Raw genomic sequence first — 72,089 nt, 5'->3', positions numbered from 1 at the left:
ACACAAAAATAAATTCAAAATGGATTAAACACCTAAATGTGAGACCTGAAACCATAAAAATCCTAGAGGAGAACACAGGCAGTAACCTCTTTGACAGCGGCAATAGCAACTTCTTTCTACATACGTCTCCTGAGGCAAAGAAAACAAGAGTAAAAATAAACTATTGTGATGCCTCCAGCTTTGCTTTTCTTTTTCAAGGTTGCTTTGACTATTTGGCTCTTTTGTGGTTCCATACAAATTTTAGGATTGTTTGTTCTAGCTCTGTGAAAAATGCTGTTGATATTTTGGTAAGGGTTGCATTAAATGTGTAGATTGTTTTGAGCAGTATAGTTGTGATGAGTACCAGGTGTTGTATGGAAGTGTTGAATCACTATATTGTACACTTGAAACTGATATTATGTTGACTAACTGGAATTTAAATATAAACTTAAGAAAAAAAGAAAGTGTAACTTAGCTATTCTTATAAAGATATATGAAACATAACTCCTCAAGATTTTACAGTTGTTTCTCAAACAGTTGCATAGATTTCAAGTACTTCTTCTTAAACATCCCATAAATCATATTAAATACAACCACAAAATCCAAAAAATAAAAAATAAAAGTAAAGGCTGCTCCATAAGGCTAGGTCCTGAAGTAACAAAGCCACAGCTATCTTAATAGACATGTAGCATCAGGAGTGAATTATTGTTAGTCACTGAAATTTTGGGTCACTTGTTATCACAGCATAACTTGGCCTAGGCTGATACATTCAACTTCCCCTTCTGTAAGTCCATTAGCCTCTCTTCAACTCTGAGCTGCCTCCACTCCTCCTCCATCCAATATAGATCTTACTGTTAACAGGTAATTTTTGTGAGGTCATTTTCATTTGTGGGGCTCATAAAGTATCCCTAAGCGTCTTTTCCTAATCCAAAACATCCTGGGCATCCAGTCTTCTGGGGGTCAAGGCAAAGCCTTCACTGAGTCCACCAATGCTCACCAATCAACCACAGTCTTTATGTCTCTCATGGGCTTCTGAATATAGTAGGTAAATTGTCCCTGGGGGCAATAGAGGTAACAGAAAAAGAGAGATGATGGTGTACTGAGAAGTGAATGAGGAGGAGACTACAGTACAGAGTATACTCCTACCCCCCTCAAAAAGAAAAAATTGGCTATAAAGAGAAAGAAAGACAAGGAAGTTCTTGGGAACTCCTCCAGCCTGGAGTCTGATATGCTTGCTTATATACTCCAGATATTTGGCTTCTCTCATTCCCTGTTACAGAGGAGTAAATTCTAATTTGTGGAGGTAAGCCAAAGTTTTCATTTTACGTTTTCTTGTGTCTGTACTCACCACCTGTTTCCTTAGCAGAGTAAGTCCTTTCCTGCTACAGCGCTGGCCCTACAGAAGCCGACTCCCTCTGGAGGAGGAAGGGATACTAATTCTGTCCACTCTATTTTCAAGTGGGAAAAACTTGAGCAATAACAGTGCTAAAGCCCAATAGAGAGCAATACAACAAAATTAGAGAAAGGAACATTTTCTCAGTGAAGTAGGAGGCAAGAGCCTGAGCTGAAAGCTGGAGAAGCAAGGGTTGAGAAAGGAGTGTCTTCATAGAAGTAATGAACTTTTAAATTGTGTAGACCTGTGTGTGTGTGTGTGTGTGTGTGTGTGTGTGTGTGTGTACATATTCACATTCAAAATCCAAGAGCTGTTAGAGACAAGACAAATCCTTTACAGAACCTCCTGATCCCCCTGCTTCTTAGTTAGTAAAGCAATTTGTGGTCAGGAGCTTTCTGCACTTCTGTACTCTCAGACAGACCTCTTTTGGCAATAGCCATATTAGTAGCCACTTTGTCCTAGGACCAGTGGCCCCTTTGGCTCTGGTTAATGCTGCGTTTCCCATGGGCAGTGAACAATTCCTGACTCTCCAGAGGCTCTTCTCACCACCTGCTCAGGGCCCGCCTGGCACAAGATCCCAGAGATTTAATGAAAGAAGAAATACAAGTCACACAAACTGGCCAGGAGCTCTCATCAGTACTCAAGGAAAAAAGAGGAGAAAAATCCAAGTCTTAAGAGAGCTACCTCCAGAAAGACCCACACCAGAATACTTTGGCTTTTAACCACTGCCTGTCTATATTTATCTCTGTTCATATTATTGGCTGGAAAACAAAGTCCACTTTTCATGGGACCTGGTTTGAGGCCTCTCATCTCAAGCTGTTGGAACTACATCTCCTTCCAGTAACAGTGTCCTGTGGCAGGCAGCCTGGCTGGAAAACCAGATGTTACATCAGACCAAGAGCCATCCAGCTCAGTAAGGTTGGTGAAAGCCTTAGAGGCACATTGATATATGTAACTGGGGAAGGTCTAGTAGAGGGACCTCTGGCCCAAGCCCCTCTAGTTAACACAGGACCTAGATTAGGGTAATATCTTTCTCAAAGTCAGACATAGTTACTTCTCATCAGATAATAGCTGAGCTGGAAGATTAAGTCTTCTTTGTCCATGTAGGGTCATCCTGTTCTTTTTCTTTATGTATCAGGTTTTGGACACACACACACAAAGTTAGGCTGTTATTTTAAATGGGAATGCATTACTGGCTACAAAGCCAGATGAAGAGCACAAAGGAGATTTCTCTGGGTGACCTGTTTCACCAGCAGGCCTGTTACTCTCCATGACTAACTGTGTAAGTGCTTATAATGGAATAAATTGCTTTTCTACGTAAAAAAAAAAAAAAAATAATAATAAATAAATAAATACTAAATAAATGAAAGAAGAGATGAGGTGATTCAGATGGATTGAGATAGATGTGAGGGCCCAAAGATGCCTCTAATTCCTCACCCCCTCAACACTTAGAGTGGCCCCTAAGGCACTACAACAGAATATATAGGATTTCATTCAACACACTTAGAAAACACAGCCCTGGTAGTGTTCTGGGATCCTAGGTATGAGGGATTTCAGGGGGGCATCAGTTTCAGTCCCATGTACCCAAGCAGAACAAAACTACTGAGATTCCCAGCAGTCATGGGGAAGAGACCACAAAACCATTTCTCTTTAGGCGTTCAGCTTCCTTTGCCCTGGGGCTTTTCTCTCACTTCAATCCAGTTTTCTCTTTGCCATCCTCTCTGGAGAAAACAAAGCTAGGCTGAGAGTTTCCTGAAAGTCTCCAAGTCATTTCTTTACAAAAAAGAGAAGTATTCAATGGAAAAAAATTTTACAACGTTAGAGAAACTATTTAAAAGAAAAAAGGCCCATAAGCCTACTACAATAGAGACATCTTTGCTATTTTTCAGTATTCTATATCAATCTTTGTTCATACATACAAAAATTTGATTTTTGCACAGCATGTTATGAGTTATATGGTTTACAAAAGTATTTGTTTCATTTGCTCAATTTCATAGATGAATACAGTAAGGCTTAAAGAAACTGGGTAACGTTTAACCAGATGATACTATTAGAATGTCAGAGCTAAAATTCAAACTAAGGTTACTACTCTAAGACTAGTTCTTTTTCCACTTCAATAGCAGCTGACACACAACTGTAGAGGCCACTGTCTAAGTATCAGAGCCAAGGAATATTGAAATATATTTTAGGTGAACTCCTTACTAGCAAAGTTGTTTATGACCCCAAAACCACACAAAACTCAGCTTGTAACAATCAATTCAAAACCAAGTGTTGTGCACTGGGAGCATACCAGACTAGTTGGAACATCTGGTCTAGTACCAACCTCAACATCATTTTGCTATGAGACCTTAGGCAATGCATTCTCATCATGTGTAAGATAAAGGCTTTAAAGTTCACTATGACACCACCCTCACTGCAAGTATATGACCTTACTATTCTGAGAAGGAATCACTTGCCCATGGGCCTCCTAGCCTTTAACCATAAAAGGTTTTCCAGGCTTAACCACTGGGGTTCTTCTTCCTTCTTTTGACTCCAGGACATACCTGACTTGCATGTGCATGATATTTTTATTAAAAGAGTGATGAAGTAGGGTGAAGGTATAGAGATCATGACAAGATAGTGCTACTAGTTAGAAAAGAAGGGCAAGTGAAGAGATTGTATCTGAGAAGACACTTCCTTATCCTGAGTTTCCTGTTTTGGTCTATAGGTAAGGAGGTATATTGTCTGTGAGTAGGAAACTCCTGTTCACTGGGAAAGACTCAGATCAATGTCTTACCAAGTGGAAAAATCATTCATTTCTTTTGAGGGACTGAATCTCTAAGCAACCATGAAAAATATCAGTGTAATTACTGAGTTTGTCCTTCTGGGATTGTCTAGTGACCCCCAGATCCAGACCATGCTCTTTGTGCTGTTCCTGGGGATTTACCTTCTGACTTTGATGGGTAATCTGGTGATGATCCTGGTGATCAGGGTTGATTCTCATCTCCACACCCCCATGTACTTCTTCCTTGGACACCTATCCTTCCTGGATCTCAGTTTCTCCTCAGTCACTGTGCCCAAAATGCTACAGAACTTCCTATCTCAGAAGAAAAGCATCTCGGTGTGGGGATGCATCACTCAGAGTTTCTTTTTCACTCTCTCTGGGGGAACAGAAGCTTGTCTGCTCTCTGCCATGGCCTATGACCGCTATGCTGCCATCTGCCACCCTCTGGTCTACACCATGGTCATAAACAGACCTCTCTGTATTGTGACTGTGAGCATAGCTTGGACAATGGGATTTCTGATTTCCTTGATGAATAGTCTCTTCATCCACAAGTTACATTTCTGTGAGTCCAACATCATCCCCCATTTCAGCTGTGAGCTACCTCCACTCTTTCCTCTGTCCTGTACTGATCCTGTTGTCAACGAGATTCTTCTAGCAGTGTCATGTGCATTTCTAGGGCTGCTGACACTTCCTCTGATCCTCTTCTCTTACTCCAGAATCATTTCTGCCATTCTGAACATCCACTCCTCTAAAGGCCAAGCCAAAGCCTTCTCTACCTGCTCCTCCCACCTCACCGTGGTGCTCTTGTTCTATGGGACAGCTCTATTCAGGTACATCAGCCCCGCCTCAGGCTCAGTGTTGGAGCGAGTGATCTCCATTCAGTACAGTGTGATCACATCCTTGCTGAACCCCCTCATCTACAGCCTCAAGAACCAGGAGGTGAAGGCAGCTCTGCAGAGGATGCTGAAGCAACAAAAGTGTGCCTTAGGGTAGAAAAAAACCTGTGTGATTCTGCTCAAGAAATAGAACAAAATTATTTCTAAAGAAGAAAGATTTTTATAGGCCTAGAGCACTTGGGGAAATTGCATTTCAATTAAATTCAAGTATGTGTCTGGACTTCAAAGCAAATATAACAAAAATGGGTGCTGGGGGGAAAGAGTTTGAGGTACAGGCTTCTATCTAGCAGCGCTTTGTAAAATAATCTGAGGGAGGGATCTTGGCTTCATCTGAGAAGATAGCAGGTGAAGTGTATTTGGAGCAGAGCAGGGTGTCTGGCCAAATTGATTATTTCTGGATGTGTCTTTGAGGGTATTTCCAGAAAAATTTGAATCGATGTAAGTAAAGAAGATTGCCCTCACCAATGTGGGTGGGTATCATCCAATCTGTTGAGGCCCCAAATACAACAAAACTGCATTGGCAGGGTGAATTTGCATTCTCTGCTTGAAATGGAACATCTGTTCTCCTGCCCTCAGACATTGGTGCTCCTGTTCTTGGGCCTTCAGACTCAGGTTGGAACTTACACCACTGACTCCCCTGGTTCTTAGCCTTTTGGGTTTGGACTGGAATTATACCACTGGCTTTCCTTGGCCACCAGCTTGCAGGCAGCAGATCATGGGATTTCTCAGCCTCCATAACCATGCCAGACAATCCGTCATAATAGATCTCTTTCTATTCTATTCTATTCTATTCTATTCTATTCTATTCTATTCTATTCATTCTGTTTTCTGGAAAAGTGCAACCAATACAGCAGGGAAAAGTGAAAAAGAAAAATTAATAGATTGTCAGATTGAAAATCAGTATATTGTGCCTATTTTATTTGCCCTAAACTCTCCTGCCTGGGGGCTTACATCTAAAAATATAGTTTGTGCATGTGCTCCTGTGAATCACTATTTTTGTATCCTTTGGATAAATACCTAGTAGTGCAATTGCTTATAGCAGCCCTATCCACAATAGCCAAAACATGGAAAGAGCCCAAATGTCCATCAACTGATGAATGGATAAAGAATATGTGGTATGTATATGCACTCAAATATTACTCAGCCATCAAAAAGAATGAAATCTTGCCATTTGCAATGATGTGGCTGGAATTAGAGTGTATTATGCTAAGCAAAATAAGCCAGTCAGAGAAAGACAAATACCATATGATTTGACTCTTATGTGGAATTTAAGAAACAAACCAGATGAACATAGGGGAAGGGAAGGAAAAATAAGATAAAGACAGAAAGGGAGGCAAACCATAAGAGACTCTTAAATATAGGGAACAAACTGAAGGTTGCTACAGGGGAGGTGCGTGGGGGGATGGGGTGATTGGGTGATGGGCATTTAGGAGGGCACTTGATGTAATGAGCACTGGGTGTTCTATGCAAATGATGAATCACTAAATTCTACCATAAAACTAATACTACACTATATATGAACTAACTTGAACTTAAATAAAATTTTAAAAAATAAAAATATAAAAATATAGTATGTGAATTTGATCCAAATACATATTGTATACCAGTATATGGAGAGGGGGATAGATATAAATCATTCTAGAAGCAAAATTAAAAGATCAACAAGGTACCCGTTGGGTCTACTTAATAAACATAAATATATAACAGCAGCTTCCAGAGCAATGTTAAAGACAACCTAAATAAATGGAGACTAATATACTATGCTTATGAATTGGTAGACTGGGTATTTTAAAGATGTCAATTGTTCCAAGTTGATTTATATATTCAGAATAATGTCAGTCAAAAATCTGGAATAGTATTCCAGACAAGGTACCCTTTTTATAAATTTAAAAAGTTGATTCTAAAATTTATCAAGAAGTAAAATGGTCCAAAAAATGCCAAGCTACTCTTGAAGTTAAGAAGAACAAAGTAGATGATCTTGTTCTACTAGATATATCAAGATTTATTATAAAACTAATCAAGGGCGCCTGGGTGGCTCAGTCGTTAAGCGTCTGCCTTCGGCTCAGGTCATGATCCCAGGGTCCTGGGATCGAGCCCCGCATCGGGCTCCCTGCTCCGCGGGAAGCCTGCTTCTCCCTCTCTCACTCCTCCGCTTGTGTTCCCTCTCTTGCTGTGTCTCTTTCTGTCAAATAAATAAATAAAATCTTTAAAAAAAAAAAAAAAAAAACTAATCAAGATTTTCTATTACTAACACAGAGACAGACAAATACAGCAATGGAAAAGGAAAGAGAACTCAGAAATGGGCCCCAAATACTGAGATGGCAAGACATATCAATTTGTTCAGGGTGGACTTTTCAATCAATACAGATGGATGATTAGCTATCCAGGTAGAAAATTATTTAAATTTTATCCTTACCCACCATAGGCAAAAGTCAACTCCCATTAGACTAAAGTACTAAATATGAAATCTTTATATTATAAATCTTTCATAAAATCATATAGGACAGGGATGCCTGGGTGGCTCAGTCGTTAAGTATCTGCCTTTGGCTCAGGTCATGATCCCAGGGTCCTGGGATCGAGCCCCTCATTGGGCTCCCTGCTCCACGGGAAGCCTGCTTCTCCCTCTCCCACTCCCCCTGCTTGTGTTCCCTCTCTCACTGTCCCTCTCTCTGTCAAATAAATAAATAAAATCTTAAAAAAAATAAATAAATAAAATAAAATCATATAGGACAATGTGTTGATGGTAAAGAAGGATTTTTAAAAACAAGATATGAAAAGCACTCACTACAAAAAATTGATAAATACAATTATGTGTATATATGTAATTTATATATATGCAATTATATTAAAATTATGAACCTTATAAAAAATCTCATAAGAATGAAAAGACAAACCACAAAGTAGGAAAAATATTTGCCACACACATGAACAGCAAAATCCTAGTATCCTACATTATAAAAAGAAAAAAATTATTCTGACAGGAAAATGAGCAAAAGAATAGAACAAGAACTTGACAGAAGAGGAAATCCAAATCTCTAAGTTCCTCAGCCTTAATAGTAATCATACAAATTAAAATCACAATGAAAAGTACCATTAAACAGGTATCAGAATGGCAAAAATTAAGAAGCCCAATAAAATGAAGCATTGGCAATAATGTAGAACAATGAGGACTCTCATTTTGGGAAAAGTTTTAGCTACCCATTATGTGGTAAAGTTACTTCAGCCCAGAATTCCATACTAGGTATTTATCCTAGAAAAACTCATACTCACTCCACCAAAATAAATGTACAAAATGTTCATAGTAGCACTGTTTGGAATAACCAAAATCAGGAAATAACTCAAATGGCCATGTACAATAGAAATAGAAAGATAAAATTTTATATATACATACTGTGAAGTGAATATAATCACTGAAAATGAACAAACTATAGTCATATGGAATAGCATGAATGAATTTCAAATATAATATTGGACAAAATGATGTGTAATAAATTACTCCGTTCATTTAAAAGTCAACTAAAGGCAAACAGATGCATATATAAATGGTAAAACCGGGGGGAATTAAGATGGTGGAGTAATAGTGGGACCCTATACTTGCCTCATCCCTTAAACATAGCTAGATAAATATCAAATCATTCTGAACACCCAAGAAATTGATCTGAGGACTGAGAGAACAAACTGCGCATCTAGAGGGTGAAAAATAGCCACATTGTGGACGGTAGGAGCTGTGGAGAGTTGATTTGGGAGAGAAAAGAATTGTGGGTACTGCAGAGGGGAGGGACCCCTGATCACAGAGACAGGAGAGAAAGAGAATAAAGAAAGATAGCTGCATGCAGGGGATTGCACAAGAAAAACTCTTCCCCAAAACCATTGACTGGGAAAAGGAGGGGAGCTGTTTATCACAAGTTTTAACAAGCAGCGGAGCTCAAAGTCTGAAGTTTTAGAAATCCATGCCATCACCCGGGTTATGCTGGTGGGCTTAGGGGTGCTCCTGTGGGGAAGGAGGGCAGAGGCCTGGGAGCAGACTGCATGATCTGAGGATCTCCTGGGTTGCAGCGAGAGAAACAGTTCCTTTCTTGGAGTGCATTTGGGAGAGGTAGCACTGCCTCTCAGGGGAAAAAAGAGACAGTAGGCACTATTGAGCAGACCTGTTAATTAGCATAGTGGAAGAGACACCTGCTGAAGGCAGCTAACCTGGAAGCCAGCTTTTGGCTGTGCTTTACCATAAACTCCCAGACCCTGTGCAGTCCTGTGACTGCTTTTCTGGGACAAACAAGCAACAGCCACAGTGCAGCGAGACCCTCTCCCAGAGGATCAGCATGGGTCCAGCCAAGCTGGTCCCTAAAACTTGGAGTTTTGAAACCCAGCCATGCATCTGAGATAAAACACAGGAGTACTGTGCTGCCAGGAAGGCAGACAGCTCGGACACAGGGTGAAAGCAGGGTTCTGAAGGAAGCCTGGAACATAAGAGGAGAGATTGTTTGCTCTTCTGTGAGGGCTTCCTGAACAGTGGTGGCTTGAACTCCCCTCTCCAGGGTTGAGAGAGTGGGGTGATACCATTTCCCCACTCCCCCATCAGCAGAAACAGACTTCAGTGAGCAACACAGCACCCCCCAGTGGAGACTGGAGCCAATTACACCAAGCCCCACCCCACTGTAATCTGCAGTTGCATTTTTACTAGGGCAAGTCGGCCTGAGAACCAGCTCAGCAGGTTCCTTCCCTCAGAAGACCAGTACAAACCCTCTGCATGCACCAAGTCTACTGATCATAGAGTGCTGCAAAGCTTCAGCTCTAGTGGAAATAGGATCAGGCTTATTTTAAGAAGCAAGCCAAAGCACACCTAATTAAAATGCCACACTGGACAAGGGCCAAACACTCCCCACTGCAGGCAAGGAAAAGCTGCAAAGGACTGACCTGAGGGAAAGAGCAGCCAAAACACAACAGCAGAGTGCACACTCAAACACTTCCTGAACCTCCAGGCCCTGGACAGTATAGGACCTTTTCTTAATATAGCCATTAATCAGGAGCAGGAAATATAACAGGCTTTCCTAACACACACACACACACACACACACACACACACACACAACAGTGACCTAGACAAAATGCCAAGATGGAGGAATTCACCCCAAAAGAAAGAACATGAAGAGGTCATGGCCAGAGGTCTTATCCAAACAGATATAAGTAATATGCCTGAACCAGAATTTAAAACACAATCATAAGGAACTAGCTGGGCTTGAGAAAAGCATAGAAGACACTAAAGAATCCCTTACTGCAGAGATAACAGAACTAAAAACTAGTGAGGCCGAAATTAAAAAATGCTATAACCGAGATGCAAAACTGACTGGATGTAATAACAACAAGGGTGGATGAAGCAGAGGAACAAAACAGTGATAGAGAAGATAAAATTACAGAAAATAATGAAGCTGAAAAGAAGAGGGAAAGAAAAGTATTGGATCATGAATGTAGATTTAGGTAACTCAACTACTCCATAAAGCATAACAACGTTCATATCATAGGGGTCCCAGAAGAAGAAGAGAGGGAAAAGGGGACAGAAGTTCTATTTGAGCAAATTGTAGCTGAAAACTTCCCTAATCTGGGGAAAGAAACAGATATCAAAATCCAGGAGGCACAGAGAACTCTCATCAAATTCAACAAAAGCCAGCCAACACCAAGACATAGTAGTAACATTTGAAAATACAGAGATAAGGAAAGAATCCTGAAAGCAGCAACAGAAAAGAAATCCCTAACCTACAAGAGAAGACAGATCAGGTCCACAGTGGATCTCTCCACAGAAATCTGGCAGGCCAAAAGAAAGTGGCATGATATATTCAATGTGCTGAAGGGAAAAATATGTAGCCAAGAATACTTTATCCAACAAGGCTATCATTCAGAATAGAAGGAGAGATAAAGAGTTTCCCAGATAAACAAAAACTAAAGGAGTTTGTGGCCAATAAACCAGCCCTGCAAGAAATATTGAAGGGGACACTTTGAGTGGGAAAGAAAGACCAAAAGCAACAAAGACTAGAAAGGAACAGAGAAAATCTCCAAATCAGTGACTTTACAGGTAATAAAATGGCACTAAATTCTTATCAGTAATGACCATGATGAGATTCCACCTCACACCTGTCAGAATGGCTACAATTAACAACACAGGAAACAACAGATGTTAGGAAGGATGCAGACATAGGGGAACTCTCTTACACTGTTGGTGAGAATGCAAACTGGTGCAGCCACTCTGGAAAACAGTATGGAAGTTCCTCCAAAAGTTAAAAATAGAACTACCCTTATGACCTGGAAATTGCACTATTAGGTATTTACCCAAAGAACACAAAAATACAGATTTGAAGGGGTACATGCACCCTGATATTTATAGCAACATTATCAACAATAGCCAAATTATGGAAAGAGCCCAAATGTCTATTGACTGATGAATGGATAAAGAAGATGTGGTATACACACACACACATGCACGCACGCATGCACGCACACATGCACACACACAATGGAATATTACTCAGCCATCAAAAAGAATGAAATCTTGCCATTCACAACAATGTGGATAGAGCTAGGATGTAGTATGCTAACTAAGAAAAATAAGTCAGTCAGAGAAAGACAAATACCATATGATTTCACTCATATGCAGAATTTAAGAAACAAAGCAGATGAACATAGGGGAAGGGGAAAAAAAAAAAAAAGAAAGAGCAAGGCAAGCCATAAGTGACTCTTAACTATAGATAATAAACTGAAGTTTGATGGAGGGAGGTGGGTGTGGGATGGGCTAAATGGGTGATGGGTATTAAGGAGAGTGCTTATTGTGATGAGCAATGTGTATTATATGTAAGGGATGAATCACTAAATTCTATACCTGAAACCAATTTTACCATATATATTAACTAACTAGAATTTAAATTAAAAAATTGAAATAAAAAAATAAATGGTAAAACCATAAAGAAGCAAGGAAATCAGTAAGAATGTTAGGGCAGTCTGAGTTAGTGTAACAGGGGAAGGAACAAGATTCTTAGAACAGAGTGGTATACATTCCTAGTGCTGTTAATCTTTTTTAAAAATCTAAAAAATGTTTTCTTGGGGTGCCTGAGTGGCTCAGTCAGTTAAGTGTCTGCCCTCGACTCAGGTCATGATCCCAGGGTCCTGTGATAGAGCCCACGTTGGGCTTCCTGCTCAGTGAGGAGTCTGCTTCTCCCTCTCCTTCTGCCCCTCCCCCTCCTTGTGCTCTCTCTTGTGTGTGCACACACTCTCTCTCAAATAAATAAATAAAATCTTTTAAAAAAATGTTTTCTTATATAGTGTTCATGAAGATCTTTGCTTTATAATTATTTGTTAAACTATACGTATGTGTTACATGTACTTTTCAGGATGTATGGCATATTTCAAAATTTCTTAGAAACTGTAAACATCAAACTAAATAGTGAAATACTAAAGTAATTTCCATTAAAACCAGAAATTGGGGCACCTGGGTGGCTCAGTTGGTTAGGCGACTGCCTTCGGCTCAGGTCATGATCCTGGAGTCCCTGGATCGAGTCCCGCATCGGGCTCCCTGCTCGGCAGGGAGTCTGCTTCTCCCTCTGACCCTCCCCCCTCTCATGTGCTCTCTCTCTCTCTCATTCTCTCTCAAATAAAACCTTTAAAACAAAACAAAACAAAAAAAAAATTTAAAACCAGAAATTGGGCAGAGATGCCTGTTTTCTCCACTATTTCCTAACATTGTTTTGAAGATTATAACTAAGGTAATAAGACAGAAATATGAAATACTTAGAATGATTATAAAAGACCAATTACTTATTTTATATGTAGATAATATGATTATATTCACAGATAACTCAATAGGCTAGGGTGAAAAGTATAAGTAATAAGAGAGATTAAGTTGGCACCGTATTAAATAAATACACAACAATAGCCTTTTACTACCCTGTCAGTAATCAATTTGAACTGGAAATGGAAAAAAAATTCCACTCACACTGGCAACAAAATCATAAAATAACTAGTAATAAATTCAACAAAAAAAGATACCGAATTTTTAAAAATTTTTTAAAATTTATTTATTTGACAGAGAGACAGAGAGCACAAGCAGGGGGAGCAGCAGAAGGAGAGGGAGCAGCAGGCTCTCTGCTGAGCAGGGAGCCCAATGCAGGGCTCGATCCCAGGACCCTGGGATCATGACCTGAGCCAAAAGCAGACGCTTAACCAACTGAGTCACCCAGGTGCCCCAAAAAGATACAGAATTTATATGAATAAAACCATACTGAGTGACATAAAACAAGCTCTGAATAAATGGAAAGACACACCACATGGCTGACCTCAGCAAAACATTAATAATAATAATTATAATTATAATAGAATATACTTGAAGGACATTGAGAATCTCAAGAAATAAAAGAGAAAGCTGAAGATCCAGGCTTTGGGCAGGTCAGGAATTAGAGTACCTGTGGAGATCTAAGTAGTGGAAATTAATGAATAATCTCTTCAGATCATCCCCCCATTGGACAACCATAACCTCTGCTGATTAAAATTCCTGGGTGAAAGGGTCCAACTGGTCTAGATTAAGTCACCTCTTGCCTGGGAAAGGACATTTAAGGTTTGTCTGTAATGTCATTTTCCTATCTAACCCAACTTTTTAATCTGCCCTTTAAAAGGATCTACAACTCAGCGGTCACAAGAAACAGCACTGCTGCTTTAATGAGCAAGTGTTTGGCTCAATATACAACCTTGGTTTGGCACATGAGTCTCAAGGTCAGATGTTCATGTCCATAAATTATTAAAGCACAGCCCTGTGGCTTGTAAGTACTTTTCCCCAGTTCTAAGGCTTATTTCTACATCATTGCTTTGATTCTTGTTGGTGATCATATTGATCTATTTTTCTCAGTCTGCCTGGATAGCCACTGTTTCTTGAAGTGATCCTGCTGGAAGCCTCCTTGAGTGGCCAGAAATGGCCCTCATCACCTTTCACTTTATCCTGACTTTGAGCTGTGAACCATTCTGAAGGTGCTCTTGGCCTTCCTCCTACTCTCCAGGATTAGGCCTCCTTAGCAGGCCACTCTCCTCATTTCCTACTGGGGCATTCGTTATGTTAGTGAACATCCTACTACTTCTAAGGGCTCAACAATCTTTGAACTCTCCTTAACACAAAGACAGTCAATGAGCCAAACTTTAGCCTTCCTCTTGCCCAGAGTCAAGATCCCTTTTCTGGGGCGCCTGGGTGGCTCAGTTGGTTAAGCGACTGCCTTCGGCTCAGGTCATGGTCCTGGAGTCCCGGGATCGAGTCCCACATCAGGCTCCCTGCTCGGCGGGGAGTCTGCTTCTCCCTCTGACCCTCCTCCCTCTCATGCTCTCTGTCTCTCGTTCTCTCTCTCTCAAATAAATAAATAAAATCTTTAAAAAAAAAAAAAAAAAAAAGATCCCTTTTCTGTCTTGAGAATCATGTGCCTCTAAAGGGCATGGTCTGATGACACTGAATTAGCCTTCCCAGCCCAGATATGACCAAATGTGATGGAATCTATTACAGCCCAAACTGTGATTCTTTTTCTTCACCTCTGATCTTTTACTTTTCTCCAGTACCCTGCATCCCTAAGCCATGTGTTCAAATTTGGATTCCCATATCTCATTTTATCTGTTACAGGCTTAAAAGTACTTTTATATTTTTCTAGAAATGCAAATATAATTTTTAAGTGAGGCAAACATGAAACATCAAGTTTGGGTGATTGTGATTGTGATTATGATCTACTATTCCACAAACCATTGCCTTGTACCCAAAGTTTTTGCTAAACAGAGATGAGTTCTGGAAAATTGAGACCTTAACCCACAGCCCTTTGGAGCCCTATGAGGGTTAGAAGACATTAATAGATGAAGAACTTGAACTGGACTGGGAAGCTAGACAGGCTATACAGGTTGAGTCACCCCTGGCTATGACTTTTGGTACATAATCACCTGAAATCTAAAATATACCATTGAGAAGTGCAGTTAAAGGGTTTCATGTAGTATGGGTCAGTTCTAATAGAATTTGGGCCTTGGAATCAATGAGTTAACTAGATGGTGACTTTGTGCAAGTTATTGAATCTGTGTGATCGAATATTCTTATTTGTAAAATTAATAGAAGATAATTCTATTTTTGCTTTCATTGTCACAACAGCTCTATGTTAAACAGCTGCAACTTTACAGATGAGGAAACTGAGGCTCAGAGGGGTTATTTAATAGCTTATTTCTACAGAGCAGAACTAGGACTAGGTATTTGGATCTCAATACCTGTGTTTATCCTAACTTTAACACACTTTAATTTCCAAGACCCTGATCACCCCCAAAATACCTATTGCTTAGATAGAATTCTGGGTAATCTTTTTATTTTAAAAATACCTCATTGTTATTTTGGTGATATTGTAATAAATAAAATTTGGGGGTAGTTGAAAACAAGAAAGGGAAAGAAAAAGAAAGAAAGAACGAAAGGGAGAGAGAAAGAAAGAAAGAGAGGAAAGAAAGAAAAGAAAAAGAAAGAGGGAGAGAGGGAGGGAAGAAGGAAAGAAGGAAGGAAGGAAGGAAGGAAGATGAGTGGAGGGAAGTAGGGAGGGCAGAAGGGAAGGAAGGAAGGAAGGGAAGAAGGAATGAAGGAAGGAAGGAAGGAAGGGAGGGAGGGAAGGAGGGAGGGAGGAAAGAACTGCTCCCAGAAAAGTAGTTGTTATATTTCCCATATTTAAAGAAAATAAATATTGTAAAATAGTGCTAAATAACAATATGGTAAAATATGTTTGAAATTCATATTTTATCTTTGCTTTTCATTCCAATTATAGGTGTTTATTTTATTCAGCCAGCATTCAATGTCTAATGGATTAGACCTAGAATAGGGAATAAGAAACAAGATGACTGACATATGTCTTAGGAAGATTTCCACTTTCAAGGATCTTCATTCAACATTCAGTGGGCCTGATGTATTGAGTATTCAATACTCAGTGCTTAGTTTCTGGGATAAAAGGTTGATTAAGAGTTACTTCTGTAAATATTTTGCCATCTGCATTAGTTTTCTAGGACTACCATAACAAAGTACCACAAATTGGGTAACTTAAAAAAATAAAAAGCTATTGCCTCACAGTTCTGGAAGTTGTTAGTCTGGTGTCCACAAAGTTGTTTCCTTCTGAGTGCTCTAAGAGAGAACTGTTCCAGGTCTCCCTTCATCTTTGGTGGCCTCAGGCATTCCTTACACCCTATCCTCCAGTTGTATCACTCCAATTTTTTATCTTCACATGACATTCTCCCTGTGTCTTCATGTCATCTTCCTTCTATAGGTGTCTGGCTCTGTGTCCAAATTTCCTCTTTCTATAAGGATATTGGATTAGGGGCCACCCTAATGACCTCATTTTAACCTGATTACCACTGTAAAGATCTTATTTCCAAATAAGATCATATTCTGAGGTACAGGATGTTAAGACTTCAACATATCTTCTTTGAGAGACACAATTCCACCCATAACACCATCTTTCCTTTTTTTTCCTGTAAAGTTTGCCAAATTAGTTGAAAACCAAATGATGATGCTCCAGTCTATTCTAATCAATATGATTTTTCATATTGCCACCGCACTATGATGAAAACTCATTTTTCATTTATCATACTCTTAAGAAATTCCTAGAAAAGTAAATTAGAGGTTATACATGGGTGAAGAAAAATAGAGTGATCTTAGCAATAAAAGTAGCAGGTTTATAATATATGAAAAAAAAATGGACAAGATATTGCAAAGAGTTAAGTTGTATCTGTTCGGAGGAAAGTCCTCTAGATGGCGGGATTCCAAAACCATCATCCATGGGCTGTAGGATTGCCATATTGACCATCATTGTATGTTAAACTGTCTTGCTTCTAACCAGAGAGTTCATTTTATAGCAAAAATTTATGAGCAATGGTGGAATTTATTGGTTTTACCATATTCCCCATCACCCGGAAGCTGCCATTATAACATGGTGGAATGGCCTTTTGAAATCTCATTTATCATGGCAGCTGAGTGACAACACTTTGTCAGCGTCCTATTGCAACAGTTCTCAAATTATTTGCTATCAGGACCCCTTTTATATTCTTAAAAATTATTTAAGACTCCAAAGATCTTTTAATGTGGGTTATACCTGTTGTTATTTATTGTTTTATAAATTAAAATTGAGAATTTAGGAGCACCTGGGTGGCTCAGTCGGTTAAGCGTCTGCCTTTGTCTCAGATCATGATCTCAGTGTCCTGGGATCAAGTCCTTTGTGAGGCTCCCTGCTTAGTGGGGAGTCTTCCCCGCCACCCCTGCTTGTGCTCTCTCTCTCTCTCAAAAATAAATAAATAAATAAAATAAAATTGAGAATTTAACAAAGTTTATCAATTCATCTAAAAATAACAATCATTATGTGTTAGCATAAGTAGCATTTTTATTTAAATAATTATATTTTCTGAAACAAAAAATGAGAAGAGTAACATTGTTAAACATTTTTGCAAATCTTTTTTAATATCTGACTTAATGAAGATAGCTGAATCTGTTTTTACTGAAGTATATGAAGAATATCCTGATTGAGATTTGTGGTGATATTAATGGATGTGATTTTTTTAATATTTTGTAATTAACTGTGTTAATATTTGGAGCATCTGTATAGTATATAATAAATGTGTCAATATTTGGAGCATCAGGGAACCAATAGTTTTCAAATGACTAATGCATGGTATTTAAAAAATCATGCCTGGATGAAAGTTCCACTCAAAGTGCAATATAGACCAATGGATTTTAACAGAGTATAAAAAGTTCATTTATATTGTTTCATATCTGAAAATGTTCCTCCCTTTCCAATAATGTCTCTATTTGAGGCAGGATATTCTGGTAAGCGCTGTGAATTGTGCAAGACTGTTGAATCTCAGATCTGTACCTCTGAAACAAATAATGCAATATATGTTAAGAAAGAAAAAAAGAAGAAGAAGAATATAGCAGGAGGGGAAGAATGAAGGGGGGGAAATTGGAGGGGGAGAAGAACCATGAGAGACGATGGACTCTGAAAAACAAACTGAGGGTTCTAGAGGGGAGGGGGTTGGGAGGATGGGTTAGCCTGGTGATGGGTATTGAGGAGGGCACGTTCTGCATGGAGCACTGGGTGTTATGCACAAACAATGAATCATGGAACACTATATCTAAAACTAATGATGTGATGTATGGGGATTAACATAACAATAAAAAAAAAATTAAAAAAAAAATTTTATCACTGGCAACAAATAATGTCAGGTGTTTTTTTCTCTGTCACGCTCATTTAAGTTGGTTTCAAGAAAAAGTCTGCCAAATATGTTTCAATAGCTATAGTTTGCCAGGCATTCTTTCAAGTAAAAGTGCTGTTCTTTTTTTTTAGAAAAGAAATTCCTTCAGTTCACAACAAAAATAATTGTACAGGTGCTTTTCCTTGAGACAACCATCATGGTCTGGTTTGTAGCACAAGTGACTTATGCATACTTCCCATTTTGTTACACAGAATAGTAAAAAGATATATACTCGAGTGTCAAGATTTAATAAAATTAACATTTTGTACTGTTTCACCAAGATGTTCTCAGTGTTGTCAAGTTATCCTCCTATTTCCTTCTAAAGACACTAAGGAACAATTTGGAGATAACTGACATCTTAATAATAGTGAGTCTTCCAATCCATCAACATAGTATTTCTCTCCATGTATTTAAACTTCTTCAATATCTCTCTGCAATGTTGTCTAGTTTTCAGTGTACAAGTCCTACACATCTTTTGTTAAACTTATCCCTGAGTATATCATATTTTAAATATCATAAATGGAATTGTTTTTACTTTTTTAAATTTTATTATGTTATGTTAATCACCACACATCATTAGTTTTTGATGTAGTGTTCCATGATTCATTGTTTGCGTATAACATCCAGTGCTCCATTCAATACATGCCCTCTTTAATACCCATCACGAGGCTAACCCATCCCCTCACCCCCCTCCCCTCTAGAACCCTCAGTTTGTTTCTCAGAGTCCACAGTCTCCCATGGTTCGTCTCCCCCTCCGATTTCCCCCCCTTCATTTTTCCCTTCCTACTATCTTTTTTTTTTACGTGTAATGTATTATTTGTTTCAGAGGTACAGGTCTGTGATTCATCAGTCTTACACAATTCACAGTGCTCACCATAGCACATACTCTCCCCAATGTCTATCACCCAGCCACCCATCCCTGCCACCCCCCACCACTCTAGCAACCCTCAGTTTGTTTCCTGAGATTAAGAATTCCTCATATCAGTGAGATCATATGATACATGTCTTTCTCTGATTGACTTATTTCGCTCAGCATGGAACCCTCCAGTTCCATCCATGTCATTGTAAATGGCAAGATTTCATTCCTTTTGATGGCTGCATAATATTCCATTGTGTGTGTGTGTGTGTGTGTGTGTGTGTGTGTGTGTGTGTGTATTAGGATATATATATATATATCACCTCTTCTTTATCCATTCATCTGTCAATGGACATCTTGGCTCTTTCCATAGTTTGGCTATTGGACATTGCTGCTATAAACATCGGGGTGCACGTACCCCTTCGGATCACTACATTTGTATCTTTGGGGTAAATACCCAGTAGTGCAATTGCTGGGTCATATGGTAGCTCTATTTTCAACTTTTTGAGGAGCCTCCATACTGTTTTCCAGAGTGGCTGCACCAGCTTGCATTCCCACCAACAGTGTAGGAGGGTTCCCCTTTCTCCGCATCCCTGCCAACATCTGTCATTTCCTGACTTGTTAAGTTTAGCCATTCTGACTGGTGTGAGGTGGTATCTCATTGAGGTTTTGATTTGGATTTCCCTAATGCTGAGCGATGTTGAGCACTTTTTCATGTGTCTGTTGGCCATTTGGATGTCTTCTTTGGAAAAATGTCTGTTCATGTCTTCTGCCCATTTCTTGATTGGATTATTTATTCTTTGGGTTTGAGTCTGATAAGTTCTTTATAGATTTTGGATACTAGCCCTTTATCTGATATGTCATTTGCAAATTTCTTCTCCCATTCTGTCAGTTGTATTTTGGTTTGTTGACTGTTTCTTTCGCTGTGCAAAAGCTTTTTATCCTGATGAAGTCCCAATAGTTCCTTTTTGCCCTTGCTTCCCTTGCCTTTGGTGATGTTTCTAGGCAGAAGTTGCTGCGGCTGAGGTCGAAAAGGTTGCTGCCTGTGTTCTCCTTTAGGATTTTTTTTTTTAAAGATTTTATTTATTTATCCGACAGAGAGACAGCGAGAGAGAGAACACAAGAAGGGGGAGTGGGAGAGGGAGAAGCAGGCTTCCCATGGAGCTGGGAGCCTGATGTGGGGCTTGATACCAGGACCCTGGGATCATGACCCGAGCCAAAGGCAGACGCTTAACGACTGAGCCACCCAGGTGCCCCCTCTCCTTTAGGATTTTGATGGACTCCTGTCTCACATGTAGGTCTTTCAACCATTTTGAGTCTATTTTTGTGTGTGGTATAAGGAAATGGTCCAGTTTCATTCTTCTGCATGTGGCTGTCCAATTTTCCCAACACCATTTGTTAAGAGACTGTCTTTTTACCATTGGACATTCTTTTCTGCTTTGTCGAAGATTAGTTGACCATAGAGTTGAGGCTCTCTATTCTGTTCCATTGATCTATGTGTCTGTTTTTTGGGCTCTCTATTCTGGGCTCTCTATTCTGTTCCATTGATCTATGTGTCTGTTTTTGTGCCAGTACCGTACTGTCTTGATGATTATAGCTTTGTAATAGACCTTGAAGTCCGGAATTGTGATGCCACCAGCTTTGCTTTTCTTTTTCAACATTCCTCTGGCTATTCAGGGTCTTTTCAGGTTCCATACAAATTTTAGGATTATTTGTTCCATTTCTTTGAAAAAAGTGGATGGTATTTTGATAAGGATTGCATTAAATGTGTAGATTGCTCTAGGTAGCATTGACATCTTCACAATATTTGTTCTTCCAATCCATGAGCATGGAACGTTTTTCCATTTCTTTGTGTCTTCCTCAATTTCTTTCATGAGTATTTTATAGTTTTATAGATTCTTTGCCTCTTTGGTTAGATTTATTCCTAGGTATCTTATGGTTTTGGGTGCAATTGTATATGGGATCGACTCCTTAATTTCTCTTTCTTCTGTCTTGTTGTTGGTGTATAGGAATGCCACTGATTTCTGTGCATTGATTTTATATCCTGCCACTTTACTGAATTCCGGTATGAGTTCTAGCAGTTTTGGGGTGGAGTCTTTTGGGTTTTCCACATAAAGTATCATATCATCTGCAGAGAGTGAGAGTTTGACTTCTTCCTTGCTGATTCAGATGGCTTTTATTTCTTTTTGTTGTCTGGTTGCTGTGGCTAGGACTTCTAATACTATGTTGAATACCAGTGGTGATAGTGGACATCCCTGCTGTGTTCCTGACCTTAGGGGGAAAGCTCTCAGTTTTTCCTCATTGAGAATGATATTTGCTGTGGGTTTTTCATAGATAGCTTTTATGATACTGAAGTATGTACCCTCTATCCCTACACTCTGAAGAGTTTTGATCAAGAAAGGATGCTTTACTTTGCCAAATGCTTTTTCTGCATCTATTGAGAGGATCATATGGTTCTTGTTCTTTCTTTTATTAACGTATTGTATCACATTGATTGATTTGTGGATGTTGAACCAACCCTGCAGCCCAGGATAAATCCCACTTGGTCATGGTGAATAATCCTTTTAATGTACTGTTGCATCCTATTGGCTAGTATTTTGGTGAGAATTTTTGCATCCATGTTCATCAGGGATATTGGTCTGTAGTTCTCCTTTTTGGTGGGCTCTTTGTCTGGTTTTGGGATCAAAGTAATGGTGGCCTCATAACGAGTTTGGAAGTTTTCCTTCCATTTCTATTTTTTGGAACAGTTTCAGAAGAATAGGTATTAATTCTTCTTTAAATGTTTGGTAGAATTCCCCTGGGAAGCCATCTGGCCCTGGGCTCTTGTTTGTTGGGAGATTTTTGATGACTGCTTCAATTTCCTTAGTGGTTATGGGTCTGTTCAGGTTTGCTATTTCTTCCTGGTTCAGTTTTGGTAGTTTATACAACTCTAGGAATGCATCCATTTCTTCCAGATTATCTAATTTGCTGCCACATAGTTGCTCAAATATGTTTGTATTTCTTTGGTGTTGGTTGTGATCTCTCCTCTTTCATCATGATTTTATTTATTTGGGTATTTTCTCTTTTCTTTTTGATAAGTCTGGCCAGGGGTTTATCAATCTTATTAATTCTTTCAAAGAGCCAGCTTCTAGTTTCATTGATCTGTTCTACTGTTCTTTTGGTTTCTATTTCATTGATTTCTGCTCTGATCTTTATTATTTCTCTTCTCCTGCAGGGTTTAGGCTTTATTTGCTGTTCTTTCTCCAGCTCCTTTAGGCATAGGGTTAGGTTGTGTATTTGAGACCTTTCTTGTTTCTTGAGAAAGGCTTGTATTGCTATATACTTTCCTCTTAGGACTGCCTTTGCTGCATCCCAAAGATTTTGAACAGTTGTGTTTTCATTTTCATTTGTTTCCATGAATTTTTTAAATTCTTCTTTAATTTCCTGGTTGACCCAGTCATTCTTTAGTAGGATGCTCTTTAGCCTCCATGTATTTGAGTTCTTTCTGACTTTCCTCTTGTGATTGAATTCTAGTTTCAAAGCATTGTGGTCTGAAAATATGCCGGGAATGATCCCAATCTTGGTACCAGTTGAGACCTGATTTGTGACCTAGGATGTGATCTATTCTGGAGAATATTCCATGGGCACTAGAGAAGAATGTGTATTCTGTTGCTTTGGGATGGAATGTTCTGAATATATCTGTGAAGTCCATTTGGTCCAGTGTGTCATTTAAATTATTTATTTCCTTGTTGATTTTTGCTTAGATGATCTGTCCATTTCAGTGAGGGGGTTGTTAAAGTCCCCCACTATTATTGTATTGTTGTCGATGTGTTTCTTTGCTTTTGTTATTAATTGGCTTATATAATTGGCTGCTCCCATGTTAGGGGCATAGATATTTACAGTTGTTAGATCTTGTTGGATAGACCCTTTAAGTAGGCTAAAGTGTCCTTCCTCATCTCTTATTATCGTCTTTGGTTTAAAATCTAATTTGTCTGATATAAGGATTGTCACCTTTATAGAAGAAAGCCACAGCTTTCTTTTGGTGGCCATTAGCATGGTAAATGGTTTTCCACCCCCCTCACTTTCAATCTGGAGGTGTCTTTGGGTCTCCAATGAGTCTCTTGCAGACAGCATATCGATGGGTCTTGTTTTCTTATCCAATCTGATACCCTGTGTCTTTTGATTGGGGCATTTAGCCCATTTGCATTCAGGGTAACTATTGAAAGATATGAATTTAGTGCCATTGTATTACCTGTAAGGTGACTGTTACTGTATATTGTCTGTGTTCCTTTCTGGTCTATGTTACTTTTAGGCTCTCTCTTTGCTTAGAGCACCCCTTTCAATATCTCTTGTAGGGCTGTTTTCGTGTTTGCAAATTCTTTTAGTTTTTGTTTGTCCTGGAAGCTTTTTATCTCTCCTTCTATTTTCTTTCTTTTTTTTTTTTTTAAAGATTTTATTTATTTATTTGAGAGAGAGAATGAGATAGAGACAGCATGAGAGGGGGGAGGGTCAGAGGGAGAAGCAGCCTCCCTGCTGAGCAGGGAGCCCAACGCAGGACTTGATCCTGGGACTCCAGGATCGTGACCTGAGCTGAAGGCAGTCACTTAACCAACTGAGCCACCCAGGTGCCCATCTCTCCTTCTATTTTCAATGACAGCCTAGCTGGATATAGTGTTCTTGGCTGCCTATTTTTCTCATTTAGTGCTCTGAATATATCATGCCAGTCCTTTCTGGCCTGCAGGTCTCTGTGGATAGGTCTGTTGCCAATCTAATGTTTCTACCATTGTAGGCTACAGATCTCTTCTCACAAGCTGCTTTCAGGATATTCTCTTTGTCTCTGAGACTCGTAAGTTTTACTCTTAGATGTTGACCTATTTTTACTGATTTTGAGGGGGGTTCTCTGTGCCTCCTGGATTTTGATGCCTGTTTCCTTCCCCAAATTAGGGAAGTTCTCTGCTATAATTTGCTCCAATATACCTTCTGCCCCCCTCTCTCTTTCTTCTTCTTCTGGGATCCCAATTATTCTAATATTGTTTCATCTTATGGTATCACTTATCTCTCAAATTCTGCCCTCATGATCCAGTAGTTGTTTATCTCTCTTTTTCTCAGCTTCTTTATTTTCCATCATTTGGTCTTCTATATCACTAAATCTCTCTTCTGCCTCATTTATCCTAGCAGTTAAAGCCTCCATTTTTTATTGCACCTCATTAATAGCCTTTTTGATTTTGACTTGGTTAGATTTTAGTTCTTTTATTTCTCCAGAAAGCATTTCTCTAATATCTTCCATGCTTTTTTTAAGCCCAGCTAGTATCTTTATAATCATCATTCTGAACTCTAGTTCCGACATCTTACTAATGTCCATATTGATTAGGTCCCTGGCAGTTGGTACTGCCTCTTGTTCCTTTTTTTGAGGTGATTTTTTCTGTCTTGTCATTTTGTCCAGAGGAGAATAGATGAATGAGAGAACAAAATGTTAACAGGGTAACAACAACTTCAGAAAAATATACGCTAGACAAATCGGAAGAGACCTGAAACCAGGGGAAAAGAAAGGGAAAGAAAGAAAAAAGAAAAAAAAGGAAAAGGAAAGGATAAAAAAAAGAGAATATGATCAAATATGATCAGGCTGGTGAATAGATCAGTGCCACACACTAGATTTGGGGCATATTTTGGTCTGTTAGAAGAAACTGCCTCCCAAAATTTTAAAGAAAGAAAAGCTTATATGTGTATAAAAATAAGGGTAAATACGATGAAGGTATGGAATATGACTGTAAAGATGAAAATTATAAAAGATTTTATAAAAGGAATTGATAAGATAAGAAGTTGGTTGAAAAAAGAAAAGAGAAATTAAAAAAAGGGGGGGGAGAGAATGTGATCAGGCAGGAGACTAGAACAAAGCTATACACTAGAGATTTAGGGTATATTTTGGTCTGTTAGAAGAAACTGTATCCCAAAATTTTAAAGAGATAACAACTTATATATTTACCAAAAATAAGGTTAACTACTATGAAGGGATAGAATATGATTCTAAAAATGAAAAATAAAAAATATTTTTTAAAAAGGGATTGATAAGGGCCTCTGGGTGGCTCAGTCATTAAGCGTCTGCCTTTGGCTCAGGTCATGATCCCAGGGTCCTGGGATCAATCCCCGCATCAGGCTCCCCACTCAGCGGGAAGCCTGCTTCTCCTTCTCCCACTCCCCCTGCTTGTGTTCCCTCTCTCACGTGTCTCTCTCTGTCAAATAAATAAATAAAATCTTTAAAAAACAACAAAAAAAGAGGGGTGCCTGGGTGGCTCAGTCATTAAGCGTCTGCCTTCAGCTCAGGTCATGATCCCAGGGTCCTGGGATCGAGCCCCACATAGGGCTCCCTGCTCGGCAGGAAGCTTGCTTCTCCCTCTCCCACTCCCCCTGCTTGTGTTCCTTCTCTTGCTGTGTCTCTCTCTGTCAAATAAATAAATAAAATCTTAAAAAAAAAAGAAAATTAAAAAAATTAACTTTGAAAGACTAAAGAATCATGGGCAAAAAGCCATGAATTCTATGTGCAGTATTCCCCTAGTGCTGGAGTTCTGCCGTTCTCATTGATCAGTAAACTTGGTCTTGGCTGGCTGTTCTTGCTGATCTTCTGGGGGAGGGGCCTGTTGCTGTAGTTCTCAAATGTCTTTGCTGGAGGCGGAATTGCCCCTCCCTTGCTGGGGTCCGGGCTAAGTAATCTGCTCAGGTTTGCTCTTGGGAGCTTTTGTTCCCTGCAAGCTTTCCGTACAGCTTTGGAGGACGAGAGTGAAAATGGCGGCTTCCCAATCTCCCTCTGGAGGAGCCAAGAACTCGGGGGCCCACTCCTCAGTGCACCCCCAGAGAAAAGCAATCACTCACTCCTGTCTCCCCAGTCTCCAGCCATACCCCGTGCTCACCCAGCCTGTGACCTAGCGTTTCTGTCTCTGGCACCTGACCCCGTGTGGAGTCTCCAAACTCAGCAGATTCCTGCAGTGCACTCCCGCGCCGCTCCTCCCAGGGGAGGAAGTGGAGTCTCCCCGGCTGCCGCTTGTTGGGTCCCTTCCAGAAAGTGGTCGCTTTTCTGGTCAGGGAGTTGCTGCTATTCTTTTCTTCAACCTCCTGTTGAGTTCGTAGGTGTTCAGAATGGTTTGATCCTTATCTAGCTGAATTCCTGGGACAAGACGAAATTTAGGTCTCCTACTCCTCTGCCATCTTGCTCCTCCCCCCAGCAGTTACCTGTTTTTACTTTTATTTTCCAATTGTTTGTTGCTTTTATTTAAAAATATAATTGATTTCTGTATTGACCTTGTATCATGTGACCTTCTTGAATTCACTTACTATAGTCTAGTAATTTCTTTGTAAATTACTCAAAATTTTCTGTGTATGACTGTTACTTTTTCTAAACTATGTGCATTTTATTTTTTATTTTTGCCCCTTTTTTGCACTGATTAGTGCTTCCAGTACAGTGATGAAAAGAAGCAGTGGGAGCAGATATCCTTGTTTTGTTTCCAATCTTAGGATAAAAGCATTCAGGCTTTCACATTAACTATTATGTTTGCTATAGGCTTTTCAGAGATAAGCTTTTTATTCCTAGTTTTGTGAAGGAGTGTTACATACCGTAGGTTGCTTTTTTCCTATCAGTTGAAACCATAAGTGTTTCCTATGTTGTTCTGGCTATGTGGTATATTGATTTTCAAATACTAAAGCAACCTGCATTCCTGGAATAAATCCCACTTGGTCATTGGTTATGTATTGCTGTAATCAATTTGCTAAAAATTAGTTAAGGATTTTTGCATCTATGTCCATGAAGGTCTGTAACTTTATTTTCTTGTAATGTTCTTGTTAGTTTTGACATCAAGGTTATATTTGTCTCATAACAAGTTTAGAAGTATAATGTCTTAGTCTGGTTTTAGTATTAGGATAATTACAGCCTCTTTAAATGAGTGAAGTGTCCCCTTCTCTCTTTTCTAAAAGATTTTTTTTGTAGGATTAGCATCCTTTTGTTTAAGTTTGATCAGATTCACCAGTAAAACCATCTGGATCTTGAGATTACTTCTGATTTATAATTACAAATCTAATTTCTTTAGTTGATATAGTGCTATTTAGGTTTTCTATATTTTCCTATAATTCGATAATTTCTGTCTTTCAAAGAATTTGTCCAATTCATCTAATTGCCAAATTCATTGGCATAAAATTGTTCATAACAATCTCTTACTAGCTTTTGAGTGTATGAAGAATCTGTAGTGAGGCACTCTTTTATTCCTGATGTTGGTAACTTGTCTTTTCAGTTTTTCTTTTAGTCTAGTGGAGATTTATTAACTTTATTGTTTGTTTTTAATAGTTTTTGCAACAACTTTTGCCATTTGGCATTATCTTATAAAGGTGAACATTCACATACTCTATGGTTCATCAGTTCTAATCCTAGAGAAACTCTTAAACAAATGTACCAGAAGTAATTTACAAGGTACTCACAGTAGCATTGTTCAAAAAGACAAAAAAAAGTATGAACAACTAATTTCCATGTACAAGAAAAAAAATAAATGTAGTGCCTATACATGTACAATCATAAAAATGAAAAACGAGACACATAGTGTACTCATTTTCTATTGTTGCATTACAAATTACTGTAACTTAGTAGCTAAAAACAACACAAATTTATTATTTCATAGTTTCTGTGGGTCAGAAGTCCAGGCATGGGTCAGTTTGGTACGCTGCTCAGGGTCTCATCAGGCTAAAATCAAACGTAAGCTATGCTATGATCTCATCTGAGACTCGTGGTCTTCTTCCAAGATCACATGGTTGTCAGCAGAATCTGATCTCTTGTGGCTGTAGGATTGAGGTCCCCACTTCCTTGCTAGCTGACAGCTAGGGACAGTTCTCAGCTCCTATGGCTGCCTTCAGTTCCTTGCCACATGGCCCCCTCATAGCATGGCACTTTCTAATCTGACTTTAGGAAGTGCCCACTTCTATGGGCTCACCTTCTTAGGTCAGGGCTACTCAGGATTATCTCCCTTTTGATTAACTCAATCAGTAGCTAATCATGGAAATTAAATCCCACCATATTCACAAGTCCTACCCATATTCAAGAGGAGGGGACTATACAGGACATGTACATCAGGGGGCCAGAATGTTAGGGGGCATCTTAATATTCTTTCTACCATAGCCATATAATAGGAAAATAACTTTAACCTGATGGAAAACAACTTTAACCTGATGGAAAACAACTTTGAGCCTGAATTATACCAGCCATTATATGCTATAGGCATTTATAATCTCAAAAGAACTTTTAACCCAGTCTAATTCTTTCTGACACTGGGTATTAGATGATGCCAGGTATTTCTCTAAAATGATTCAACAATCTGGCCTACTTAAAATATAAATTAAGTGCCAGAGATAACAGAATTAATGATTAGATTTTCAGTAACTTATAAATAAAATGTGTTGTAAATAAACAGCTAAATTAAGAAACTATACTATGTCAATGAGAAGTCTGCTGTAAGTTTTTGTACAATTAAAAAAAATGACAGTTTGAGATTACACAACTCCAAAGCTGTCCCAGTGTAATATGATATTTCACAAGTGCTGTTTTGACCCAGTCTTGATGTCATGGCTAAAACTCTCAATTCCCCTTCACGGGCAACTTATCAAATCCCCACCCCAGCTACTTCCCTTATCAGGCTCTAACACTCCTGGGTTACAATACACACATACCCAACTGCCAGAGGCCCCCAGATACCTACACTCGGGAACAGCTCCTTCTTTCTTAGGCCCATTGAATTATTCAAAATACCCAATCCCCAGGAAGCCTGGGAAACCTACTTAACTCTATCCTGTTTGCCATACATAAGCACCTCCTACAGTTCCAGCCTACTGTTACCCTGTCCTCAGTATAACCAGCTATATGGCTCTGCACAACAGACTTCTCTCTTAGGAGCTATAAGTAACAAAGAGTTCTGCCTTTTATCTATTTGTCTGAGTTGCATCTCACCAACAAAAATCTCTTTAAATCTTATAAAACGTCTAGTCTTACCCTGATTGCAACACCAGCTGTCACTAACTGACAGCTGCTTGCACTTAGTCCACTATTTGCACTGACTACAAATTGTTTCTGCCAAGTAATGCCCATTGCCAATATCTTGCCTTTGAATAGTGCTTTATAAATTTTACACCATATGCCTATATTTTTACTTAATTTATTCCTCAGAAGACCTTTTAAGGAAAAGAAGAACAACATTATACTAATTTGGTAGATGAGGTTAAGGCTCTGATCTATCACCCAGAGGCACAGCCAGAATTAAAAAACAAATCTTTGGTTCTTAGTTTAGTGCTATTTCTAGCATATCTTTGTGCCCACTATTTAATTTAGCACTGTCTTTTTAATTAAAATTTTCCTACTTAAAGAGTACATATGAAACTACTACCTTCTTGTAAGGCCACTCTTTTCCTCCCCCTCAACATCAAGGACAGCAGGATTTAACTGTAAGCTGCAGAACTCCTTAAGCCTTGAAACCACTACCACTCATTGCCAAGCCTGATTTAAGGGACCCTCAGAGCCCTGGCACTTCCAGAAAGATAGTCCCTCTAACCTTAACTCTATCCACAATAGAACTGTAAAAGGGTCCACAGAGCTCAACACACTTCTGTGAGATCCTCATTCTACCTCACACACCTCATCTACTCAACCCCAACCAACCCTTACACCTCACCCCACCACTGACAAACTGACTAAGAGACCCGTCCCAAGAAGGGGGCTATAATTAGAACTGATTATCCACCTCCCCATGAGAGAATTAATCCCATCATGTCCTATATCTCTGCTTACAACATTCACCATAAGAATCCTTAGCCTCCAGATCATCCCTCGAAATAGAGATTCTTACCCTATTACAGTCCTCTACATTGTGTAATTTGAATCAGACTCTAACTCCCAAAACAACCTCTAAATCCTTCCATTGTGACCTTTGGAATTCAGGGTCTGTCTTCAACAAAACCGCCTTTCTATAGACTGAATGTTTGTGTCTCCCTAAAAGTTCATATGTTAAAACCTAATTTCCAGTGTGATGATATTTGGAGGTGGGGCCTTCAGGAGGTGATTAGGTCATGAGGACAGAGAGCTCACGAATGGGATTAGTGCGCTCATAAAAGAGGCCTCAGAGAGCTCCCTCACCCCTTCCACCATGTGAAAACACAGTGAGAAGATACCTGAAAGCAGGTTCTCACCAGACACTGTCAGCACCCTGATCTTAGACTTCTCAGCCTCCAGGACTGTGAGAAATAAATGCTCATTGTTTATAAGCCACCTAGTCTACGGTATTTTGTTACAGCAGCCTGAACAGACTCAGACACCTTTATCCTTCAACCTCTTTGATAGATGTTTCTTTCTCCTCCTTTATCTAGTCAAAACCTGGTTGTCCCTTAACAAAGCATGCTTCCCATGCAGTCATTTCAAGAGGTGGTTATTTTTGCTCCTACAGCTTACATACCAATACTTTTCAAATGATAAGCTACAATCCATTAGTGAATTGTAAAATCAATTTAGTGGGTAGTAAATAGAAAACTTTTTAAATATGGTAATAGAACAGAAATCAACAGCATATACTGCATGTAGTTAAGGTGAGTATTGTTTCATGAAAGTTTTGTTTTAACTATATAAATGATGGCTTTACACTATCTAGGGCTAGAAGTAAAGTGTTCTCTTCGCTCTTCATTGCTGCCTCAAGTACCATTTCCTTCCTTCCTCCATAAATAATGTCCTGTGCCTTTGAAGCACTTGCCATTAAAGCATTCTACACAGAACCCTTCCTTCTTATTATCACCTAACATATCCTGGTCATTCTCCTTCTTTCATTAAAGACTCCCTCCCCTAGCTTGCTAGACCACCCTCCATAACCCTATCATCATTCCTAGTGACTTCAATATTCACGTGGACAATTCCATCCTATGCCCTGGGTTAGATTGCACAGGTGTGATTATGAAAATACTGAAATATTTTCATAGTCACTGGTGCCTCCAGGACCAGCACTACAGGCTACACCCATTTTGATAGATCCATCTCCAGCTAGTACTGGTAAATACTTTGAATACTAATCCTGCTGACACCCTAGCCTCTAAGCTCCTTGACTTTCTCTTACCTGAAATGACCTTGTCCACCATCTTGGCCACTCATTCTCACGGTCATACCCTATACCTAGTTATTACCAACAACTGCAACCCCTCCCTATCTCCAATTCAAGCACCCCACTCTGTGACCTACACCTTCAGCTCATTCCATTCCAACCAACTTGTCTACCTCATCAAAACTCTGGAATAAAATTTATCTTTCATCCTATCTTTGCATTGTCCATCACCCTACCAAAGTCCTCTTTTTACTCATTATGCAGCTTCGATCCTTAGGTCTTATAATTTATTGAATTCTTACTATGTATTAAATTGTTTACCTACATCATCCCATCCTTCACGACAACCCCACCAAGTAGGTATAATGGCTTTCATTTTATTGATTAGGAAACAGGTTTATATACATAAATCTGCTCAAGATTATACAAAGGGGAGGTTCTATAATTTAAATGTCTATTTCCTGAGGGGGGAGAGATGGCGGAGGAGTAGGGGACCCTATTTCAACTGGTCCCCGGAATTGAGCTGGATATCTACCAGACCACTCTGAGCACCCACGAAACCAGCCTGAGATGTAAGAAGATCTGGATCTCTACAAACAGAATATCACAGGCAGTTGGTTTTGAGGTACGAAGCGGAGAGCCGTGATTCTGCGGGCAGATATCGAAGGATAAACGGAGGCGGGAGGGTGCCTGGACATGGGGATCCTACACCGCCGGTGAGTGACAGCCTCGTGCGCTGTGGACGGGCACAGACTCGCAGACTGGTAGCGTCGGGAAAGAACTTTAGGGCAGCCCCCGGGGTGGAAAACCAGACCGGCGGGGTCGCGTGCATGCAAACTGCAGGCCCCCCAGACAGAAGCTAGAGCGACGGTCGCGCACACGTGAACTGCAGCCTCTGAGACAGAAACCTGGTGCCCGCGTCGCGCCGGTGAACTGCAACCCCCGGGGGTGGAAACCCCAAGCGGCGGAGTCGTGGGCGCACGAATTGGGAGCAGCTGGCGGTTTTAGAAGCACAAAGGGCAGAGACGTGCCCCGACCTGGAGGCAGGACCGGGAGCGCTGCGGAGGGGCGCACAACCCAGGACGCTGCAGTTTATAGCAGCACGGACAGAAATGGAGACGGTGTGGCCTGGAGAGCTCACTGAAGAACAGACTGAGGTCTCTCTGCTCTGAGGCAGAGGGTTGGAAACGGTCTCTTCTGCTCTGACTCGCGGAAGAGATGCGGAAAGCCACCAGGGAAAGGCGCCAGAGAACAAAAGCCCCAAAGACTGATTCCCGCTGAGCCCATCCCCCGCCACAGGGGCGCAGGGCAACTCCGCCCAAACAGGGTTGCCTGAGTAACAGCGCGGCAGGTCCCTCCCACAGAAGACAGGCTGGGAAAACAAGAGGCCAGCAACCCTAAGGTCCCAAGAAAACAGGTGCATCTTGCTTGGGTTCTGGTCAATAATTTCGACTCTATACATTCCCTCAAACACCCATCAACAGAATGACTAGGAGGAGGAGCCCCCAAAACAGAAAAGACTCAGAGATTATGACTTATGCTGCAGATTTACAAATGGATACCGATATAACCAAGATGTCGGAGATGGAATTCAGGCTAGCAATTGTGAAGACAATGGCTAGAATGGAGAAATCAATTAATGGCAACATAGAGTCTCTAAGGGCAGAAATAAAAGGGGATTGGCAGAACTTAAAAATGCTATCAATGAGATCCAATCCAATCTAGATAATCTAACAGCTAGGGTAACTGAGACAGAAGAGAGAATAAGTGATCTGGAAGACAGTATAATAGATAAAAAGGGAAAAGAGGAGGCCAGGGAAAAACAACTCAGAATCCATGAAAATAGAATCAGAGAAATAAGTGACACCATGAGGCGTTCCAATGTCAGAATCATTGGAATCCCGGAGGGAGTGGAGAGAGAGAGAGGGCTAGAAGATGTATTTGAGCAAATCGTAGCTGAGAACTTCCCTAATCTGGGGAATGAAACAAACATTTGAGTCCTAGAGGCAGAGAGGACCCCTCCTAAGATCAAGGAAAACAGGCCAACACCCCGGCATGTAATAGTAAAACTTGCAAATCTTAGAACCAAGGAAACCATCTTAAGGGCAGTTAGGGGGAAGAGATTCCTTACGTACAGAGGGAGGAACATCAGAATAATGTCAGACCTATCCACAGAGACCTGGCAAGCCAGAAAGGCCTGGCAAGACATATTCAGGGTACTAAATGAGAAGAACATGCAGCCAAGAATACTTTATCCGGCAAGGCTTTCATTTAGAATGGATGGAGAGATGCAGAGCTTCCACGACCGGCAGAAGTTGAAAGAATATGTGACCAGTAAGCCGGCCCTGCAAGAAATATTAAGGGGGGTTCTATAAAAGGAGAAAGACCCCAAGAGTGATCTACAACAGAAATTTACAGGGACAATCTATAAAAACAACGTCTTCACAGGCAACATGATGACAATTAATTCATATCTTTCAATAATCACTCTCAACGTGAATGGCCTAACGCTCCCATAAAACGGCAAGGGTTGCAGATTGGATAAAAAGACAGGACCCATCCATATGCTGTCTACAAGAGACTCATTTTGAACCTAAAGATACATCCAGACTGAAAGTGAAGGGATGGAGATCTATCTTCCATGCCAGCGGACCTCAAAAGAAAGCTGGGGTAGCAATTCTTATATCAGACAAATTAGATTTTAAACTAAAGTCTGTAATAAGAGACACAGAAGGACACTATATCATTCTTAAAGGGTCTATCCAACAAGAAGATCTAACAATTGTAAATATCTATGCCCCCAACATCTACATAAGCCAACTGTTAACCAAAATAAAGAGTCATATTGATAACAATACATTAATTGTAGGAGACCTCAATACTCCACTCTCAGCAATGGACAGATCATCTAAGCAGAAAATCAACAAGGAAACAAGAGCTTTGAATGATACATTGGACCAGATGGACCTCATAGATATTTACAGATCATTCCACCCTAAAACAACAGAATACTCATTCTTCTCGAGCGCACATGGAACTTTCTCCAGAATAGACCGTATACTGGGTCACAAATCAGGTCTCAACCAATACCAAAAGATTGAGATTATTCCCTGCATATTCTCAGACCACAATGCTCTAAAACTGGAACTCAATCACAAGAAAAAATTTGGCAGAAATTCAAACACTTGGAAGCCAAAGACCACTCTGCTCAAGAATGTTTGGGTCAACCAAGAAATCAAAGAAGCACTTAAACAATTCATGGAAATCAATGAGAATGAAAACACATTGGTCCAAAACCTATGGGATACTGCAAAGGCGGTCCTAAGGGGGAAATACATAGCCATCCAAGCCTCACTCAAAAAAATAGAAAAATCCTGAATTCACCAACTAACTCTACACCTTAAAGAACTAGAGAAAAAGCAACAAACGATGCCTAAGCCACGCATTAGAAGAGAAATAATTAAAATTAGAGCAGAAATCAATGAATTAGAAACTAGAAACACAGTAGATCAGATCAACGAAACTGGAAGTTGGTTCTTTGAAAGAATTAATAAGATTGATAAACCACTGGCCAGACTTATCCAAAAGAAGAGAGAAAGGACCCAAATTAATAAAATTATGAATGAAAGGGGAGAGATCACGACTAACACCAAGGAAATAGAAACAATTATTAGAAATTATTATCAACAACTATATGCCAATAAACTGAGCAATCTGGATGAAATGGAGGCCTTCCTGGAAACCTATAAGCTGCCAAGACTGAAACAGGAAGAAATTGACAACCTGAATAGGCCAATAACCAGTAACGAGATTGAAGCAGTGATCAAAAACCTCCCAAAAAACAAGAGTCCAGGGTCTGATGGATTCTACCAAACATTCAAAGAAGAAATAATACCTATTCTACTGAAGCTGTTTCAAAAAATAGAAACAGAAGGAAAACTTCCAAACTCATTCTATGAGGCCAGCATTACCTTAATCCTTAAACCAGGCAAAGACCCCATCAAAAAGGAGAATTTCAGACCGATATCCCTGATGAATATGGATTCCAAAATCCTCAACAAAATCCTAGCTAATAGGATCCAACAATACATTAAAAGGATCATCCACCACGACCAAGTGGGATTTATCCCCGGGATGCAAGGGTGGTTCAGCATTCACAAATCAATCAATGTGCTAGAACACATTAATAAGAGGAGGGAGAAGAACCATATGGTCCTCTCAATTGATGCAGAAAAAGCATTTGACAAAATACAACATCCTTTCCTGATTAAAACTCTCCAGAGTATAGGGATAGAGGGAACATTCCTCAAGCTCATAAAATCCATCTATGAAAAACCCACAGCGAATATCATCCTCAATGGGGAAAAGCTGAGAGCCTTTCCCTTAAGATCAGGAACACGTCAAGGGTGCCCACTCTCACCACTGTTGTTCAACAAAGTACTAGAAGTCCTAGCAACAGCAATCAGACAACAAAAAGAAATAAAAGGTATTCAAATTGGCAAAGAAGAAGTCAAACTCTCTCTTTTCGCAGACGACATGATACTTTATGTGGAAAACCCAAAAGACTCCACCCCCAAATTACTAGAACTCATCCAGCAATTCAGTAATGTGGCAGGATACAAAATCAATGCACAGAAATCAGTTGCTTTCTTATACACTAAAAACGCAACTGTTGAGAGAGAAATTAAAGAAACGATTCCATTTACAATAGCACCAAAACCCATAAGATACCTCGGAATAAACCTAACCAAAGAGGTAAAGGATCTATACTCTAGGAACTACAAAACACTCATGAAAGAAATTGAAGAAGACACAAAAAGATGGAAAAGTATTCCATGCTCATGGATCGGAAGAATAAGCATTGTTAAAATGTCTATGCTACCCAGAGCAATCTATACCTTCAATGCCATCCCGATCAAAATTCCAATGACATTTTTCAAAGTGCTGGAACAAACAATCCTAAAAGTTGTATGGAATCAGAAAAGACCCCGAATCGCCAAGGAGATGTTGAAAAAGAAAAACAAAGCTGGGGGCATCACGTTGCCCGATTTCAAGCTATATTACAAAGCAGTGATCACCAAGACAGCATGGTACTGGCACAAAAACAGACATACAGACCAATGGAACAGAATAGAGAACTCAGATATGGACCCTTAACTCTATGGTCAAATAATCTTTGACAAAGCAGGAAAAAACATGCAATGGAAAAAAGACAGTCTCTTCAATAAATGGTGCTGGGAAAATTGGACAGCCACATGCAGAAGAATGAAACTCGACCATTCTCTAACACCATTCACAAAGATAAACTCAAAGTGGATGAAAGACCTCAATGTGAGGCAGGAATCCATCCAAATCCTAGAGGAGAACATAGGCAGTAACCTCTTTGACATCGGCCACAGCAATTTCTTTCAAGATACATCTCCAAAAGCTAGTGAAACAAAAGCAAAAATGAACTTTTGGGACTTCATCAAGATAAAAAGCTTCTGCACAGCAAAGGAAACAGTCAACAAAACCAAGAGGCAACCCACAGAATGGGAGAAGATATTTGCAAATGACACTACAGATAAAGGGCTGGTATCCAAAATCTATAAAGAACTTCTCAAACTCAACACCCAAAAAACAAATAATCAAGTCAAAAAGTGGGCAGAAGAGATGAACAGACACTTCTCTGAAGAAGACATACAAATGGCTAACAGACACATGAAAAAATGTTCATCATCATTAGCCATCAGGGAAATCCAAATCAAAACCACACTGAGATACCACCTTACACCAGTTAGAATGGCAAAAATGGACAGGGAAAGAAACAACAAATGTTGGAGAGGTTGTGGAGAAAGGGGAACCCTCTTACACTGTTGGTGGGAATGCAAGTTGGTACAGCCACTTTGGAAAACAGTGTGGAGGTTCCTCAAAAATTTAAAAATAGAGTTACCCTATGACCGAGCAATTGCACTACTGGGTATTTACCCCAAAGACACAGATGTAGTGAAAAGAAGGGCCATATGCACCCCAATGTTCATAGCAGCTTTGTCCGCAATAGCCAAACTGTGGAAAGAGCCGAGATGCCCTTCAACAGATGAATGGATAAAGAAGATGTGGTCCATATATACAATGGAATATTACTCAGCCATCAGAAAGGATGAATACCCAACTTTTACATCAACATGGATGGGACTGGAGGAGATTATGCTAAGTGAAATAAGTCAAGCAGAGAAAGTCAATTATCATATGGTTTCACTTATTTGTGGAACATAAGGAATAACATGGAGGACAATAGGAGAAGGAAGGGAAAAATGGGTGGGGGGAATTGGAGGGAGAGATGAACCATGAGAGACTATGGACCTGAGAAACAAACAGGGTTTTAGAGGGGAGGGGGGCGGGGGATTGGTTAGCCCGGTGATGGGTATTAAGGAGGGCACGTATTGCATGGAGCACTGGGTGTTATACGAAAACAATGGATCGTGGATCACCACATCAAAAACTAATGATGTGTTGTATGGTGACTAACATAACATAATAAAATTAAAAACTACAAAATAAATAAATAAATAAATAAATAAATAAATAAATAAAATGTCTATTTCCGTAACCATAAACTAGTAATAAAGATAATTTATCTCTGTGAGTCATGAAGATCACATATACAAGAAGCACTTTGTAAATTGTAAAGTGCTGTCCAAATGTTAGTTACAATTATTAATTACTGACAAGGGGGCCCTACCTTTTCTCTCCATAAAAGTCCTAATTTGAAACTTCCCTCAACCTTTCTCTTTCCTTTCTTCTTTTCCTATGTAGGACATAGAAGAACAACTCCACTAACCTGTTCGTAGAAAATTCATCTCTGACATCAAGCTTTAAAACTTTGAATGAAAGGAAAGCAGTGTCATAAATGGTGGTTAGATTCTAGTTAGCAATGGAAGGTATGGTTTCATTACGGTTGAACAGGCTTTTATAAGCCAAGCTGTTAATTCATTACAATCAACTGATAAAGGAACTTAAAACACAGTCCTAACTGGTGAACACCTGCATTGCACTTTCTTTTTCAAACCACAGCAGAACAGGAGTTCAGAAATGAAGTCAAGGCTGACAGACAAGAGACTGAGTCTCGTAAGGTCTTCCAAAGTCCTATAAAGAACTTGAAACCTTAAATGTCTGGGAATTCTCCCTGAGCCTCAGAAAGAACACTGCTGTGTCCTAAGGAACTCTGTATTCCATACGCTAGAATCTGGCTATGGGCTCAACTCATCCCATTCTGTTGTTCTGAACTCTATCAATAGGGCAGCCCCAGACCCCGAAGTCTCCTTAGAATGACATAATTAGACCCGTCAGGTATACCACTTCCTTATAACACTAAGTATAAAGACTCCCTATTACTTGACATGGCAAATAAAAAACCCACTATTCTAATCTTTCTATCAATTTCCCCATTTCATTTCTCCTCTACTCTAGATAGACACCCCCACATCTGTGTTCTTCATCCCACAGCACGTGACAGCCTATCCAATTCTGCCTTCTGACTCTATCCAGGCTGTTCTTCCTACATTTTGCCACCAAAACTGATCTTGAAACTTTTCCACCAGGAAGTTTTAAAAAGATGGAATTTTCTACCTGCTGCTCACTGCATATTTAATTACTCTATCTTGTAACATTATATAGGAGTTTGGACTTGTCCATATATTACTGTGAAAGGTAAGGTACTACTCTGGTGCCAGGTTTTAAGTCTAAGGCCAGAGCTCAAGTCCTAATTTTGCCTTTTGGTTCACTTAATACCCTTGAACCATGCTGAGATAATATCTACACTTCACAGTTTGTTGACTGATAGGTAAAGAGGTGGCGCATCAAAGCATAATACAGAGGTATTTTACATTTTTTCCCTGTGATGTTTAAGGCAAGGTTCTGACATAAAGCACATGTTTACTAAATATTAATGCCCCACTATCATGCCATTAGGCCAAAGACTATTTTGCCTCCCTTCACCCTCCCCACACTTTTTTTTTTTTTTTTTTTTTTTAAAGGATACAATCTTACACTGGTTTGTTTCTCAAAGAAGAAGAGAGGAGAGTCTGGGCTGCCTCTCCCATCTATCTATCTGCCAGCTTTCCCCAAATATCCCTTTTAAGTAAAGTCAGGTTTAGGTGCTTGGTTAAGTTCAATTTAACATTGTGTGGCAGAGGCAATGTAAGTGTTCATTAAACCCCATTTCCTTTTCTACCAGGCACAAGCATTTTACTTCCTGGCCACCCCTGCAGTTAGGTGGGACAATGTGCCTATACACCTGAATTCAGACTAAGGAAATGGGGTGAAAATGATGTACTCCACTTCCAAGGCTGGCCCCTGTGGTATCTCCAACAAGTCCACCACGGCTCTCCTCCCTTACCTAAGGCACATAGATTGGATGATTCCAAGGCAACCAGTGATGATGGAGTCACAAGATAGAAGCCATGTCCTTCCATGATTGCAAGGAACAGACAGCCCACCCACTGGCCCCAGTTAACCCACTATACACTGACTTGTATGAAACATAAGCCTTTATTGTGTTAAACCGCTGAGATACTGGTTTCATTAGCCTACCCTGGTTAACACACCTTGTATTTATCAACAGTGGTAACATAAATGAAAAGAACCCCTAGACTTAGTTCCAGGACCTGAGATATAAATCCTGGCTGTACCACTCCCCCCACATATCCTATGATTGGATCCTATAGAATATGCTCTATACCCTTTCCCAATTACATGTCTAGCACATTCTCTTCTTTCTCATTATGAAGCCCTCTCCACTCTCCTCTGCCTCAAGACTTCTGTGAGGCATTCTCTGACTTCCCTCCCATACATTTATATTTCTTTGTTCCTAGTGCAGAGTATATTCCCCCATTTTAGCATCTCCTTCATTTGATTGCAAATATTTGTTGACTTGAGTTTCCAAAGACTGAGTCCTTGAATCCACGGTTAATTCCTTTGGGATCTCTGACCGCCAGCATTTAGTTATAGCGCCTGGCAAAAAAATAAATTTTTATTAAAGGAATGATTGTCACCTATGACCTTAAGTGAGTCACTTATTTTTTAAGTCTATAAAATTTTACAGTATTGTGATAATGAAATAATGTGATTTGTAGATTATAAACAGATTCTAATGGTATCATGGTTTATTCTGTTTTGTAGTCCCTTCTCATCTTTTTCAGTCAAATTTATCTTAATGCTTCATTCAAGGTAGCTCTGTCAATAGAAAAATAACGCAAGCGACATATATAATTTAATAATTTCAGTAGCCATACTTAAAAAGTGAAAAGAAGTAGGTGGAATTAGTTTTAATAATGTATTTAACCCTATATATGCCAAATACAGCTTATTAGCTCTTCGACATTTTGTTAATTCATCTACATCTGGTGTGTGTGTTACAACACATCTCTGTTTGGACTAGCCACACCGCGAGCACTCGGCAGCCACATGGGGCTAGTGGCTCCCGCAAACCGGACAATGCGGCTACAAGGCCTGCTTGAGACAGCACAGTCTCGGTGAAGTCAACCTGACTATCTCTCAAGCGGAACGAGTGACTCCTCCTCAGTGCTCTCAAGCCCCCTATCCTTGCTGTCTTGAAACCTAGAAGTCAGTCAAGCTTTTCGAGGAATTCCGGACTGTGGCCTGAGAATTCGCTCTCACAGCGATTGTCTGGCATATAACGCGCGGTTATTAAATGTCGGGGTAATTAATGATCCCGTGTGCAAAGAACCCCGTGGGAGGCCGAGGGGCCGGGACCGAAAATGGTCAGTCAGGGAGCGGGCGTGGGCGGGCGGCCACCGTAGGCGGGACCCCGATGCCTGGGCCCGCGGCGTCCTCAGGCGGGCGTGCGCCGAGATCCGGGGCTCCGCGGGCCCGGGCGCGGGGGACGTGGGGGCCGCAGCCCGCCCACCCCCTCATCCCCACACCCCCTCCCCCACGTCGCCGCCGCCGCCGCTGCCGCCGAGCCCCGGAAGCGGGCGGGGATTTCCTGTGTCCGCCCCGCCCGCGCGCGCCCGGCCGCCGTCTCCGCCCGTCGCTGGCTCCGCGGCCGCCGGCTCCGACGAAGCGGAGGGCGGAGGGGAGGGGCAGGTGGCGCCCAGAAGGGAGGCTCGGGCCGCAGGCCAAGCCGACCGGGGTGAGTGGGGCCGGGCCGCAGGGAGTCGCGGCTGGAGGGAGGGACGCCAGGCTTCCCGGGGCGGCGGGTGGGGGCCCAGTCACCCATGGGGCGGGGAGGAGGATCGACGCGGCCTCCGGGTCGCTGCCTTAACCGGGGGGTCGGCCCCACTGACATTCTGTGCCCGCCCCTCGCCCTGGCTTCCCGGTCTCCGGCGTCGCTGTCAGGCCCCGCGGGTTCCCGCCGCTGTCACTCGCGCACAGGTTACCCCGTGGCTCCTTTCTCTTGACTTGCTCTTGCCTCCGTTCACGGGAAACCTGTTTTCTGAGCTCACTTCCCCTGCCCCAGCTCTGCCTCTCTCGGATTCTCTGAAATCTGACCCTCTCCAGGGGCACTGTGACAAGAAGGAGGGGAGAAGCAGCCTTACTCCGGAGCAGGCGCCCGTCCCGCTCCTGCCCCACCCGGGGCAGAGGGCAGGGTTCTCTGACAGAGCGCGACTCGTCCCTGTGCCCTTGGGCTGCTCCTCTCCTTACACCCTCCTTTCCCTGTCCAACAGCGCCCGCTGCAAAAACTTCCTTCAGCAGGTGCCCTGACCCTCGGGTATGTGAGGAAAAGTGGGAAGTGGGAGCCCTAGAACCCAGACTCCAGTAGGCCTGGGAACATCCTGGAGCCAGGAGAAACCTGGTTAGGGCTGACACCCTTAACTGCCCAGGTGCTGGCTCTGAGAGAGTGAACATCGGAGGAAATGCAGTGTGAGGATAAGTACCCACCCCCTTGTTGCTGAGATTTTTACCAGCGCTTCCACAGGTTTTCTGTCAGTGGTCTGGAGAGGCTCACCGCTAGCCCAGGGGGCTCTGCAGAAAGAGGCTTCCCATCAAGGGACTGTGCTGGAGAGATGGAGAAATGAGTTTGAGACAGGTGTCCAGGTATTAGCTGTAGGTAAACCCTGAGGGAGGATGTTCAAAGGGAGCTTGAGAAGCAAAGACCTCCAGTGAAGAGAGGGAATTGGTGCCTTATATGTTAAAAATAAGGCAAATACAGGGGCTGGAATTCAGAAGAGAGAGTTAAAATGGAAGTTTCCCTTTATTGCTTTATTGGGAATTTTCCTTTCTCATGAGAAGTCTCTGAAAAGGAAACCTCCTAAGCTGGGAATCAGTCCAGGATGTTCCCATGAGGCCCTGAGACTTCTTTGGACTTCTGAGATGAAAGGGTAATTTGTTGCCTTCCTGTGCATTGGTCTTAGGGTTGCCACCTACCTCTTTTGTCAAAGACAGTTAGGCAAGAAAATAAACAACTTGACATCTGTCATTACCTGTCCTGGGCTTCTGGGTTCCTGCAAATGTTACTGAATGGATATGAGTGAGCCAGGATAGTTAACCAAGGTTCTGACCTGTTTTTGGAAGCCTTTCACTGGCTCTGACTGCTTGAGTACTGAATAATAATCACACACACACACACACACACACACACACACACACACACACACACACACACACACAAAATGTTGCCAAGCAGAAAGGACTCTGTGCAGTCTCATAGACTGTTTCTCTGCCAGAAGTCAGGGAAGCCCTTGTCACAACACATGAGACCTGTTCTGACTCCTAAAATGTCCAGAGAAAAGAAAAGCCCACAACCTGGTCCTGTGCACTACAGGATTATTGTTAAGAATTTTTGCCTGGGTGGCTCAGTTGGTTAAGTGTCTGCCTTGGACTCAAGTCGTGATCCCAGGGTCCTGGGATTGAGCCCCTGCTCAGCTTCTCCCTCTGCCCTTCCCCTTTTTATGCGCACTCTCTCTTTCTCTCTCTCTCTCCCTCTCTCTCTAAAATAAATAAATAAAATCTGTTAAAAAAAAAAGAGGGGTGCCTGGGTGGCTCAGTCGTTAAGCGTCTGCCTTCGGCTCAGGTCATGATCCCAGGGTCCTGGGATCGAGTCCCACATCGGGCTCCCTGCTCTGCGGGAAGCCTGCTTCTCCCTCTCCCACTCCCCCTGCTTGTGTTCCCTCTCTCGCTGTGTCTCTCTCTGTCAAATAAATAAATAAAATCTTTAAAAAAAAAAAAGAAAGAATATCTTTATCTAACCTAAATCTCTTCTCTTGCAATCAAAAGAATAGATCTATACAGAGATAGAAACCATTTCTCTTTCTTGGTAGCATCATTCATCAGCTTTTTTCCCTAGACAGGAGAAAACTATGTCTATTGTTTTTAACTTTTCCCAATGGCCATATTTCCCATCCCTTTCTCCACTTTTGTTTCTTCTGATGAAACATATTCTGGCTTCTTCATACCCTTCTTTAAAACTGAATATATTTTTCTAATGAGATCTGACTGGTTCTTTCTTATGTCTCAGGTTATTTCCTATGTCTCAACTCACAGGATTGTTAATTCACCCACTGAGGTCATGTTAGCATCAACTATTTCCCCTTTATTCACTCTGGCTCAAACCCTTTGTGTTCTTTTTTTCAATTAGAATCAATTCCTCACTGACCAATTTCTCCTATCTGTTACAGTTTTGGATTTTTATACCTGCTTTCTGAGTTATTTGTCTTTCCACCACATTTACTACCAGTTCTCATTTTCTGCATCAGATTCTCATTTTCTGCATCAGAGTGACAGGTTATGTTGCTTTGTTGAGGCTTAAGTGAGGTGTCATTTGGTTCAGTCTTATAAAGGAGGCGTGTGCTCCTTACACACACACACACACACACACCTTTGGCTGGGTCTTCTACCTGTAGTAATCATTCTGAACTAATTGATGAGAATGGGATTTGTGGCAGAAAATCTTATATGTGATTATATCCATTTTTGTTGAGTGTAAATCAGTGCACATCCCATCCTACATGTGTCCAGATTGCTTACTTCATTGTATTTGTTGAAATTAAATGAATAGCTCTTGAATTTCCAGGATTGTTTTTGTTTGTTTGCTTGTTTGTTTTAATGAAGTTCTTCCAGCTGTCAGGAATATTCTGTTTCTGCAATGAGGTCCCCAAAATAACTGTTAGTGACTTTGCTGTTTAGCACCTGCTCACTTCTGAGTTCCTCCAAGAAGCTTGGCCCAGGCTCAGTTGATTGGAACACACCAAGCTTTTAAAGTTCATCTGCCATCAAGCTCCTCTTATCCAGTTTCATCTTTTTATCCCTGAGGCTGTTCTCCATAACTCCCTTAGGAATATCACCCCTTTCCATTTTTAATGGGCACATCTGATAATGAATTTGTTCCAGGTCACAATTTGGGTTTGCAGCAAAAATGCTTTCAGAACAGACTGCAGTCCTGGGGACAGGATGGGAGTCAATGAATGTCCAGCTGGATGGAGCAGAGCCTCAGGTGGAAAGGGGAAGCCAAGAAGAGGGGCCATGGAGAACAGCACCAGGGCCACTGGAACACCTATGCTGTGACCTTGAAGAGGAGCCACAGTCCCTTCAGGAGAAGGGTGAGAGCCTACAGGGTGTATGCGTGTTTGAGTACAGTAACCAGTACCAGGACTAGTCCATTCTTCCTGGCTTCCTGGGCCCTGGTTACAGGAATATAAGGAGCTCCTGGATTCTGTAAACCATAAAACTGGGCTTCTCCCATTTCTTGCATGATCACTCCCTCCACATGCTGCAAGTGCATGGTTAGTGGTATTGAATGTGGGAGACAAAGGAAGTGACAACAACTCCGATTACTGTTGAGAACACACCCAGTAAGATGCACTTTACTAGGTGAAAATTATATTCAAATAATATAAATTCAAAGCACAGCTAGCCTAGTAGAGATGGCTGACATATAAGCTCTACTAAAAACCACCTAATAGCCTTGCAGAACATTTTGAGTGAATGTCTCTTCCACTATGTGTATGCATTTGAGTTCTACCAATGGGCAAAGATATAGGAAAATATGACCCTTAAGCTCCTCTAACATGGGGCCCAGGCTCTCACTGGGTAAGGGTGGATGATCCATTTCTAGTGGTTCCTCTTTCTCCTCTCCAGCTCAGTCAGCTCCCTGGGTTCCTGCCATTCCCCAGGAGGGGAGCACCGGAGATTGGGAGATGGCAGCTGCACTTCTTGCGGCAGGATCACAGGTGGGCTATCTGCTTCCCTTGGCCTCTCCCAGGGTCTCATCACTGCTGCCTTTCTGTAGCCTCAGCATCAGCCCATCGATTTGTTATCTCACATGATCACTAATGGTATCTTCACCTTATAACTGAACAGATTACCTTTCCACGGGGCTTATAATACCCGTGAAAAAATGAGTGGAGGCATGACAAGAAGAGGGGAATTCCTAGAGGTTAAGTTGTTTCTAATGGATGGCTATGCCATCCCTAGAGAGATTTTTTTAAGAACAATTTATTAATGTCCTTTAAGAAAAAAATCTGGAAAGATTAGGAAAAAAGGACCTGAAGGAAGCTTGAAAGAACATAAAGTAGGCAGGACTGGGTGGATAATGGAGAATTTATAGAAAAGAAGAGAAGATAGAGAGAGGTAAAGAGGGGCAGAGCCAGAGAGAGAAAATAGGTTTAGATTCAGAAGGCACTGGGAGACCCAGGGAAAGATAATAATAGTAGTAGTAGCTACACTCCCAGAGTGCTTACCATGCTTGCAGTTCTCTGAATGCTATGTATATATTAACCCATTTAACCCTGAGAGAAACCCAATTAGGCCCATTTTACAGATGAGAAAATAGAGTGGGAAGAGATTAAGGCACTTGTGTAAGGACAAACTGCTAATAAGTGGCAGAGCTAGGAGTCATTTGGCTCAAGAATCTGGGCTCCTAACCACTATACTATGCTGTCTCAAAAGATAAGGATATGGCATGATGGGCGCAGGGCAAGAAAGAATGTTTTATCTAAATGATTTTGTGCTGATAGAAAAGGAAAGGTCAAGTGGTGGAAGAAGGGGCTAGTACCCAATTTCTGCAATGAAAAGAATAAGGCAAGTGAAAAAGACTGGGCAGACACCTGTAGTTAAACAGAGGGAGCAGTGAGTTCATGGTGCCTCCAACTTCCCATGGTCCCAGTGGGAAACTCCTCAAGAGACGTTATCCTCATTCACTCACTCACTGACCATACTTTTGCCCATCTGCTCATTTATCTTTCATCAAAACTATATGCTTTACCCAGGGACCTCTGGGAAGTTCTTTCTCTAGATGCTGTCATGCCCTCTCCTCTACTACTTCAGCCTTTTACACTGGGATCACATTTTCCTTAAGGAACAATTACTGACAGATGATGCTACATTTTGTTTCAGGGCCTGGTAACCATCAAGGATGTGTCATTGTGCTTCTCTCAGGAGGAGTGGCGGAGCCTGGACCCTTCTCAGACAGACTTTTATGGAGAATATGTCATGCAGGAAAACTGTGGGATAGTGGTCTCTCTAAGTAAGCATGATCTTCCCTAGCCACTTTTAAAAGATTATTATTCTGGGAGGATGGAGCCATCTGCTCCAGAGCTATTGGATAGTGTCTATCTAGGATTCTTTCCTTGGCTGGAAATCTGTCTAAGCTTTCACCAGAGAAAGAGCATTAGGACTAATCCAGAGAGAATGGAAATGAGGTGTCATTTCTTAAAAACAAGAGCAAAATAATGCTGAATTGTGGAGAAGAGAACTTTAGGCTCTTCTTGGTTGGGAATTGGGAGGTTCTTACAAAGCAGAGAGAAGGACATTTAAGTGATAGAACTGAGTCCTTGGAAACTCAGCAAGCCATCTAGGTAAGATGGGAGTGGGGGTGGGACAGCTGTGGTAGGGCTAATTAAGTGAAGTTAAGGACAGTTGGTCTGGAAGTATTTGAAATTTGAGTGGCAGGAAACAGACATGCTAGGTAAGAGAATATGATTTTCTAAGAGAAAGAAGAGGGACTTAACAGAAATGGGGATGGGAGAAAGGCCTGTATCTGGCCTTCTTTTATCTTCAGTTCCAAGGAGTAATCTAGGAAACAGCTTTTTTTCGGAAATAGAATTACAGTTGAACTCACTGACATCTCTGTTTTCCTTTCCCATGGGCAGGATTTCCAATTCCCAAACTGGACATGCTTTCTCAACTAGAAGGAGGGGAAGAACAATGGGTTCCTGACCCTCAGGACTTGGAGGAGAGGGACATCCTGAGGGTCACATATACAGGTAAGCACCTAGAATAGACTTTCAGCCACTGCTTTCAACCCTCTTGGAATGTCATTGTTACGTGTCCATCTAATCCCTTCTCTGCTCAGTGACTTACAGAGTCAAAAAGTTTACAGATCTTTTTCTTCAAAGGCAAGACCGTGTAGCAGAATGGTTTAGAAGGCAGGCTCTAGAACCAAACTTTGTGGATTTGAATCCAGGCCCACACCTGGGAACCTTGGAAAAGTAACCCCTGTTTGGGTTCCTCATCGGTAAATTATTGTGATATTTCAGTATGTTAACAGAGTAGAACAGTACCAGGCACATAATAAGCACTCAGTAAATGTTAGTTGTTGTTGTTACTGTTGATGTTATTGTTCAACCTCCCACCCATTGTGGAGATGCTTTCCGGAGTGTCTCTAGTATTGCTGACAGGTGGTCGCTTAGCCAGTAAGGATTGCAGCACATTTCTTTTCTTTTTTTTTTTTAAAGATTTTATTTATTTATTTGACACAGAGAGAGACATTGAGAGAGGGAACACAAGCAGGGGGAGTGGGAGAGGGAGAAGCAGGCCTCCCGCCGAGCAGGGAGCCCGATGCAGTGCTCTATCCCAGGACCCTGAGATCATGACCCGAGCTGAAGGCAGTCGCTTCACTGACTGAGCCACCCAGGCACTCCAGCACATTTCTTAACTCTCTCCATCTATGCTTAGTCAGGAAGATGGAAGTAATTGTAATAAATAAATAAATAAATAACAACAATAGCATAAAGCGTTTACTAAGTGCTCACTATGTGCAGGTATTATACTACCTATCTTATAACATCTATCTTATAATTATTCCCATTTTACAGAAGAGGAAATGAAGGCTTACAAAAGTTAAGTGGGAAAGCTGAGATTCAAAATTGGGTAATCTGCCTCCTAAGCTTAGGTTTTTAACTTCTACACCTCTTGCACTGTCTTGTACAACATTAGAGTCTGTTCTCCCAGCCTTTATGGGGTGAGGTTTAGGCCCTAACAGGAATCAGACAACTTCACGTGTGACTTGGGTCCCAGAGTACTCTCTTGTGACTCCCCTCTTGGGGTTGGTATTTTCCCTTCTCCACAGGAGATGGAAGTGAGCACGAGGGTGATACCCCTGAACTAGAAGCAGAACCTCCCCGAATGTTATCTAGTGTGTCTGAAGATACTGTTCTCTGGAACCCAGAACAGGATGAGAGCTGGGATTCCATGCCCAGGGGCTCCAGAGGAATGCTCCTGGGCCCACCTTTTCTTCAGGAAGATAGCTTCTCAAACCTTCTATGTAGCACAGAGATGGATTCTCTATTAAGACCACACACATGCCCCCAATGTGGGAAACAGTTTGTGTGGGGCTCCCACCTTGCCAGGCACCAGCAAACACACACTGGGGAGCGGCCCTACAGCTGCCTCAAGTGTGAAAAGAGCTTCGGGCGAAGACACCACCTGATCCGGCACCAGAAAACCCACCTACATGACAAGCCCAGCAGGTGCTCAGAGTGTGGCAAGAATTTCCGATGCAACTCCCATCTGGCCAGCCACCAGAGAGTGCATGCGGAAGGCAAATCCTGCAAGGGCCAAGAGGTTGGAGAGAGCCCAGGGGCTAGGAAACGGCAGCGTGCCCCACCAGTGCCAAAGTGCCATGTGTGCACTGAGTGTGGGAAGAGTTTTGGCCGACGGCACCACCTGGTGAGACACTGGCTGACCCATACTGGGGAGAAGCCCTTCCAGTGCCCTCGCTGTGAAAAGAGCTTTGGCCGTAAACATCACCTGGACAGACACCTGCTGACCCACCAGGGACAAAGTCCCCGGAGCAGCTGGGACAGAGGGACATCTGTCTTTTGAAATCTGTTTCTGCTGCAGCTGTGGTCACATCTATCAGCAGCTGGTGCTACCAGGAGTCTCTGCCAGAACTGCCCCTCTCCTGCACCCCAGTGGCCAGAATCATAAGCCCTGGCTCCGTCCCTCGAAAGATGAGGTTCTAACATTGGCCAGACATTTCTCACCAGTTCTGTGAGATACCACATAAAATGGAGTTCTTTGGGCAAAACTTTTAGGAAACAATGCTTACTGCATGGGCTGATATTCAGCCCTAGCCCATTCTCAAGGGTACCACTTGAGAATCAGCAGTTTATGGCTGAGGTTCATTCTAAGTGGTTGGAGCCTATGCCATACCAGTTAAATATTTGAGTAACACCTTTGTATACTGTAACTATTATATCCTCTCTGTATATAGAGAGAAAGACCATATTAGCATGTTGAAGGCTCTGAGAACTTATTCGTACAGAGAATTGTTAAGCCTCTTTTAGTGCAGTGTTTCCTAAATGGATTTGACCTCTGTCCTTTCTATTTCACATCCCACAGAACTGGTGACTCCATGAAACACACTGGTGAACACTGGGTTAGAGAGTAATGAGGAAACAGGAAAGAGATAGTGATCAGGCACCAGAGTCCCCTTTTTTAATTCAAATGAAAGCTGAGGGGCAGACCTCATTCCTGTGTGGGTCCATCACCCTTTCCCTGATCATCCAAATATACATCCACACTTCTTACCCCCACCTGCTGAAAAATAGAAACAAGAACCTTTTCACCCTCTTATTCCAACTCCCTTCATCCTCCCCATACACATATTCAGATGAGAGATCACGCTACAATGCTAGGAGATGGACTTATACCCCCCCAAGGAACCCAGGCCCACATAGAAGAAAAAAATCTTTATCCCCTTGAACAGACCCCTCTCCTCTTGACTGTGTCTTTTTGTGTCTATGTGTATCTGTGTGCAGGGTCTTTGAAGAGAGCATGCAAAGTGCAAACTGTACAAACTAGATTTTCTAGGGGCTGTTTTCTGGGGATGAGGGTAGTAGGGATTGTATGGGATTTTTTGTTTTGTTTCAAGATAGGAAGTAAGCTGAGCGATTAAGGGAGCCCTCATGGAAAGGGTTAAGTGATGGGTTAAGCTGTGAGAGTTGAGGTGTAAAGCCTTCCCTGGTATTACTGAGATCAAGACAACTGTGGATATATATGTCTATGTCTAAATCTCTGGGCCACAGATTCTTTTTGCCTGGGAGAAGAGAGAAAGACACATCCTCAGTGAGGTGAGCTGTTTCTTGTTGATTTCAAGTAAGGTGCATATAGAAGCTTTATGCTGAGTGGGTTTCTTTGTCTTGTTTTAGTGCTGGGAAATTAGGACAGGAATCACAGTGCTTGCAGGTTGTTGTTATCTCTCTTATTTGACCTTGATTGCCTCATCAAGGAGACAGTTCTTCTTGAGGATCTCATTCTCCCAGAAACAGAACTTTAGGGGAAATGGCTATGGTTTAGCTTTTCAGCTGATGGGGGGCGGGGGGGGTGTGCACTGGGTTTACTTCCCAATTCTGGGAAGGTAGCCACACTTAAGACTCTTAACTCCAGGACTTGCATAAGTATTCTAGCATCTGTTGATGAGTTGGTCATTGTTTTGCTTTATTGATAACGTGTTAATACCAGTCTTATAATTTAAAAATTATCTTGTATGAGCAGTTTGGGGTTAGGAAGAGAGAGGAGCAAAGCAGGTGAAAGTGGGATAATTTCTCTTTAATGCTTAGATTCTGGTTTTTCCTTAACACACTTATTTCTCAACCACAATTGGTGGAATTAACCAGAGAGGCAAGAGGAAGTAAGCTGCAACAATCTAGTTTAGTGATTGTCCCATTTGCTTAGGAAAAACTGGGTGAATCACAGCTCCTTAGAATTCTGGACCTAAATGGAGCTGAAAATAGGGTCATTTTGTTGACTGGGTTTCTTAGAGTGGATATGACTTGAGCAACCCAGCCCCCAACTCCGTTCTGCCACTCAGAGCAGCCTTCCTTCTTTGCCTGGAATGCACTTCTCTTGCTTACGTTCCTACAAATAGAGCAAAATGGCCAGCCCTTTGTAAGGTCCTCAGAGCCAGGAGCATTTTAGGATTAGAGATACCCCAGGGTATAAGAGAGTATTGGATTCCAGTGGTAAAACCGGACTGTGCCATTTCTTTTACCCTCTCACTATGCCTCATTCATTAATGCAGATCAGCTCTATGTAAGCAATGGTTCAGAACCTGTTTTAGATCACAGACCCTTATGAGACTCTGATAAAAACCCGAAACACCCTTTTGAGAAAAACAGACATTAGCAGTTCACTCTGTTTTATATATACATTTAGCAGGTTCAGAGCCCATCCATGGAATAACTAAACTGGGGTCATTGGGAGTTACCCTGACCCAATATGATCATTTATATATTTGTGTCAAAAGTTACAAGGCAAGGATCACTAAATATTTTGAGGACTAAGATACCAGAGGCAGTAGGGTATAAAGACAGAGTCTAGTCTTTAATGACTAGAAGAGTATTGCTGATATTCTACTCTATGTTTTTTTTTTTTTTTAAAGATGACAAGCTGACAAATGGAGCTCCTCACAAACCTTATTTTAAAGACTTGTGGGTGGTGACTCTCTGTACTATCAGATCACACATCTTAATAACCAAATGTTAACCTCCAGCAGTTGATCTGTTTTAGTAATTGTAAGGATAGCAAGTAAAGCCCCCAAAGTGTGGGTGCAGTCATAGCACCCAAATGAAAGGCATGATGGAGTCTAAGAGCTTTCTGCAGAAAGGACATCCCTTTAGGTCATTTCTGGTATACCACTGTCTTCTCTACCTCGGTCCAATACCACTTCCCTTGGACGAAAAAATAAAATAAGCAGCAGCCATCAGATGGGTGAATAGATTTGAATGATTTTTCCCACAGGGAATCTCCCATCTTTCTCCTAACTGGCTTTGCCACATGTCCACCCTACCCCCTTTAAATAAAAAAAAACCTGTCTCTGTGTTCTCTCTGGGCAAATGTAAAATGGGGACGTCCATCTTCAGGAACCTGTCACCTTTTCCTTCTGCGGTGCCTCTACCCTGTTCAGGGCCCAAATACCTCCCCTTTGTCCCCCCATCAAAGTATGTCTGCAAAGAATCCCTTCAAAGTGTTAGCTTTTCCCAGAGTTATTTACATTTTTTTTTATTATGTTAGTCACCAGAGTTATTTACATTTTAAGCCTTAACGCTGATGTAGAAGTGGAAGGCAAAAGTTTTCCCTTGTCAAAGTGATGTTGTGCCTTCAGGGAGCTAAAGGTGTGATAATTTCTGACAAAATCCTCTCCTTTCCTGCATTCCTGCACTCAAACTACTGTTTCCTTATTTCCATCAAGGGCAAGGTGAGTCCTGACTCAGAACCAGAGATGCCAGGAGACATGTTCTTTCCATCTCTGTTCAGATGAGTGCACTGGACGGGGATGAGTGGGGCTGGACAGTAACAGAAAGGTGAAGTCTATTCCCTTAGACCCCTTAGAAATCCTGAGCTGGCAAAATTTCCTTCTATTCCTGGGAGTGCTCTGTTAGGTCTTGGGTCTCAAAATGTGGTCTCTGAACCAGCAACATCAACATCACCTGGAAACTTGTTTTAGAAATGCAAATTCTCAGGCTCCACCCCAGACAAACTGAATCAGAAACTCTGAGAGCGGAGCCCAGCAATCAGTCTTCTCTTGCCTTCCAGAATATCTGATGTATGCTAAAGTTTGAGAATTACTGGCCAGGAGATTCAAATTCCACTTCAATCAGTGGTACCTCACCCTCTTCAAACAGGGAGAAAGGGGAATCTTGTCAAATTTATTTTCTGCAACCCCTCAAGGCTAGTTTGTCTTCAGTTCTGGTTTCATTGAGTCCCCACCCTTAAATCAGTGACAAGACTGGGTTAGTCAACAATTTTAGAAACTGTGGTGGGGCCACTACCAAACTGTTGTGACTGATTGGGGCTAGAGCTTCTACAATGGACACTGAGGATTCATGGGTCCAGAAATCTGAAAGGACAAAAAGGAGCAGGCACCTCAAAGAAGGGAAATCCAATGTAAAACTGAAAAACCAACATCCAAGGAAATGGTCTTCCTTTGCTAGTTACCTGGTCCTCCTTCTCCTGGCCTAATAAGTTGGCCTGGAGGCATTCAAGGTGAACATTTAGCTCAGGATAGAGAGTAAGGCTAGCTCTCACAAACCCTTAAAGAACCAAGTTTTCCAACCTCACAATTGCATTGGAGATCAATGAGGTACCATGCAAGGGATTCCTAACCATGATTTGGCCTACCCTATGGGCAAGGGCAACAGAAGCATTGGAGAGCCCCCAGGACACAAGAAAGAACCAAGCTCATTTAGTAATATGTGACACAGCGAGATTTGAACCCAGACTCTATTTACCAGGTAGAGTTGTAATCGATTAAGCCATGGTACCTATGTCAAAAATACATTTCCTGCTTTGAAGATTCTGTCCAGTTCAGACTGCAAGAAGGGACCTGTCTGGCAGGCCCTGGTCCCATTACCCCCTCTAGCTCCTCTCCTAACCAAACCCACGAGGACAGACTGAACTGACCGTTGCAAACTCACCACCCCTATGGGGCTCTCCCAAGATCAAAAGGTTGGAGTTTGGGGGGAGGTGATCAGCCCCTCTCCCCAAGATGGAGAAACTTGGCCATAGTTTTCTTCAACTCCAGGCCTCAGGGAGGAGTCCCTGCCTCCATTTTCCCAATAAATGGAGCTCCTTGTCCACTCTTCGCTCCCACTTCTCTTTTTCTGTTAGTTTGGTTTGGTTTGTTTTTTGTTTTACCTGGGGAATGCCTCACCTTCCCAAGGGTATTTGTTCTTCTACTCCCTATCCTTCTCTTTCCATCATAGTTAATTCTCTTCAAGCTTCTAGCCAATTCTGTTCCATTAAGAGCCCCCTGTCCCTCTGCCTGTTGTCCAGTTTGTCAGCTTTAAGCCTACGAAGCAGGGTCAATTACTCATACTTCCCACTTTCTTCCCTCAAATCCTTGGCTTGGCTCTAGCAACTCAGCTGCTATCTCACCACTCTGCATCTCTTCCTGTCTCTCTCAACCTTCCTCACACACCCTAACCTGGCCAACGGGTTGTCTATACTGCCAAGTCCAGGCCCCGCACTCCATTCCCTGCAGGCTTTTTCCCTTGATGTAGCTTCCAAAGTGGATTTCTACTTTTTGCTACTTTGATTTGCTTAGTCCCTTCCTGTCTCTTGTGGTTTCTGAGAATCAGTCTCAATTCTAAAGCCATTTTTGGCCAGCTCACTATGTGCCAGGCACTGGCTGTTCCAGGCCTGGGAGGTCAAGTGTTAACACAGTCCCTGTACTCAGCATGTTCCTCAGCTGAGCCCTTCCCTGGCACCACTTTCCTGCCATGCCTCACAATACTGCCACCACGGCACCCTCATACAGGAAGCTTTGGAGGTGTATGCCCACTTGCCATCCAGCCCAACTGCTCTGTGCCTGCCAGATTTCTAGCTGTTGTCTGACTTGGTTCCCTCTGATGGACTGTGAATTTCCCATGGGTTACCCACTGGGGAACTTTGTCTGTATCCTGAGGGTCTCTAATATGTTCCTGTGGTCCCTGTCAGTTGAATAAAGGTCGTATTGACTGTATCACTGATTTCATCTCTCAGTCCTCTCCTCTCCTCTTTCCTCCATTCTCAGCTCTTCTCTGGTGATCAAAAAGCTGCCACAGAGTGGGGGACACCAGATAGCTCTGGGGGGAGTTACACAGCCATGTGTGAGCCCCTTCACTGCCCCTCCCAAAAACATAAACCTTAAGATGCCACAAGTTAGGCCTCCCCATTTCCCTCTTGGTGTCCTGGCTTCCAGATGTCCCTCCCCAGTTAGCTGGTCTTAACCCAACCTGGAGATGAGGGAAGCAGAGTACTGAGCAGGACTAGGCCTAGGGTAAGGCAGGTAAGGGCCTAGGGAGCAAATTTAAGGAGGTCCTCCATCTCAGGGTCATTCAAGTGCTGACCCTGCTCTTGGGAGCCCCTTAAAGTGGTAAGCCAAGTCTAGAGACTGAGGTGATGGTGGTGACTGTGGCTTGACCCCTTAGGCAAATTTACAATAATTGGCGATGTGAGGGGAGCCAGAGGAGGCATGCACAGATGGGGTCAGGCAGGAGCTGGGTCCACCAGACATACTCACCTTTGTGGGTAAAGAGGATGGGCATATAGCAGAGGGTATCAAGAGAATAAGGTAAGAGAAAAAAAACAGTGTGGGAGAAAACATGGGAAGCTGGCATGGAAATTGCCAGCCTCTGACCCACTGACACAGCCTCCCACCTGTGGAGCTTCCTGGGGTGTGGGAAAGAGGGGAAGGAACCCCTCCTCGGGCCTTGAGTGCAACCCAAAGGCTTTGCTCTTCCTCCATGGGAGGTGCCTTAATGGAGCTTCAGGCCTACTGTTTAGGGGATGATCCACCTCTACAGCTCCCTGAGCACCAGCCAGGCTGTTCTGACACCTACCTTCATGCTTCATATTTCCCTGTTTTCTTGTGTTCACTCTTACTTCCCCCAGTCACCTGGAGTAATACTCTTGACAAGTCTGGTCTTTCTCCTAACCAAAAAGGGGGAGGAGTAACACAGCTGTGATTGTTCACTGAGGCCCCTGTTCTTGCCGTTTATTTTTATTTTTTTCTTTAAATTCAATTAATTAACAGATAGTGTATTATTAGTTTCAAAGGTAGAGTTCAGTTATTCATCAGTTGCATATAACACCCAGTGCTCATTACATCACATACCCTCCTTGATGTCCATCACCCAGTTACCCCATCCCCTCACCCCCGTCCCCTCCAGCAACCCTCAGTTTGTTTCCTATGATTAAGAGTCTCTTATGGTTTGTCTCCCTGATTTCGTCGTTTTATGTTTTTCTCTCTTCCCCTATGATCCTCTGTTTGTTTCTTAAATTCCACATATGAGTGAGATCATAGGACAAGTGTCTTTCTCTGACTTATTTCCCTTCACATAATACCCTCTAGTTCCAACCACATCATTGCAAATGGCAAGATTCCATTTTTTGATGGCTGAGTAGTATTCCATTGTATATATACCATATCTTCTTTATCCATTCATCTGTCGATGGAAATCTGGGCTCTTTCCATAGTTTGGCTATTGTGGACATTGCTGCTATAAACATTGGGGTGCAGGTGCCCCTTCAGATCACTACATTTGTATCTTTGGGGTAAATACCCAGTAGTGCAATTGCTGGGTCGTAGGGTGGCTCTATTTTCAACTTCTTGAGGAACCTCCATACTATTTTCCAGAGTGGCTGCACCAGCTTGCATTCCCACCACCCCTGTTCTCTCTGCCATCTCCAGTGGTGTCTATTGAAATCCTGACTTCCTCTCCTTGCTCCCTTCTATCAGTGCCTTTCTCAGCCCCATCCAATGCTTCATGCTGACACCCCCTCAGTCTTCAGTTCCTCTCTTCTAAATCCTTTGGCTTTTTCTCTTTTTAAAGTTCCCTTTCTGACATAGTGCCCCTATATTTATTTCCCAGAATGTCTTCCTGTCCTTGCTAGGCATTTAGGTTGTGGCTGGAGTGATCTCCAGCCCAACCTCATAGACTTGTCGTCACAGAGCTCCCCAGAGGAGGGGGGACAGCTACTGCTTGGAGACCACTGACAAATGGAGATGTTTCCATGCTCTGAAAATACACCCCGCAATGTGTTTGAGAACACCCTCCCCCACAAGAAACCTCAAACTTTTAAAACAATGTAGAAATGAGTTCTAACTCCTGCCCTTTACCTACATAGAAAGGATGTCTCAGAGAGTTACTGAGTGGATGGTGAGGCCCCCTTTGGCATGGGTAACTGTAGACAAGAGAGCACTGGAATCCATAGTTAAGAGCCAATTTCTAAAGTGCACATTTTCCAAACATTAGCTTTTTCACTTAAGATCTAAGAGACTGAGGTGAAAATGAAATGAAATAATGCATGCAAAAGTACAAACCACCTTATAAATGAAAAAGCTATAACTGACAATTGTGTGGAATTTTTTACCTTATTTTTGAACAAGTTACAATGTACATGTTCTGAAAATACGAAAAACGAGAGAGTAAGAGAGTCTCATTTCTATGTATCCTCTACAATTCCCATCATCTTCCCCTCCCAGTAGAGAACCAGTTAGTTTTTTTGTGTGTATCTTTCCAGAATTTTATACAATTACAAAGAGGTATATTTTCCTTCATTTTACACAAAAGGTAGTATGGTATACTTAATGTCCTGAATTGTTTTTTCACTTACTATATCTTTGGGTGCTTGTCATAATAATACATCGAGAATCTCCTCCTTTTTTACAGCTGCGTGCAGTTTCACTGTATGGAAGCTTCAGTTTAACCAGTCCCCTAGTAACATTTAGATTATTTACTTTTCTGTTTTGTTACTGCAGTGCTGCACTGAATACCTTGGACATAAGTCTTTTCACAAATGCATTTACATCTAAAAGATAAAGTGGTTCTGCTGGATCAAAGGACCTTTGCATTTGTAATTATGAAAGACAGATTCCTTCCATTTACATGCTCACTAGCATTGTGTGTGAGTGCCTGATCTCCCACAGCCTCACCAATGGAGTAGGTTCTCAAAACCTTTGAATTGATTAAAAAAATATTATCTTACTGTTTTAATATGCATCTCCCTTGTGAGTAAAATTGTACCTTTTTCTTTCTTTTTTATTTTTTTAAAGATTGTATTTATTTGACAGAGAGAGACACAGTGAGAGAGGGAACACAAGCAGGGGGATTGGGAGAGGGAGAAGCAGGCTTCCCGCGGAGCAGGGAGCCCGATGTGGGGCTCGATCCCAGGACCCTGGGACCATGACCTGAACCGAAGGCAGACACTTAACGACTGAGCCACCCAGGCGCCCCAAAATTGTACCTTTTTCATGTTTTTAAAGGCCATTTGTATTTCTGTTAACTGTTTTATCAACAATCATTGAATATCTGATGCCAGAGAGCATCTAAACTTTGTTACCACTCTAAAGTCCAACAGTTTTCTGATCATCATCACACGAGGCAGTTGAGATAAAAGGAAAGCAAAGAATTGAGGTCAGGGATGTTCCATTTGCTCTGACTAAAGTTAAAAACCCAAATATGCCACTAGAATGTGAGCAGTGAAAAGTGGGGATTATGCTTTATCCATCTTCATTCAGCAAAGTGCCCAGAATTTTGCAGGCATTTAGTCATTAGTGAATACTTAGGATGAGATTAACTATTCTTGGGAATTCCTTTCACAGAAGACCCAGCTAGCATTATGACCTAGATAATGTGGATAGCTTGCCAATGAGTTAAAATCATTTCTTGTATTTCACTGGAGTATAGCCATCCTAAAATTTACCAATGAAAAATAATCTGAAATGACCAGTTAGCTATTAAATGTCCTGACACTTAATAGCTCTGCCAAATTTACTGACTGAATGATTGGAGTTTGCTTAAATGAAGAAATCATCACAATACATATAGAACTGTGATGATTCTTAGGAAATCTAGAAAAATTTTTGCCAGTGTCCTTCCCATCCCATCTTAGGAGAAAAGGCTTCTAGTTCTAGGCCATCTGATTGTTTAGGTAAAAATCTCCCAGGACTATAAAGAGGCAATACATCTGGCTATCATAAAGACATCTGATTAACTTTGTTCTAAGTGTGCTCAATGGACAGTGTTTCCCACTACCTTTTACCAGATGGCTCCCTATTCTCTTACTCTGTTTGCTTCATTCTGCTACTCACAGACAATTCAAGTGCACAGTGAACCTAATTACAGCAGGGGGGAGTTTCAAAGTTCAGATCATCTATAGATGAGATGCACAACAAGCATTTTGCTAGTAGCTCTGCATAGGTTTAAAGCAGTGATTCTCATTTAAGGGTGTGAGAGGGTGAATATTAGTATCATTTAAGCTTTCTTTCCTACCCCTCCCTCCCTTCCTTTCTGTGTGTGTGTAAATACACATACCCTGTTCCCCCTTGTAGAAGATATCAGACTCTTGGGAAAAGCTTGGTCGGGTACACTGAAAAAGCTCCCCAGGTTGTTCCAAATCATTCTCACCTCCCACCGTCACTCTCACCTCTTTACAAGAATGAAAAGCACCTTCCCAGTGCTTCCCTTTTCCCTACCCCTTTGGCTTCAGCTGTAAACAGTAAGTCATTTCCCTGAACTGGCTACTCTGATGTTTTTACTTCCCTAGGAACCATTTCTGTGTCCTATTATGACCTATAGCATGAGAACTATTCCCATGCTGTTCTTAATCTCTGCAGTCAGAACTAAAACAAAACAAAACAAAACAAAACAAAACATTTGCTCTATATTTGGTATATGGTGCTCAATACATGTTGTTTTTTAAGAAAAGCAAAAGACCTAGCTATTCATTAGTTAGCCTTCCCATCTCCTTATATTTCTGATATGTATTCTATAAATCTTAATAATTTCCTCTCTAGGAGTTAGTATTTTCCCAGTTGAAAATTCCCTCACTGCATTTTGTCAAACAAAGCCTAATGTCATGATATTTTAAGTCCTTATTTTACTAACACTTAAAACCACCTAAAACAATCCTAGCCCTATTCCAACCTTTTTTTTACAGAGAAGGAAAACAAGACTATAAACGGTTAAGTAACAACTCAGCCAAGGTCAGAGTAGCAGAACTTTGACTAGAATCCTGGTCTCATTAAGTACTGATCTGGTAGAGTTTTCTGCTATAGCACATTATCACATCATCACAAACTATTTATACTCTTATTTAACTCTTAGTAATGAGCACCTACCCTGTGCCAAGCCCTGTTCTAGATGCTTTCACACACTCTCATTTAACTGAAGACTGACATAATAAGAAAGTTTTACAGTTAAAATACTATTATCAAGTCAGGCAAAAACTATAGACCCATTACAATCAACTTTGGGAGAAGGGCCTTTTTCCTAAAAGGAATTTCAGTTAAGAACACTTTGGATCAGTGGGACTACTCAACTTAAAGTTGTCTACTCTTCTCTTGCCCGGACGATACCCCCCACTTCTCTCTTTATAAGCCCTTCTCCCCAAAACTCAATCTGGATTTGATAGGGTGTCTAACGTTAATTCAACACTTCTGTCTAATCCCCCCAAGTTGCTGCTTTTCTTCTACCTGTTTTCTTTTTTCCTTCTGAAAGGCATTGTCCTGAGGCCTGAAGCAGGAACAGAATCTCGACATCTTTTTGTCTCTTCACCCCATATGTCCCTGTTGTATGTCTCCCCTCAACACCCACGCGTATCCATGTGCGGCAAAGAGGAAACGGACACAATGTAGTGGAAAGGTCTTGTATATAGTTTTGTCCACTTGAGTGTGTGAGAGCTGCTCTCATTAGAGCCTATGGGGAAAGGCATCTGTGCCTGGAGGAAGGGAAATTGCTCCCACACTACGAATACCCGGCTGCATTCTGAAGACTTTCAGATTTAGTGGAAGTCTTTGTGCGAGCAGACCTTAGGTCATGAGTCTTCCCCTGACTGCTAGAACTTTGGTCAGTTTTAACCAAGGCTGTCTTCTGGATGGTGCGTTTTACCGGCTTCACCGGGTCCTGCTTCTTCTCTTCCCTGGGCTTCGGGCCTGGCCTCTTCTTCTCTCGGGTCCTAGGCCTGATGTCTTCCTTCATGGTCCGTCCTCTCCCCTCGTCCATCCCCTTGGCCCTCACTTCCTCCCTGGTTCTGGAACGCACCGAGTCCTTGGCTCTTGTCCTTTTCTTCCGCCCCCTTGTGTTTACCTTCGTGCTGCGTCTCCAGACTTCCCTGGCCTTCTTGGCTGCCCCGCGACGCGTGCAGCGCCGCCGTGGGCTCCGCGGCCCGGGAAGGGTCCTCCTCGAAGAGCGCGTGCCCTCCTCCAACCTCGGGCGTCCTGGCCTTCTCTTCGGCTTCGGAATCTTCCAGACCCTGAAGTAGCCAGAGGCATCGCTGCCACTGACCCGGAGAAGCGTGCCCTTAACCTCAGACCAGGGTGCATCGCCCGAGTGGCGGCAGCACTTACGGCGCACTTCGTAGCCAGCATTTCCAAGCTCCTTCTTGAGGGCAGCCAGAGTCAGCCCTTTGTGCGCGGTGATGGCTCGGAGCAACAGCTGGGACACTTTGAGCACGGAGAGCAGGCCCCGCCTCTGCACGGCCGTGAAGGTTTTCTCCGTGGCCTGCTGGCTTTTAACTTCAGTGCCTTTGGATTCACCAGTGGGCCCAGCCACCTCAGCCATGGCCCCGCTCCCCGCTCTGCGGGGCCACTGCTTTTGGGCCACCCCCACCAAGGCACGAGCTTAAGCTGAGGCTGGCTGGACCATGTCACAATGGCACCCCTGGCCTAGACTTTCAGGTCCTAGTTGGCGAGCTGCCAGATCCCACCCAGGTAGGTGGTCCAATCAGACTCCACTTCTTTCTAGGTCTAAACCAATCCAGATCTCGGCGCCTGTACACCCCTAAGAATCACCTTTATAATCTCCAGGGTTTGTTCCCTGCCCTTTATAATGCTGCCACTTCTCATTGACCTGGATCTCAACCAATTTCTGAAGTTCACTATTTTTCTGTGGTCCTGAACACCCATCTACTCACATTTCCCTAAGGTGAAAGAAGCTGCTCCCAACTATCTAAAACAGGTAATACAATGCCTTTAAAAAGTAAATGTGGTGGTCTATCAAACAAAACCCGACCTAGAAACCCCCGCCTTTAGGTCCCACCACCTAGAGATCGACAGTCATGTCTCCCTGACTCTCCACATGGGGGATTCTGTGCAAGAATATGAAGGAAAGAGGGAATCACTGTGGTCCCTCTACCCTAAACAATGATTCTCACACCTGGGTAATTCAGATGCCTCATTCAGTTGGATCGAAACAATCCAGTTTCCAAATAGACCAAGAACTCTGGTCTAATCATTATTCTTTCACCAAACTTTGCTTTTCTATCTCTTGTCCCTCTTCTTGGATTGCTCACCCTCTTTCTCTGTCCAGATATATTCTGCTCATCTTTCAAAATCCTGCTGAATCCTTCCCTCACTGAAGCCCCCTCACTCTTTCAAATGATTTCTCTCCTCTTAATTACCACATTAAACTTTTGCAATCCTACACTGCATTTTCTTTATTTTAAACTAGTCTGGTACTAGAGAGTACAATACAGCACAATAGTTTTAAAAAGAAAACAGCCTGGACTTAGAGCTGAAAGACATGGACACCTACCCCACCCCCCGGCTCTTTAACAGCCATATGGCATTGATAAATCCCTCCATATCTTTGGATCTGACGTCTTTATTTTTAAAGGGGGGCAGCTAATAATCCCTTCCTACCAACATCACAGAATTATTGGAGAGGTTCAGAAGAGGTGATGGTAGATGACAAAGGACTACCCAAATATAAGGCATAAAATTAATTTTACTCTGAATGTTTATGCCTTTCCAACTAAATAAAAAGTTTCCTGAGAGCCAAATAGCCTTTGAATTTCTATGGCCCCTGCTGCACCTAACACTATTCTTCATTATACACAGCAGGCATTTAATTGAGTCTGTGTAAGCTTCTCTCTGGTGAGGAGGATTTCTCTGGATTCAAAGGAAATTCCCAGGAAATCAGGAGAAAGGAGCGGGATATATCTCAAAGGGTTGAAAATGAAGGGGACCAAGGAAGCTAGTTACTCAAGGACTTCTTAATTTGGACACAACTTAGTTGGGAATTATTCAAAGAATACTTCAAATTGCAAAAGCATATCATACTTCTCTAAAGGACATTCACATATACTCAGCAGTCACAGGCTGGACTGTGACATAGTTTCTGCCAGGAATAAAAGTGCCAGGAAGTAGCTTAGGCCAGTGCTTCTTAAACTTTAATGTGTACTTCATAAAGTACTGATTCCAGTACATTAGGTCTGGGATGGGGCCAGAGGTTTTACCTTTCCAACAAGGTTCTAGGTAGTTCCACTCGGTTAAAACACAACTGTTGGGGAGTGGGGAGTAGACAATGAGAAAGGAAGTGGCAGGAGATCAGACTGGAAAGGTAGGTTAGGGCCAAGGTATGAAGGACACATAACATAATGACACAGCTGTAAGTAGTCACACAGCAGTAAGAGGTAGAGTGTGGATTCATACGTAAGTCTACCTAATTCTAAGGCCTGAGTTGTTAATTACTGAGCTAGGTTTCCTTTTCTCCAAGGTTGACCCTCTCCACACCTTTATGTATCTCCACTACAGAGCAAGAGGAAGTTTATCTCCACACTCACAGCTCAGAATCAGAAGGATCTACAAGCACTCACTGTACCTTCTCCCAGTCTTTAAATTAGAGCAGGATACTGTGGATATCCAAGAACAGGAGACTAACACATCAGCACAGGGACAGTGCACCAATGAAGAGCTGCCAGACTGAGAGGCAGAACCACATGGAGCAGGATTTCTCTCATTTGTGTAGTCTCTTGGTCTGGCTATACTTCCTGGTTGCATAGGCCACTGGCCGTAGGATGGGACAACCATCAGAGAAAAAAGACAAAACTGTCTGCTTTGAGAATAAGAGGAGAGTAAGTGAAGTCTGACCTTCATATCAACTGACTCCAGGTAAAGATAGGTTGGCTGCACACAATGGTAACATCATGAAAGAAAGACAAAAACCAAATCAGGGGCACTTGGGTGGCTCAGTCGGTTAAGCAACCAACTCTTGATTTTGGCTCAGGTTGTGAGATTGAGCCCCACATCGAGCCCCACGTCAGGCTCTGTGCTGGGTGTGGAGTGGAGCAGCTTAAGATTCTTTCTCTCCCTCTCCCTCTGCCCCTCCTCTGGATCTCTTAAAAAAAAAAAAGAACCAAATCAAACCATGTTTATTGATACCCCTGTGATGAGAAAAGAGGCCAATTAGAAACCTTTGGGAAAGGCTGAAATCAAAGGACAAGAATTATATGAAAAAAACCCACACCAAACAAAACAAAACATTTTCATTTATACATAACCATTCATTTCTATATAGATTTCTGTATAAATATACTGTAAGTAATAGGGGAATAACAAAAAATGAGAGGCAGGAAACCAATGTCCCACTACCACTCAGCTGGCTCAGAGGACAAGAAAGCCAGCTAGCTGACAAACTTTCTGCTGCACCAATCCCTTGGAGTTATTTTGCTCCTCTTTGGAATAAATCTACTTGCCAGCCCTCTTCTTCTGATATCTCAAAAGAAAAAGACACTTCAGAAAAAACAATTTCTTGAGGAAAAGAGTCAGTACAAACAAGTGTCATACCTCTAATCAGGAGACACCAACTCCAGCTCCAGAAAAACAAGACTGAACCATCCCTTCCAATTTTAATCATCTATGATTATAAACCAGAAGTTACCACCTAGCGCCACCCTGTTATGAGAAAGATCAATAGCTCTTAATTTCTGGAAGGCTTGGGGTTGGCTGGTGGTGAAGAAAAAGGATACTTGGGAATAATGTTTAGCCTAAATCTTTCTGCTTCAAGTTCCAGAGCAAGATCTATTGTTTTTTGTTGATATCAAGACTCTTCTATGGTGGTTGTGACTGAGGACTCCAGAGGAACTTGGTTGACTTAGGCATAGCAACCTTTAATTACTATACAAAATTCTAAGAACGTCAGAGGTTTTATTAATCTTACTCCCTCACATAGTTATTCAGCTCTAACTTCATTAAGAAAAACTCCATACAAGAGTACAGCAAAATTTAGTAGCATACTCTGATTTAACCCCAATCTATACCTCACTGCCCCTCCTTGATCCACAGTCCTGGGGCCCCAAGGTTCTAGGTCTTGCTTACTCAATTATCTTGCATTGATTCAGTTTATCTCTCCCAAAACCAAATAATATAAACCTGTTCAACAATCTATTACAACTCCCCAACTTAACCTTCAACTGCTAGTTGTTTTTCCCCAAAAGACTCTTTTCCTCTCCTGAACCACTTTGTGCCTTCCACTTTAATGCCAATAACCCCACAACAGTCATTTCAGCAAATAAACCCACCAGTCGACTCATGGCTTTTGGGAGAACTAAAGAGGTTCACATGTGAAAATAAAAATATTAAGATTCCATAAAAGCATGGAGACAGACTAGTAATTGGGCATTCATCCTTCTAATCCTCAGCACAATTGTCCAGAAGTGAATCTAGAGATTATAGATCCAGGTGATCTTATTGGAGGACCAGGAAAATTTCTCAGCAATTATCCCAAAAATATGAAGATCTGGTCTCTCTGACTCCTCCCAAGAAGCTCTAAACACCCAGTGTAACACACCCCTCCCCACAAATATAAAATCTATACTCATCCCTCCAAAAATGACATGAGAGAAATGAGGGCTTTGGTATTAGCAAAATCCTACCCAAGTACTTTTTTTTCACCCAAACAAAGGAGTCTATATAAATTAAATCTCTCATAAATCAAGTATTATTAATAGTTATATCTTTCCATGAGCGCATAATGTGGGAGCTCCAAGAACCATTCTGCTACAATCAGTTAAATCTCAAAACCAAAAACCCATTTCTCTGAGGATTTTTACTTTCAATATGAGGCTCAGGGCATCCCAGGACACAGACAAGCTGCAGTCCCACAATAACGCTACATTCTGGACAACATTCAATTCTGTTATAGTAACTCCCAGCCATCCATGCCCTTGTCAATTCCCAGAATACTGTACAAATGAAGCCAAAGCAGAAACACACACACACACAAATGGCAGAGTAGAAATCATTTACCATATATATGTAACTCTTGGAATCAGAGAACTGAAATATCCCAGACCTACAACCCACTACAGAGAAGCTTATTTCTAGCCTAATCTCTACAGATCTAAAATTCCAGAAAATCCAAATTCACTAATTAAAAATTGCTTTCCTCCAAATTAAGTGGTATAAATAAATGCCCATGCTCAGGAATATAACCAAGAGTAAGCTTTATTTGCATTCTCAATTCACAATACACATTCTGGAATTAAACTGCATAACTTTCCTCATTTTTTCCTTCAAAGCTGCGGTTCTAAATATTTCATTTCAAAAAACACATCTCCATTTCCTGTTTAAAAATCACATCTGATTTTCTATTTTAATCCTACTCTTCTTCCCTTGGCTTTTTCTCAGCCTTTGATCCATCTGGGGAAGAAGAGCTACTACTTATTTATTGAAGGCCTATGGATCAGGTATTGTGTATAAATTATCACTAATTCTTTCAGCAACACTGAAAAGTGGATAATATTATTCACATTTACAGATGAGAAGGTAAATGGTGTACTGAAGGAAAAGTTTGGAATGAGAACTCTCTATATCTCCCAGGTAACTCAAAGATTCCTATTTTTCATCTTCCACCTAGAGAAAAGAAATTGCTATACCACCTCTTCTATCATTTCACTAATCAAAGCTTTGAGCAAGAAATTCAGATTCTCCTTCCTCACTATAATTTCTACCATACTGGTTATGCCAGTTACCAATTTATTGCTTTTGTTACCTGAATGTGAAAATGGATCTGGGCCTTTTAAATATTTTTCCTTTTTCAGCTGACATTTTTAAGCTTTGTAGTAAAGGGTACTGGAGAGACTGCAGGAGGAGAGGGTTTTCCCTTCTAGTTCTGGTTCTCTGGTCTGTCCTTTACCAAGGTTGCTAGAGCAGAGGTTGGAAAACTGTGGCCCATGGGCCAAAACCAGCCTGCTGCCTATTTTTGTGTGGCTTGTAGGCACAACTCAGGTGCACTAGCACTTTGAGCTGCAGAGAACAAGACATAATGTCCCCACCTCTGTTTCATGCTCCACTCCCAACATATGCCTCCCTGGCCTGGGCCATATCTCACCACTCTCCAGGACCTATGCTGGCTACCAAATATACAGTCCCCAATTCTCCACTGGTGGCACTGAAGAACAAACTTATATCTTTACAATGAATTCCAATCTGGGACAGCTGGCTGGCTCAGTTGGTAGAGGATGTGACTTTTTTTTTTTTTTTTTTGAGACAGAGAGCATGTGAATGCACAGTGGGGGATAGGGCAGAGGGAGGAGAGAAAATCTTAAGCAGGCTCCACACCCAGCCACATGGAGCCTGATGTGGAACTCAATCTCATGACCCTGAGATCCCAGACCTGAGCCAAAATCAAGAGTCAGATGCTTAACCAACTGAGCCACCCAGGCTCCCTGAGCATGTGACACACTTGATTGTGAGTTCAAGCCCCACACTGGGCATAGAGCTTACTTAAAAATAAATAAATAAATAAAACATAAATAAATAAATAAAACATAAATAAATAAATAAAACATAAATAAATAAATAAAACATAAATAAATAAATAAAATTCCAATCCTTAAAATCACTTTATATTTTTAAAAAAAGACTGGAGCTTTTATCTATTTGTCATTAGATCTAACTTTCAACAAGTTAGGAGTAACTTTTAATGAGAAAAATGTATAGGATACAATAGTTAATAACTTGAAATTTTTTAAACACAATACTCATGTTTCACCAAATACTAAAATTAAGAGGGATCAAAGAGTTAAACATAGAAAATGAAAGCGGGGAAAAGTATATGTATTTATTGGATTTTAGGAAGAAGAAAGATTTTCTAAGCATAAAATTAATGGAAGAAATCACAGAGGAAATTACTGACATGATTATGTAAAAACCATAAAATTCTGTACATTAAAAAATTAAAACAAGAGTAAAAAAGCAAACAGGAAACAAATCTGCCAAAAAAAGTCTATGAGTTATTCCAAAATTAAGAGTAAAACCCCAAATTAAGCAATGTAGAAATTAAAATAATGGTTAGTATGTGAAAAATAAGCTCTTCCTTTGACTATAACAAAACTACAAAATAAGTAATAATTTTTGACCTATCAAAGTAACAAATTATTTTTTTAATAAAAACATAGAGATAAGAGACTTATATTTTTTTAAAGATTTTTATTTATTTATTTGACACACATTGAGAGAGAGAGCACAAGCAGAGGGTAGTGGTAGAGGGAGAGGGAGAAACAGGCTCCCTGCTGAGCAAGGAACCCAATGTGGGGCTCAATCCCAGGACCCCAGGATCATGACCCGAGCTGAAAGCAGATGCTGAACCAACTGAGCCACCCAGGTGCCCCAAGAGACTTCTGTTTCTAAATAAAACAAACTAATCACCCTCCATTCAACCTCTCCTACAACAACTTCCACAAACCATGGACTAAATATGTAAAACTACCAGAAGACTCCAAAAAGCAGTTACAAGCAGACTAAGGGTCTCAGGACTTAGGGGACAAGGTAGCTACAAGTTCCTTGGGTTTTCTTTTCGTCTCATATATATCCCTACCTGGACACTAGAGCAGCCTAAAATCCAGACCTTCCAATGGCCCAGACAGGAGAAAAGAAAAGAAGGAGGAGAAGAAGAAGAAGAAGAGAGAAGATTCTATTCTTTAGCTGTAAGACTGGCAAATAGGAAAGGGACCATTCTGATTTTTACCCATCCCACACCATGGTTGTCCCCAAACTGGCAGCAGTCCTTCCCCTCCTCACCAGCGGTGAGGTAGCCCCTGAAGAGCAAAGCCCTATTTCAGCCTTCTATTCTATACCAGAGAAGTGCTAATAAAGAGCAGAGCTAGGGGCGCCTGGGTGGCTCAGTCAGTTGAGTGTCCAATTCTTGGTTTCGGCTCAGGTCATGATCTTGGAGTCCTGGGACTAAGCCCCGCCCCGTGTCAGGCTCTGCACTACGCACAGAGTCTGCTTCACATTCTCTCTCCCTCTACTTCCCACTCATACTCTCTCTCAAATAAATAAAATCTTAAAAAAAAAAAGAAGAGCAGAGCTACTCCCTCTCCCCACTGTGCAGCAGTGGTAGATTCTGCATAGCAGAACCCTAGAGCAACACTGTAGGGACTCAGCAGAATGGAGATGACAGAAGAAAGTCACTGAGCTTGAAGATGAAATGTATTCAATATAAATAAGAGAAGGAAAAAGAATGAAATGAATTGAAATTGGTCCTAGAGACCTGTAGGACAATATCAAAAGGAATAATATTCATGTCACAGATTTCTCAGATGGAAAGAAGAAAGAGATTGGAGTAGAAAAAAATATATAATACATACATACATACAAAATGGTTGAAAACTACCCAAACTTTGTGAAAAGTATAAATCCACAGATCCAAGAAGCACAGAAAAACCCAAACAGATGAACTTAAAATTATAGGCAAACACATCATAATCAAACTGCTTAAAACTGAAAGAAAAAAATCCTAAAAGCAGACAAAGAAATATAAGACATTATATTTAGGTAAAGACTCTAATGATGGAATTCAGGCCAGAACATTTTAAAATAACTAGTTATTGGGGCACCTGGGTGGCTCAGTCAGTTACGTGTCAGATTCTTGGTTTCAACTCAGGTCATGATCTCAGGGTCCTGAGATTGAGCCCCAGCAGGGCTCAGTGGGGAGTCTACTTGAGGTTCTTTCCCCCTCTCTCTGCTTCTCCCTCTGCTCCTCCCCCATCCTGCTCCTGCATGCTCTCCCTCTTTATAAAATAAAATAAATAAAATCTTTAAAATGACTAGTTATTGGTCCAAATGGCTTCTAAAATCTCTTCTGTGGGTTGCAAATTGAATATGGTGTTTGCATGTAATTGGATGAACAACTGTACACACACATAAAGGAGATCCTGAATAATTCACTAAAGTGTACTACCTTCTCTGAATGAGGATTAGAGAGAGAAAGAAAAGGCCTTACTATTCCCTAGGGCACTGATTCTCAAAATGTAGTCCTTATACCCCTGGGGGAGTCAAGACTTTCAGGGGACTATCATGAGGTCAAAACTTTTCATAATAATCCTTAGACATTATTTACCTGTGTTGCCATTTACTTCAACAGCGTAAAACCAATAGTAGGTAAAACTGCTGGCCTCGAAGTATGAATCAAGGCGGTGGTACCAAACTGTACTAGAAGGCACTATATTCTTTACTGCTACACACCGATAGAAAAGAAGGGAAGGAAAACAAGTTTTACTTGAAATATCTTTGATGAAGCAATAAAAATTATAATTTTATTAAATCTCAATCCTTGATTACCATTCTTTTTAATAAATATTCTGTGTAGCAAAATATTTTTATATTTATTTTTATTTTAAATATTTATTTAAAAATTTATATTTATTTATATTTATGTCTGTATCTAAAGCAATTCTGCTGTGTGCTGAAATTTTCCCAAAGAAAATGTAGTGGGCAACACTTCCCCTGCTTCTTCTACCTTTGTCCTGTTCACTTTACCTGCCCTGATCACATAACGAGTCTCCTGCCTCTTCCCCTGCTTAGAATATTTGTCTTCAGAAAACCTCCATTTCTAGGTCTTCAAAAATCGTTCTTCAAAAATTCGCAATCTTGCGAAACTCCAGAAGTGTTGCTCACAACAGTAAGACGTATGCGGTGATGCAGGCAGAAGGCTTGCCAGGGAGGTCGAGGGCCCCCTATAGGGCCAGAGGAGTCCAAATTAAAATGATGGTTCACAGGGGATCTCTGGGGAGGGGGCAGAGGCTCCCACAGCTGCCCCGCCCACAGAGGAAGATGACCCGTGGGCCCTGACTGCCCGGAACTCACGCCCCCAACAGCCCCGAGGCCCAGGAATTAGGGAGGTGCTTCGCTGCAAGAAGAAAAACAGGAAACAAACAAAAAAACCCCCTCAAACTCTCCTCCCAGGAGGCCCCACGCGCTGTGAGGAAGGCAAACGTTAGCCAATGAGAGCATCTGTTCCTGCGGCTTTCCCGCCCTTTCTCCCTGAGGCTGGAGAGAGGCGGCTCCTTTAGAGCCCACAGGGAGTTAGAAGGGACTGCGGTACCTGCTCTCAAAGAGCACCCCCCGCGAGGAATAGGGGGAGCGAAAAGAGACAAGTAATAGGCAAGGGGAGAGAGGAACATGCTGGCCCAGCGGACGGACGGACGGACGGCCGAGGAGACTCTTGCAGGTGAGGAGGAGTTGTTAATGAAAGGTCAACATGGGTAGAGAACAGGACACAAGACATTTAGCCAGAAAGGATGGCATCGGCAGAGCCACAGGACATCACTTCTCCTGCACATACAACAGCTATTTCTGAATAATTCGCAAAAAAATAATCCTTTCCCTTCCTGTGTCCCCCTGTAAGTGTTTCCTTCATCTTCTGACGATCTTTCCTACTATCGGCTCTCAGTGTAGATGCTGGTAGTGGCCTTGAGCACTCAGGCTCTCTTTACCTCATTCTCCTGCCCATCAGCACGTTTTTCACCAGACATGTTATTAAAATTAACTCCCCGCCAAAACCCACAAAAACAAACCAAAAAACAACAACGAAAAGGGGCGCCTGGGCAGCTCAGTTGGTTAGGCCTCGGACTCTTGATGTCGGCTCAGATCAGGATCTCAGGGTGGTCGGATGGAGGCCCGCCTCCGGCTCAGGGCTGGGCGCCCAGCTTGGGATTCTTTCTCTACTCCCTCTGTCCCTCCACGCTCCAGTGCGCGCTCTCAATTAAAAAAAAAAAAAAATTGGGGCGCTTGGGTGGCTCAGTCGTTAAGCGTCTGCCTTCGGCTCACATCATGATCTCAGGGTCCTGGGATGGAGCCCCGCATTGGGCTCCCTGCTCCGCAGGAAGCCTGCTTCTCCCTCTCCCCCTGCTTGTGTTCCCTCTCTCTCTGTGGCTCTCTCTGTCAAATAAATAAAATCTTAAAAAAAAAAATTAACTCCCTGTGTTACTGCTAGTTTATACCTTTAAAATGTGTCAATGATAAACATAGCAAGATATTTGTAAATAAGATACCGTCAGGAGAATGTCAGTTTTTGTTTTTATCATGGTAGGCCTTCATTCTCAAGCGTTGGCTCTGCATATCAGAATCACCTGAAGGGCT

The 72,089-nt window shown here is 41.7% G+C and overlaps 3 protein-coding genes across 3 annotated transcripts; 2 read left to right on the top strand and 1 right to left on the bottom strand.

The window, feature by feature from the left end:
* The first annotated feature begins 4,199 nt into the window (after window positions 1-4,199).
* On the top strand, window positions 4,200-5,129 carry LOC118540260 (olfactory receptor 5BS1-like). The gene has a single exon (XM_036099367.1). The coding sequence runs from the start codon at window positions 4,200-4,202 to the stop codon at window positions 5,127-5,129; it is 930 nt and encodes a 309-aa protein (XP_035955260.1).
* A 36,111-nt stretch (window positions 5,130-41,240) lies between these two features.
* ZNF641 (zinc finger protein 641) lies at window positions 41,241-62,719 on the top strand. Its single transcript, XM_036099315.2, has 6 exons — window positions 41,241-41,372; window positions 44,570-44,778; window positions 45,317-45,408; window positions 46,574-46,703; window positions 47,329-47,442; window positions 48,528-62,719. Exons 2-6 carry the CDS (start codon window positions 44,595-44,597, stop codon window positions 49,280-49,282), a joined length of 1,275 nt encoding a protein of 424 aa, XP_035955208.1. The 5' UTR covers window positions 41,241-41,372; window positions 44,570-44,594; the 3' UTR covers window positions 49,283-62,719.
* H1-7 (H1.7 linker histone) lies at window positions 60,691-71,482 on the bottom strand. Its single transcript, XM_078074168.1, has 4 exons — window positions 71,444-71,482; window positions 70,488-70,560; window positions 70,069-70,236; window positions 60,691-61,565 (listed from the first exon to the last, which is right to left on the bottom strand). The coding sequence occupies exons 1-4, from the start codon at window positions 71,480-71,482 to the stop codon at window positions 60,691-60,693; spliced, it is 1,155 nt and encodes a 384-aa protein (XP_077930294.1).
* Between the last annotated feature and the right edge of the window lie 607 nt (window positions 71,483-72,089).

Source organism: Halichoerus grypus, chromosome 6 (genome assembly GCF_964656455.1).
Source record: "Halichoerus grypus chromosome 6, mHalGry1.hap1.1, whole genome shotgun sequence".
Lineage (NCBI taxonomy): Eukaryota > Metazoa > Chordata > Mammalia > Carnivora > Phocidae > Halichoerus > Halichoerus grypus.
This window is presented reverse-complemented; position numbering and strand designations above follow the sequence as displayed.

Excerpts from the sequence above, each read along its gene's own strand:
- LOC118540260 (XM_036099367.1), top strand. The coding sequence starts at position 4,200 with ATGAAAAATATCAGTGTAATTACTGAGTTTGTCCTTCTGGGATTGTCT.
- H1-7 (XM_078074168.1), bottom strand. The coding sequence starts at position 71,482 with ATGTCTGGTGAAAAACGTGCTGATGGGCAGGAGAATGAG. Across the intron at positions 70,561-71,443 it reads CTGATGGGCAGGAGAATGAG|AAATGGAGGTTTTCTGAAGA; the intron begins GTAAAGAGAGCC and ends TTGAAGACCTAG. Across the intron at positions 61,566-70,068 it reads TGAAGTAAATGGCAACACAG|CTCGTGCCTTGGTGGGGGTG; the intron begins GTAAATAATGTC and ends CCTCAGCTTAAG.
- ZNF641 (XM_036099315.2), top strand. The coding sequence starts at position 44,595 with ATGCTTTCAGAACAGACTGCAGTCCTGGGGACAGGATGGGAGTCAATG. Across the intron at positions 44,779-45,316 it reads ACAGTCCCTTCAGGAGAAGG|CTCAGTCAGCTCCCTGGGTT; the intron begins GTGAGAGCCTAC and ends TCTCCTCTCCAG. Across the intron at positions 45,409-46,573 it reads TTCTTGCGGCAGGATCACAG|GGCCTGGTAACCATCAAGGA; the intron begins GTGGGCTATCTG and ends ATTTTGTTTCAG.